Source organism: Podarcis filfolensis, assembly GCF_964270895.1.
Source record: "Podarcis filfolensis genome assembly, chromosome: 8".
In the NCBI taxonomy this organism is placed as follows: Eukaryota; Metazoa; Chordata; class Lepidosauria; order Squamata; family Lacertidae; genus Podarcis; species Podarcis filfolensis.
Window position 1 is genome coordinate 20,483,581 of NC_139611.1, and position 56,475 is coordinate 20,540,055.

General features: G+C 45.7%; 1 protein-coding gene and 1 long non-coding RNA gene across 6 annotated transcripts; one reads left to right on the forward strand and one right to left on the reverse strand.

The window, feature by feature from the left end:
- Nucleotides 1-662: 662 nt before the first annotated feature.
- NADK (NAD kinase) lies at nucleotides 663-53,995 on the reverse strand. Of its 5 annotated transcripts, none has more exons than XM_083628796.1 (12): nucleotides 53,793-53,995; nucleotides 45,148-45,347; nucleotides 31,234-31,317; nucleotides 20,139-20,268; nucleotides 18,364-18,472; nucleotides 17,214-17,299; nucleotides 14,460-14,562; nucleotides 11,339-11,493; nucleotides 9,424-9,523; nucleotides 8,605-8,762; nucleotides 7,885-7,967; nucleotides 663-6,561 (listed from the first exon to the last, which is right to left on the reverse strand). In XM_083628796.1, the coding sequence occupies exons 2-12, from the start codon at nucleotides 45,327-45,329 to the stop codon at nucleotides 6,411-6,413; spliced, it is 1,341 nt and encodes a 446-aa protein (XP_083484922.1). In that variant the 5' UTR covers nucleotides 45,330-45,347; nucleotides 53,793-53,995; the 3' UTR covers nucleotides 663-6,410. The 5 variants fall into 5 exon arrangements, with proteins under 5 accessions (XP_083484922.1, XP_083484921.1, XP_083484925.1 ...); XM_083628795.1 differs by lacking the exon at nucleotides 53,793-53,995 and adding an exon at nucleotides 53,661-53,683; XM_083628799.1 differs by lacking the exons at nucleotides 45,148-45,347; nucleotides 53,793-53,995 and adding an exon at nucleotides 40,118-40,264.
- On the forward strand, nucleotides 53,889-55,254 carry LOC310769577. Its single transcript, XR_014551695.1, has 2 exons — nucleotides 53,889-54,008; nucleotides 54,516-55,254. It is a non-coding gene; the product is annotated as an uncharacterized lncRNA (long non-coding RNA).
- The last annotated feature ends 1,221 nt before the right edge of the window (nucleotides 55,255-56,475 follow it).

A 56,475-nucleotide genomic window follows, 5' to 3' on the forward strand; every position in this document is an offset into this window, starting at 1 on the left:
TCCACTTCCCCTTAACTTTTCAAAATGGTGGCAGTCCCGCCAACTGTTAACCCTCATGAGAGCTTCCACTTACAAGAAAAATGGCCGCCAACTGGATTGGCTTTGAGTGGGCAAATTCATGAAGGGTAAGGCTTTCAGTGGCTATTAGCCATGATGGTTATGTTCTGGTCAGAGGCAGTTTCTGAATACCAGTTAGTGGAAAACGCAGGAAAGGAGAGCACTCTTCTACTACACAGGCATCTGACTGGCCACTGTGAGAACAGAATGCTGGAATAGGTGGCTCGTTGGCTTAATCTAGCAGATTCCTCTTACACTCTCTAGTTTCCATGGTGCTTCTCAACCCAGAGATAGCCCATGTGGTTGGTCATCCCTGATGACTGGCCATGGTGGCAAGGGATGATGGGAAGTTGGGAGCCCAGCACATTTGAAGGGCAGATTGGTTCACCGTTGCTGAAAACATGAAAGCAGATGGGACATTAAGAGGACTGATGCAGTAGGCCCAGTCTTGAGCTCTCTCTCCCCTTCCACAAACCTCTGAGATTAACCAAGATATAACTTATTTCCTTTACTTGTGGGCCCCCTGCAACAAGGCGCTGTGTTTTAATGCCTTGCAAAGAGCAAAGAATTTTTATTTTAAAAAATGCTATGTCACAAACACCAACTTTGGAAAAAAAATGGTTTATTGAAAAGGTCTGGAAAATAGTTTTGCTCTCTCAGCAATATTTAACAAGTCTTTTTCAAAGCAGTAACAATATGAAACGTTAGGCTTTTTTATTTTTTCCTTTATAAAGTTCGGAACTCTGGGCGGTGTGCCGTGTCATCAACACTTTTAAAGTTTTGAGTAAAACAAGGCTTGCCTCTTTGGAGGGGCAGCGGACCTCTGACACACAATGAATGAACCACATGAGGCCTACTCCAGGGCTAAGGAACCTGTGGACCTCCTGGTGTTACTAGACTCCCAGAGTTGTACCCAACGAGATTAATGACCTTGACAAACTTGGGTTCAAGGGGTCTGCTCTTGAGTAGGTATACAACCCCCCCCCCCCGCCAAATCCCCCCAGCCTCAGCCAGCAAGGCCAATAGTCGGGGACGATGGGAAGTTGGATTCTAGCAGCATCTGTGGGACTGTGTATTCCCTTCTCTGTCCCTTCTCTGCTACACCCAACAAGGCTGCCATGTTTTAGGAGGCCTGGAATGGGCACCTATGCAAAGCATTGTAAAGGAAAAGGAGCAGGCTTAGGCCAGGGATGTCAGCAGGTCTTCCAAGCAGAAGTCACACAAGACAAGTGGGGAGCCTATTGGATTGGTGGATGATCAGACCTGTTCACACACACACACACACCCGACATTTTAACTAACGCTGAATTAAAGCAAAAGCCAAGGACCTCTTTGGAGATCCAACCGACATGCCATATTCTCAGCACACCTACTTATTTCTGCAATGCAGAAGGGACCCAAGGTCCCTTCCAACTCGGCAATGATTCTACGGTGACTCCCTGTGAACAGTCCCCTCGCCTGACTGTACTTCCACCTTCCGGTCAGGACTCCCATCCTGCAACTTTCCCGGCAAGCCGATCTATCGGTTCACCATTCTGCTAGCTGCTTGTTTTTACTCATCCAACCTGCCCATGAAGGGGTGGTGGGCAGGGAGAGAATGAGATCTAAACACCTAGCAAATCAAAAACAAGTCAAAAAAACCCACCAGCTACTTAGCTGAAACAAGAACTCGGAATACAGGAAGGCGGTGTTTGTTGACCTCAGCTTTGGTGCTTCCTTGAGAGGACAGTGTTGAGGAGGGGTTGCAGTAAGGAGAACCTAGCATTTAACTTCTCCTGCTCCCTCTTTGCCTAGGCCTTCCGCTTACTCATTTTCTCAGCCTAGAAAATGGGGCTTTAATATTCCCCACGGCAGCTAGCATGTAGAATGAAGCTCTGCGCAACCGCCAACCACCGGCAGATTGTCTGTTCCCCAGGAGAAGCGATGGCTGTTGTGTTAATGTTAAATGGGGTTGCACTCTGGGAGCCCTTCGCCTGAACAGAAACCGGCTTGGGAACCAGTTTCCTTTCCAATCAGCGGCCAAAGAGAAAGACCTGCAAGAACTGCAGAAAATCAAACAGGCCTTGTTGCTCAGTGCCCAACCACATGATGGGATGGCGCCCAGCCGAACTCTCAACCTTGCAGAGGACAGAGAGCGGTTCCCAACAGCAGATGCAAGGACCAGATGAGGCCTCCATGAACTGCCTTAAGGCAATGGCGCATTGCAAGGGTGGCGAGAGCTTTGGCCCTCCAGATGTTGCTAACTACAGTTCTTGACATCCCTGGCCACTGACCATGCTTGCTGGGGCTGATGAGAGCTGTAGTCCAGCAATACCCAGAGGGCTAAAGGTCCCTCACCCCTTGGTACTGAAAGCGAGGGAGCAAAAATGCACCCCTAGCCACAACCACTATGCCACCTTAAATTGCAACAGTATGGCCAGAAGGTCCAGGTACAATTTTTTTAGGCTGCTTGCCTTTCTGTGAGGTTCTGTTGCCTGCTCCCCTGTCTGCCTGCCTGCAGCAGTTAGGTTAGGAGACAGTTAACCAATTAAATCAGGAAAACAGGGGAGGGGGATATTTGCTCAGGATCCCAGCACAGCAAGTTAAAGATCTCATTAGTAAACTGAATCAAGTTTGGAGGCAGTAATGAAAGACTTTTTAGGGAGACCTTATATAAAATCTTTACTTAAAACAAAAGAATCCAGGGTTGCTTTTTTAAATATCCTGAGAAACATTACTACTTTAAATAATAAGAAGCACTAAAGATGCCAAATTATTTTATTTTGGGGTGGGGGGAGTTTACCAAAAAAATAAACTCCCATATTTTCTAAATAAGGTCTGTTTTATTTTGTCATCTCATCTGCAAATGAGTCTTTCCTCAGCATATTAATCCTTCAACATACTTCATATCAAAAGGTTTTATTCAATATCAGCCCTACTTTGAGTTAGATCCATTGGTGTTAATGGACACAACTACCTTAGGTCTATTAATTCCAGTGGGTGTACTCTGAGCAGGAGGGCTTTGCTGGCTACAACCTGAAGTCCTTTATTCTGTTCCTTTTCTTAATTCTTGCATCTAAGGGTGTCTGGGGGGGGGGGAGGTCATTGCCTTTTTAAAGCAAAGCTCTATTTTCACAGATAAGAAAGCAAGACTGTGATTCAAAAACAGTGCACTCTCTGCCATCTAGAAAACCCGTGACTTAAAAAACCCAGTGGTAACATAATCATACTATAAAATATAAGCGAAACCAAGGCATCTAAAAAGCTGGTTGAAACGTCTCTACCAAATGTTGCCAACAACATTTTGCCTGATTCATACCCAATTTCAGAACCGGCCAACAAACCCAAATCCAATATTCTAGTACACAAAACATTTACAACAGTCGCCTTTTCACAAATATATAACATACACATAACACAATTTAGTGCAGTTGACGCTACCGTCAAAAGCTGAAGATCTGCTTTGGGAGGAAAGAACCATTCAGGGTTCTCTCCTACTCAGAAGCAGACCCATTGAAATTAGCAGATGTAACTAAAGGCTGTTCATTTCAACGGGTTTACTCTCAGCAAAACTTGGTTGGATGAAACTCGCAGGTGTATATTGTAAAACCCGTTTGTAGAGCCTGAGACCCTCAGTGGCTGATGGTCAGAGAGTTGTAGCCCAACAGGATCTACAGGCCCTCAGGCGCCTTATCCCTGTTGTGAAAGGTGAAACACACACTTTCCCTAATGCTAAGACAGCCATGAAACCCCAACAGAACACCGTTCATTTAGGGAGCATGCGATCTCTCTCCCCCCTTCCATCAAGCTTTTGTGCCACAGACAAGGACTTGCTGAGTGCATCCGATTGCTCTCAAGATCTCTGCAGAAGCGCTTGGATAAGGCAGGAGGCATGGGATGGCGAAACTGCTAAAGAACATGCATGTAAACCTCAGCGGCTTAGTCTACACACATGCAGAGGCACGAGGTGGTATAGTCTTGATGTGGCAGAGATCTGGCTGTTCCACTTCAAAGCGGAGGATGCACCATTTCTGAATGAGCAATCCTTTTTTTAAAAAAAAAAAACTTGACACCAGATCATGAGACCATCAGGCAGAAAAGTAACATGTGTGACAGGTCAACCCTACAACCCTGGCAGGTCAGATTCCCATTCACATGATTCTATCCCCCCCTTTTATCTGAAGGGCTGTTAGAATGGGCAACCCTTTAGCAGTAACCTTTAGTTATCGAGCTATTATTCCACCACCTTGTACCATTGCAAGGGGTAGACCCAAGCCTAAGTCCAAAAATAGAAAATAAATAGATTTTACCATCCCCTTTGAACTATCTTCATAAAAGCCAGGAATATATATTTAGAAGTGTACATCCATGAGAAAGCTTCAAATGAACAAACAACACCAGAATGTGCTGAAGCCACACAAGAAGAGGAAATGTGCTAGGAACATCTCCTGGTCTTCTGATTGGAAACTCCTGTAATACAACTCCCTTAATACCCTGCCTGGACATTTCTCACATGACGGCCGCCCACTCCAGCATCATTCTAGCCTAGAGGCACTCAGGGCCCCATCCCAAGCAGCTGCAAGCAAGGCTTAGTGGCCCAAAGCATGGGTAAGCAAATGTCATGACCTCCAAATGCTGAGGACACAAACTCCCTTCATCCCTGGCTACTGATCAGGCTGGCTGGGGCTGATGGGAGATGGGAGTCCTTCATGTCTGGAAGACACTCCGTTGGCTACCCTGGTCCAAAAAGGCAACAGCCAAGCCAGCCTGCATTCCCTGAGGGCAGCTGTGACTCCTGGCCTATCTCTGCCGACTGGGTCATTTAATAGGTGCTTGGCGACTGCTCCTTGTTGGGTTTTTAAAGACACAGAAAACACACACATTGCTGGGCCTGCAGACTTGCTTATATACCATAGCAGTGTTTGCGAAGCTCACCACTCAGGCGATGCCTCCGTGTGTGGCTGAGCAAACTGGAAACCCCATGGAAATGGAAGCCCCAGCAAACTACGGCCTACAGCTCCTAGTTCTTGGCAGAAATCCACAGACCAGGACCCAAAAGAGTAGCAAAGGGGGAAGTTGCCACCCACCAGCACATTCGCATAAGACTTTCCAAATCCCTCACTGCCACATAAAAAAGATACACCTGAAGTTTGGGTGGCTTTTCTGAGAGTCAACCATCCAGGCAAAAATGGCTGCTTGTCTGGAAACTGTAGAAACCCCAAAATGTACTGGTTTTGTTTTGCCTTTTTAAAGAATCCCAATACATTTCTCATGTGACAGTGAAGTGTTAACCTTCAGATTTTGCACAGCTCAGAGGAAACATCTGTGCAAGCCTAGCTGAAACCAAAAGGTATGTACACATAAGTACACAAGTGCTTTTGGCACGCAGGCCTTGTGATTTCACCAGCAATGGTTTAAGGAGGCATTTGACGTTCCCAGTTATTCACCCAACAGGTGACAACTGCCTGCATGTCCCAGTCCAACCAATTCCCAACTTCGTCTTTCATACAGAGGCCGCCTTTGTCTTAATGTTGCTGATCACATCTAGAGTTGATCTATGAACACTCATCTTGACAAATTTCTGCAATTCAAAACCTGTCTCCCTCCTTCCAACCCCCTCCCCCAACAAGACCTACTTATTTTTGATCACCATCAGGGGGGTGTAATAAAGTTCCTACAAACACATTTAAACAAAGATGGTGGGAAAATATCCTGGGGTGGGGGTAGGAATCCCTGCTTTAAGCAGCCATGAAACCACATTTCTTGTGAGCCAGAAAAGAAAAGAAAAAAGTGGGGGGCGGGGGGGGGGAAGAGTGGCAATCAAGAACGGATTGATCCTCTTCACTTTGCCAGAAATTAGTGCACAGAACTGAAGATTTGACAAACGTAAGATAAAACGTTTTAGCGCCCCTTTAACCAACATTTGCCCGACCCACACAGTGGCCAATAAAGAGAATCTGGGGATTTGCCGATAACCGGGAACGAAAGTCCAAGGAAACATCATTCGTTTTTAATAAGGCTTTTGCAAAAAAAAACCAAAAAAAACTTCTTTCTAGGAAACACGTTGTGCGGAAAACACATTGCACATTGACGAACAAACATTGGACATTTCTAATGTGCCCCGAAGAAAAGTATCTCCGCTTGTTTCTCTCTCACCTCAAGCTCTCCCGACAGACAGAAAAACAACGACATGATATCTGGTCATCAGCAGAACAGACTGATATGAGGTACATCGCTGTATTTAAAAAAGTTATTATATATATATTTATATAATATTATATTATATTGGTCTACTCCCCAGAGCTACAGGCTTAAAAACATGTTTTTGTACAGAAGGGATTCGGCCTCCCATGATCCTCTGCTAGAGCCAACACTCAAAACTCCTCTTCTTCGTCTATAGCAAAGTTGTTCTGCTTTTTCCGGACGTTCCAGTGCAAACATTCGGCCAGGCTATCGAACCAGTCACTTACGGGGTCTTGGAAACAGATTGAAGGGAGGGGGTAACAGGAGGTAGTAATGCTGATGCTGTAAGAGACAGAATTGTTATTAGGGTTGGCCTTCGGTTCAGGGCAGGTTCAATGGAGGATAAAAGCTTATTTATTCCACTTGTGAATCGCTTCCTCGATGGGGCTGAATGAAGGCCACCAACCCTAAAGCCGTACAGGGTTGTATCTAACACTAGCCCTGTTCAAAGTAGACCCACTGAAGTGAGTGGACACAAGTCAGAGTCATCCTAGTCAGAGAATGCCTTTATAATTCTGCCAGGCATCCGCGGCCTTTGCAGGTACAGTAGCACCTTGTCTTATGTTACCCTTGGGTAACGTAAACTTCGGGTTGCGAAAGCGGCAAACCCGGAAGTGTTTTGCCGTGCGCGCATGTGCAGAAGCAGTCCCTCCGGTTGTGGAAACCTGGTGATCTTACCGGAGCTCCAGAATGGATCTCGTCCGCAACCAGAGGTACCACTGTATTAAGAAGAAAGCCTGCTCTCAAGGCAATTTGACTGCACTAAAGCAGGTGGAAGTTGTGTCTACCCCAGACATTGCTCAACTGCAGATCCCATCATCCCTGACCACTGGCTATGCTGGCTGGGATTGTTGGGAGTCCAACATCGGGAGGGACCACAGTTTCCCCCCACCTCTGCAATAAAGCAGGATTGGCTGTTGGGTACTAGCTTTTCTAGATAAAGCAGATGTTGTCTTTCTTTAAGAATGTTTTCTTTTGAAATGTTTAAGGCTTGTTGTTGTTGTTAACTTTGGGGTCTTAAAATGTGCATTGTGTAGCTGAGCTCCTTTTGTAAAGTTTTCTCTGAGAAATATCAAGTATATATTCAAAGAAACATCATTAACAGGAATCTAAAATATTGTCTTAGTTTCCCGTAATGATGTTGCTTTGAATGTATACTTTATATTTGACTTTCTTCAGTAATGTTCCATAGTGGACTGCTCTACTGGATGCTTGAATGAGTTGTAAGCTGCTCTGAGATTCCCCCCCCCCCTTAAAAATATGAACTACTATAGAAATGAAATGAAGAATGAGAATGTTTGCTGAAGTCACATCCACACTGTTTAAGGCATTCTCACAGCACTTTAACAGTCAGGGCTTCCCCCCTACGCCAAAGAATCCTGAGAACTTAAGTTTATTAAGGGTGGAGATTTCACAGAGCTACAGTTCCCAGCACCATAGCAAACTCCAGTTCCAAGGATTCTCCACGACCGCTAAAGTGGTATAAGAGTGCTTTAAATGCTTGGTGTGGACGTGACTCAAGTCAGGCGTTCCTGCTCTTCCTCATATATTTAGTGACAGCAGAGAGCACCAAGTGGCACAGAGAACTCAGAAGGGCACCCTCACCTGTCCCCGTGGCAGATCTCCTGCCTCTTCCGCCCATCGAAGGAAACCCACGCTGTATTCCTGGCTTCGGGAGACAGCATGATCTGAGGAGAAGGGAAAGCACATTGACTTCTGAGATCTAAATTTTTTAGCTTGCTGTCTGCTGGATCAGGCCAATAGGCCTGTTCTCACAGGGGCCAGCCAGATTGCCCATGAGAAGCCGGCCAGTACAATCTGGATGGAACAGCAACTCTCCCCACTTGCAACTGCCAGCAATTGGCACCTCCAACAGCGGAGGCAGAAGGCCGAGCCCAGGGGAAGGCAACCTGTTTTTTCCATGCCGCCTTTCAAACAAACCAGCAAACTGCTTCAGCAGAATCTGACCTTTCAGTAGGGTTTAAACATGTTTTGGCACATTGCTTAAGAAAGCAATAACCTCTCTGGCTGCCAAGAGGGAAGGCGGGTGCGAGAGAGAGCTGGATTTTATACCGATGTTTTGTTTGGTTACATAACAGGCAGATTAAAGCTTGTTTGTTTGGTGAGCGGGAAAGCTTTCTAATTCATTAATCGTTAGGCATTTTTATCCCTCCCACTTTTCAGTATAAGAGACAAGACACAAAAGGAACAAAGGACTGGGAGGGAGAAGGGGAAAAAAAAGGGCAAGCTCAGGCGACAATTCTGAGGGGCAGAGATCTCGCAGCAACTAGCCAAATTTGGAGAGGAAACTGTTTAAGGACCCACCTTCAGCTCCACCCCAGCAGGAACGACAATGGGCCGGAAAGAGAGCGAGTGTGGGCAGATTGGGGTGATCATGATGGCAGGGACATTCGGGTGGATCATTGAAGCGCCTGCAGCAGCTGCGTACGCCGTGCTGCCCGTGGGTGTGGAGACGATGACACCTGAGTGGAAAGAGCAAGCGCAAGTCACAATTATAGCCTCGCCTGTTCTTTATAGGCTTAGGACTGGGAACATCCCTTTCAACAGGACTGTGCAACCAACTCTTTAAAAAATTGTTAGGACACTCACCCATTTGAAGCAGTTAAAAACAACAATCTATTAAGAGCTGGGGAGTGGGACAGAGGCAGTTCAACCACCCAGCTAATGGACGACGTGCCTGCAAGGCCATGGGGCCTTCTGAGAAGCCTCCCATGTAGGAATTTGATGCAGGTGCAATGGAAGGGAAGGGAAGGGAAGTGGAACTTGCCAACCAACCTTACCTACCTAGGGGCAGGCAGATCTTAAAAGTGCAGGCAGGATAATCGTAAGGGTGCAGCCAGTGCAGTAAACAGCTTGGGGGCAAACCATTTAAGGACCTAAACAGAGCTCAGCTATGAATGCTCTTAATGCGTACAGGAAGGTGCCTTAGCATAGGAAGTGCCCTTATCCCGAGACAGACTCTTATCTAGCTCAGGACTGCCAACACTGACTGGCAGCAGCTCCTGAGGGCTTTCAGTCCCACCTCGAGATGCCAGGCATGCAAAGAAAATGCTCTCCAGCCCCCAAAGGAGGCAGGGGGAGGGGGGGGCGCTCTGCTTTCTGGCAAACAGAAAACGTGCTTACCATCTCCTTGGACTGTGGTGATAAGGTGCCCATCTAGAAAGACGTCCACGTTGGAAAGATATGAGGAAGGGCCCCGATCCACCACAACTTCATTCAGGACCTGCCGACAGGAAATGCAGATGATGGAACGGAACAGTTACGAAAGAGGTTAAGTTGCAGGTAGGTAGCCGTGTTAGTCTGCCGTAGTCGGGGGGGGGGGGAATTCCTTCCAGTAGCACCTTAGAGACCCACTAAGTTTGTTATTGGTATGAGCTTTTGTGTGCATGCACACTTCTTCAGATACATCATTTTTGTTTGTTTCGAAAGAGGTTAAATATTTGATGACGCTGACTAGAACTCTGAACCAGAGTCATTCTGTTTTAAGACCTACTGTATTGTGTTTGTGTGGAAGTAGTAAAATCTGTTGTGTATCTACAGGGTTTATAAGACTCTGGCTTTATGATTTTATGACCGACTTTTAGCATGCAGAAAGAAAGCCTTAAATGTTTTTTAATGGGCCAGCCAGAGTCATTTGGAGTTGTAATCCAAAAAGTCTGGTGGACTATTCCCCCCCCCCCCCCATTTCACTTTCCAAAAGTGCTTGTTTTTTTTAAAAAAATAACCACAAATATAAAAATAAATAATAGCAACCAGCCCTATACTGCTCTTTAACTCTCTGAAAACTGGTGGTTCTAAGATCAGTGTGGGACTGTTTGCAAAAGGGCTTTCAAACAGCCCCACACTGCTCTATACGTTTCCAGTTTTCCAATGTTCAAAGAGCAATGCTAGAAGAGAGAAACGGTTCCCATGGAAACCACTGCTAAAATGGAACTCCTCCCCATCACTTTAACAATGGTTTCAATGGAAACCCTCCCCCCAAAAGGTGCTCTCACAGCCAATCAGCTGATGGAAGATGGAAACACACCTCGTTTCAACGAAAGAACCATCAGCAGCTCACTTTAAGCTCCTGATTATTCATTTGAAGCTCTGCCCTTACCTGCCACACACCCGACATCAGGTGTACGGTGGGCATGGCTTGCCCAAAGTGGCTTTGTGGGACAAACAGGGAGGTCTGGTGGGCCTGAGGGCCAGAAGCCCCTGACCCATTTGTAAAAAAAAAATTACATTTATATCCCACTTTTCTTTCAAAGAGCTCAAGTTGCCCTTCTCCCCATTTCATCCTTACAACAACCCTCTGAGGTAGGTTAGATGCTGAGAACCAGTGAACTGGTCCTGAGGTCACACCCAGTTAGCTTCATGGCTGAGTAGGGATTTGAACACTGATCTCCCAGGTCATAGTCCAACACTGACCACTATGTTATTCTGGCTTTCTATATCTACAAAGACACTTCAATATGTTTCTCGGGAAGCGGTTCGTAAATTTAATATATTAAATGTATTATTACATTGCCATTATTAATATCATCATCAATATTATATTGTCATGATCATGATTATATTACCAACACCATCATTGTGGTGAGGACTTGGCGGTCCCCTTAGGGGCTTCCTGGTTGGCAGTGACCCATCGCAGGGCCTTTTCGGTGGTGGCTCCTGGCTGTGGAATGAGCTCCGCAGTGAGCTGTGCCTGTCTCCATCATTATTAACTTTCAGGAGGAAAACTTCCCTCTCCAGTGAGGCATTGGGTGGCTGAAGCATACCATTACTGGATCCAGAACACCGGATGGAAGAATGCTTCTGACTGTAACTGTTTTTGGAATGTTTTTCACCATCGTTGCCTTTATAACGCTTAACGGTTTTAGAATGCTATTGCTTTTGCTTTGCTTTTTTAAACAGTGGATCTGTTTGACACCCTGGGCTCCTTCGGGAGGAAGGGATGGGATATAAATCCAGTACCTCACTAAGATTAACCTCATCGTTGTTGTTGCTGCTGCTACTAGAAGAAAAGCAAACCTCACCCACCGAATGCACAAACCTGATATTGAGTGGCTTGCTTGAACAGTTCCTTCTCTAGGCTCGGAGATATCAGCCCATTCTCTTCGATCCCGTTTTGAATCATTGCCTTCTTCTCCTTGTGCTCCTTGAACACTTTCACTTTGAGCCTGCTCCGGAGAACAAGTGCGGCATTGCCTATGGTGGGTGGAGGGTGAAAAACCACACCTTTCTAAGTAAAAGAACATAAAAAGACCTACCAACATGGGATCAGTTTAGGAGATACAGTAATCATTGTCCCTACCAACCCCAGACACTTATCTGTATAATAAAAATATATTTGCTACAATAAACATATAAAGGCCAAAGGGCTGTGAAGCCCAGAAATTCCAGGGGAAAGCTGCAGATGGCCCCAGGTTCAAGCCCTGACATCAAGCTCAGTATTGTCTACACCAGGAGTGGGGAACCTCAGGCTCAGGAGCCAAATGCGGCCCTCCATGCCTCTCTATCTGGCCCTTGGGACTCTCCCCAGGCCAGGAAAGGAGGCTAGAGGGGAGCGAGATGGTATGTCAAAACAAGCCTATCATGCAAAGGTACTTTGCATCCATTGCTCCACCCACTTTTGCCTCTGGCTCCGCCCACCATTGTCATCAGACCCCCCCCCCCCCCAGAAGGGAATGCAGCTCTCAGGCTGAAAAAAGGCTCCTCACCTCTTGTCTATACTAATACTAGAATTAGCACTCTGGAATTTCAGGTGAGGGACGGTCTTTCTTAGCCATACCTGGAGATGCCAGGGATCAAACCTGGGATCTTCTGCATGCAAAGCTGCTAACTCCATCCCACATCTCAAGTCTTAAAGAGTTTGCAGCAGGGATTGGCTGCATTTGGGAGCACTAGCCTGGAGCTGTCAAGTGTACCCAATCTCATCAGGGAGGTACTGATTGATTGCAACAAGCCTAATAAACATTGTTGCACCCATCTGCTCAAAAGACAACGGAGTGCACCTGTAAGGGTGAAGAAAATGCTGCACTGAAGTGACCTCCCTGGGGGCGCAAGCCTAGGCAGTGTGTATAGAGGTCCTGGGCTGAGCAGATGACAATAACCCCTTCTAGGCCTCGCTGATGTGCTCCAAAGGAAAGGAAAGCAATACGTTTGGCACCAGCTGGGCTGCAGGAGTTGCCAGAAGGAGGCCTAAAAGGCACCATCCAACCGTCTTAGGACTCAACTCCTGATTAGTGTAGTGTTTACTCCCGAAGATATCCCACAAAGCAGCAGAAGTTTCTAACAAACCACAATTTGTTTTCCTTACTTGCATGGACTATAATTGGAAATTGTTTTAGTTTAATAATGATATTGGAAAGCTGTTACTTTTAATTACAAGGAAACTCAGAAGGGAGGGATTTGAGGAAGTCTCGCCCAGTCTCAAATCTTCCATTCTTGGGCAAGGTGATTGAGCGAGCGGTTGCCGAACAACTCCAGGCACGCCTGGAAGAAGCGGACCATTTGGATCCCTTCTAGTCGGGATTCAGGCCTCATTCAGGCCTCATCATGGGACTGAAACTGCCTTGGTCGCACTGGTTGATGATCTCCGGCGGGCTAGGGACAAAGGTGAGAGCTGTTTCCTAGTTCTGCTGGATCTCTCAGCGGCGTTTGATACCATCGACCATAACATCCTTCTGGACCGTCTTGAGGGGCTGGGAGCTGGGGGCACTGTCATACAGTGGTTCCGCTCCTTCCTCCTGGGCCGTGTTCAGAAAGTGGTGGGGGGGGGATGAGTGTTCAGACCCCTGGGCTCTCACTTGTGGGGTGCCTCAGGGTTCTGTCCTCTCCCCCAAGCTTTTCAACATTTACATGCAGCCGCTGGGAGAGATCATCAGGAGGTTTGGGCTGGGTGTTCATCAGTATGCGGATGATACCCAGCTCTACCTCTCTTTTAAATCAGAACCAGTGAAGGCGGTGAAGGTCCTGTGTGAGTGTCTGGAGGCGGTTGGAGGATGGATGGCGGCTAACAGATTGAGGTTGAATCCTGACAAGACAGAAGTACTGTTTTTGGGGGACAGGAGGCGGGCAGGTGTGGAGGATTCCCTGGTCCTGAATGGGGTAACTGTGCCCCTGAAGGACCAGGTGCGCAGCCTGGGAGTCATTTTGGACTCACAGCTGTGCATGGAGGCATAGGTCAAATCTGTGTCCAGGGCAGCTGTTTACCAGCTCCATCTGGTACGTAGGCTGAGACCCTATCTGCCTGCGGACTGTCTCACCAGAGTGGTGCATGCTCTGGTTATCTCCCGCTTGGACTACTGCAATGCACTCTACATGGGGCTACCTTTGAAGGTGACTCGGAAACTACAACTAATCCAGAATGCGGCAGCTAGACTGGTGGCTGGGAGCGGCCGCCGAGACCATATAGCACCGGTCTTGAAAGACCTACATTGCCTCCCAGTACGTTTCCGAGCACAATTCAAAGTGTTGGTACTGACCTTTAAAGCCCTAAACGGCCTTGGTCCAGTATACCTGAAGGAGCGTCTCCACCCCCATCATTCTGCCCGGACGCTGAGGTCCAGTGCCGAGGGCCTTCTGGCGGTTCCCTCATTGTGAGAAGCAAAAGCTACAGGGAACCAGGCAGAGGGCCTTCTCGGTAGTGGTGCCCGCCCTGTGGAACGCCCTTCCAGCAGATGTCAAAGCGATAAACAACTACCTGACATTCAGAAGACATCTTAAGGCAGCCCTGTTCAGGGAAGTTTTTAACGTGTGATATTTTACTGTATTTTTGGTTTCTATGGAAGCCGCCCAGAGTGGCTGGGGAGGCCCAGACAGATGGGCAGGGTATAAATAATAAATTATTATTATTATTATTATTATTATTATTATTATTATTATTATTATTATTACCAAGATGTTTAAAAGGTTGGATTTGTGAAGAATTAAGTTTGTTGTTATTGTTTATCTGTTTATTGTCCCCCCCTTCCTCCCCTCTTTCTTCTTTTTTCTTTTTCTGTTTTTGTGTATCATTTTGCTTTGCGGTTTGTGTTATCACTGTGGAAAATCTAATAAAAATTTATTAAAACAACACCAAAAGCTATAATTTGTTTTGTTTTTTATAAAAATGCTGCCAGCATTACTTCTGCATAAGCAGCGCAAGTGACCAGCTCAGCACAAACCCTTACCTTCAATAACCTGAGTCACTTGGGACTGAAAGTTCTCGAAATTGAACGGGGTAAGGAATCCCAGGGAACCCAGGTGGAAAGCCATCACGGGAGGTACGCTGCCCTGGAGGGAAAAAGGGGGGGGGGAAGAGGAGAGCATTCAGAAGCGGCACAAACTGTCCTTGGTCTTGGAGTTCAGGAGCCAAAGCTTTTAACGGTTTCAACACATTCCGCTTTTAACAGTTCTGTGCCAAAAATGTGGATGCCCAAAATAGATTGGGATCCCCAACAATTTGGGGCCCAACAATTTTTTTAGTAGCCCACCGGTTCACATGTGGCAGCCTAAAACAGAGCACCCTTGAGGTCTTCCTCTGCAAAGTATGACCCCAGAGCCTCCTCCTCCTCCTTTCTACCCTCTTTTTAAATTTTAATATATATATTTTATTTTTACCAACCACCAAAACACAAACAGTGAAACCACCCCCAGGCGGCTGATACATTGGGTATACAATATTCAATAATATACATATTCAATAATATTCAGTAATAACATATTCAAATTAACCATATGTACACTTCTATATACCTTAACACTCCTCCTTCCACCAGGTTTATTTAACTTTTAACATTTTAATTGCCCTAAATTGTTCAAACCTACTCAAATAATTCAATATCTTCTCAAACCGATCCTCCTCTTTCCCACGGATCTTAAACCCTTTCATTCTATGTATCTTCACAGTTAGGTATTCCAAATTTATAATATTATTCAGTTTTTTCCTCCATCTGTTCACCCCTAGCTCTTCTGCATTTTCCCAATTACTCGCTATCACCTGTCTGGCTGTAATTACCATCAATTTTACCCATTTGCATTCCTCTTTTGTTTTTAACTCGATACTACTCAGGGTAATAAGAACCATTAATTTAGTTATTTCCACGTTCCTTCCCACAATTCCCGATATTTCTATACCAATCTGTTTCCAAAATTCATTAACTAACGGACAATCCCACCACATATGACTGTATGTTCCCATCACTCCACATTTCCTCCAGCAATTCTTACTTCCAGATTTTGTAATATGATATAACCTTACTGGTGTATAATACCATTTTTGTACCAGCTTCAACCCCTGTTCCAGGATTATCCTAGAGGTCGCAACAAAGGGTGGTTGTCGAAAGATTCTTTCCCAATCTTCATCTAAAATCTGTTCCTGAGTATCTAACCTCCAATAATTTTTCAAACTTTCCTTTGGTGATTTCCCCTTTCTACCCTCTTGGTCATGCGGAAGCAAAGGCATGACCTTCTTCTCCCTCGGAAAGTACATATTACTGAAGAAGGAAGTTTGGAAAGTGGCACTTTCTGGTTTCCTCTTCCAGCTCTTTGGGCTTCATCGAGGCTTAGATTAATTCTACCGGATCGGAGTTTTGCACAGATGCCTTGGAGAAGCAAACTCTGTCTTTTATCTCTCTCTTTCTGCCTCTCCCTTGGTGGGGTGGGAAGGGAAGTGATCGGCAAGGGCACAGCTCCCACTCAAAAATCCAAATGGACCTACAAATGTTGGGTGACTCTTGGACTAAACGGGAAACCAAAGTTGGTGGAGCTTCACTGTATAGCTGTGGCAGCCTTTTTCTCAGTCCTGCCACCCTCGCAGGCACGTTTGGGTGGGACGCACGAGCTGCTCCACGGCTGCCCCAGACTCTGGAACTCCCTAGAGAGGCTGCAGTGCTTCCACTCTTTGTCCTTCCACTGACAGGTGGAGGCTGTTTTATTCCAAGAGGCTTTGGGGAAGTGGCAGCTTTTAAGGAAAGGGGTTTTAATAGTGCCGTGCTTTTTTAAAAAAAATCTGCATTTTAATAGATTTATTTTCACCTCGTTTTAATTCTATTCCAAGTTTAATCACTTCAAAATTATTATCTTTTATAAGCTCTTAGCTATCTGTGTTTTATCTGTGCTGGTTTTAATATTTGTGAGCTGCCTTGAGTCCGAGTTCTGGGGAAAAGGAGGGAAACAAAGGCGGGGGGTGGGAATCTTGTGCAGTCTATACTCAACACCAGGCTGTCAACAAGCCTGAGTGTATTAAATTCTGCATAGGGCTCTCCCTAGGGCTGGGCGATATGTCAATATATCATCCAAAAACCAGTTTGAAGTCCATATCGTGATAGCAGTTTCATAATTTTTGGCCTGACAACGTATCGCAAATCGTGCTATGTGTGTGCGTGTGCTATGCAAAAAAACACAACACAATGCAAGAAAAACCGTGAAGTTGGCCAATGCATCTACATAGCTCCGTCTTATTTCAGACATCATTATGTATTGGTATATCACAGTGTTTACCTGGTGATATATCACAACTTTGAAAGCCAGCTATTGCCCAGCCCTACTGTTCACCTCTACATAGTTCCATCCTTATTTCAGACACTGTGATATATCAACATATTGTGATGTTCAGCTGGCGATATATCGCGATGTTGACAACTAGATATCGCCCAACTCTAGTCCTCCCACCCTCTTTTTAATAATAATAATAATAATAATAATAATAATAATAATAATAGGACATGCTTAAGAGCAGCAACTTATATTTAACTACAGCCACACCAAGCCTTTATAAATGGGCAGGGCAAAAAGGGAGGCACATAAGTGAATACTGAGTGGGGAAGAGCCAAAAGTTAGTGTTAAGGGCCTGTGGAAGAACATGCAACCATCACGAAGCATCCCATGTGGACTTCATAAGCGAGAGGTTGCAGGCAAGGGAAGGATAGTGAAGATAAACTCACCGGGAAGAGTGAAGAGGCATAAAGCAAGGTCCCGTCTCCTCCCAGGCAGATTATAAAGTCTATCTGATTGGAAATATCATCGTAGTCTAAGAAAGAAAAGGAGTTTGAAAACACAGAATTTTTAAAAATTCCAGTCCTATCTGTTTAAAAGGGCAGAAATACAGCGGTATAAACAGATTGTGGCTTTTTGCTTGAGCCTCCTTTAGCCCATTTACCTGCACATTCTGGCTCTTATCTGACTGCTCTTGCCTTCCTTCTTTAAGGAAACAGACACGGTGCCTGAATTTGCATGTTGCAGTAAGTCAAAGTTACAAGCTTCATAAACCAAACTGTGAACCCAGCTCAATTGCTATAGGTCATGGAAGGGTGATAGCTCAGAGGCATAGCTTTGCATGCAGAAGGTCCCAGGTTCAAACTATGGTAACTCCAGGCTGGGCTGGGAATGTATTCTGTCTGAAATCCTGGAGAGCTGCTGCCAGCCAGTGTTGACAGCACTGAGCTAGATGGACCAATGGCTGGACTTGGTATAATGAAGCTTTCTGTGCTCCTGTGCTCTTGCTTCGCTCTACCTGCACAATCAGGTAAAGAATCAAAGAAGGCAATGGCTTAGCATTGCAGCCAAATGCAGGATTCTGGGTTGTTCTGCCCTAACAAACCACAATCGCTAGTGGAGCTTAAACCATGGCTTGTTGCTGATGCACTGACTGTGCTTTGTTAGGAGGAAACGAACCATGACCCCGGCTTGGAGGCAGCGCTATGCTAGCCCTTTCTTGGCAACCCAAGAAAGCTTACTCAAGGAAAGGGGCAAAATGGGAGAGGCTGAGCTGTGCATGCTCTGGCATGTGGTCTGTGTGCAGTGTGGTTTATTAAGCAAAAAAAACAAACCACTTTTCACTAATATATACAGTTTATGCACACCTTTGCCTGATACAGGCATGCTTGTTCTACATCATTTGACTGGAGAACTGATCACAAAATTCGGAGAAGAGTGGATTTTGACACAGTTAGCTGTGTTTCAGTTCATAGATTTTTCCAGGAATTGTACACTAGGTAGTTTGTATATTAAAATGCAAACCAAACCAAATTACTGCTGCATCTCTAGCTCCCGTTACATGCAAAACGCAACCTCTCTCACTATATATATATTTACCTTCACTGAAAGTGCAAAATTTCTTCTTCACTGGTCCAAAACTATCATCGTTCATGATGGCTGGGTCTTCCAACACTTTCTTTTCTACGTAGACAATCATGTTGTTCACCTGAAGATGGGGAGGAAAAGATACCAATGTAATTAAAACTATCTTAACACTGAGTGAAAAATAGAAGCATGACCTCTTCAAACAAGTGGAATTAATATGTATTTATTTAAAAAAAACATACCCCACTTTTTGAGGAAATTCTCCTACTGTCAAGTACGGGAGTTCCCCTCTCCCTTCTGCTGGCTCACTGATAAGAATTAATGAGCATTTGGTAGATTTATAGTCCTTTTCTTTCAGCATTATGTTACAAGCACAAACAGGCAACCCTCCGCAAGGATATCAGTTCCCTACTCCAAAGAGAAGTCCCTCTTCCTCTGCGTCTCCTTTGTTCTCTGACATGTTTGGACCTCAGAGTTTGGGGAGAGGGAGGGGTTCCCCCCCCACTCTCAATTGATGTATCGCCCAGCTGCTCCCTCCCTTCTGGTTGCTTAGCTACTATCTCATAGCTGTGTCTGCCTGTCTCTCTGCTTCTAGAAGCGCTGGAAGGTTGGGCGAATATTCCCCCTCCTCTTCTGTTAGGAGCTGCTCTTCCTGCAATTGCATTCCCCAGTCTTCCAATCCAGACCAGCCCCTGACACCTACAAAGCACCTTATAATCTCAGATAAAAACTACTCTACCTACACTTTGGAACTCCTTGCCTATTGACACCAAGCAGACACCTTCATTGTATTCTTTTCAGAGCCTGCTTAAAACATTTTTGTTTAGGCAAGCCTATCCAGACATGGAGAAGTTACGTGTGTTCTCATTTCTTTGTAGCTGCTGTTAATCATCTTTCAAATATTTTTCATATATAAGTGTGTAGGCCAGTTTGAGCTCCTAGGCAGAAAGGCCAGGTGGAAATGTAGTAATAAAATAGAGTAACTGGCAGTGACTCTCCCAGGCTTCACACAGAGTTTACCCCAACCCTTCCTATACTGCACATGGGACCTTGTGCAACAAGCAAAACCATGTGCTGCTCTACCACTGAGCTATGGCTGTTCCCTTTTAACGCAGAGAGCTGCCTTATATTTTTTTATCTGTGAGTAATAAAATAGGTGCAGTAACTTTCAAAAGGTAAGGAGGAATCACATCAACAGAGTGACCATTTGAGTACGAGAGAGAGGAGATCAGGGTTGCCAGGCTCTCCCACAACATTGAAAGCAGATGAAAGACATGAATGGGCAAAAGCACAAAGGCAAAACCAGTTTAACCACTCTGAGATTCCTCCTGAAGGGACAATAGGAACTGCGGTTTCTTTTTTTTTTTCTTTGTGTGAGGCAGTGTTTTGACAACCCCAAACCCAAGCAAACAGTTCATGCCGGTGAAATCCTCTTGCATAGATAGAAATGGCACATGCCGGCCACCTCAAACTCTTCTTGGCATTTATTTGCAGCCAAGGTTGGTTTGTTATGGGTTTTAGAAATGGTTTAAGCTTCCCCTGATCACTGGCATAAGCCAGCCAAGGCTGATGGGGGCTGGGATTCAACAACATGAGCCACAGGTTCCTCACCCCTGAGATGTAGGTCGTGGAAGCCCTGACTCTGGATGAACTTTCCTGAGCACTGTCAACATGCTCTAAGACACATCTCTGCAGCCCGTAAGAACACCCCACTTTAAAAAGCCCACCCCACTAAAATTCTTCGGCCGTCCTGGTTGAGCTCACTAAGGCAGAGAAGTCCAGCCTACCTCTGTGAGATAGATGCAGAGGTCTTTGAAGGGCTGCAGGAGACTGGCGTCCCGGATTTTTTTTATAACAAGGACACTCTTCGGAGGTTTGTTCCATGTCAACCGCTGGCTTGCTGGGTCCTGAATGTGCCTGCAAAAACACAAAGCCAGGAAAGAAACAGGTTGAAGTTCCTGAGACAAATCACGTTAGCACTCCTCACGAGAAAACGACCGGCCAACTTGGCTCTGCATTTGGCACGACTGAGAGACAGCAAGCTTTTCCTAGAGTGTGCTGCTTCGGTTGCAGGTGGAAGACGGTAAGAACATAAGAAGAGCCTTTGTGAGTCTCAGGAACTGGTATTCATCCTGTCGATTCCTGGTTGCATGTGATAAAACACTGCCACAACTCCTCCTCATCATCTACAAAAAGAAAACAAGACCCTCGCCCATGCAGCCCTAGCATGATGCTGAAGAAGTGTTTGGCATAGCCTTCTCCCTGACAGGCTGCTTTCTCTATGTGCAGAGGACTTAAGGGAAGCATTTAAACACCTTCAGCCCGGGGAGCTGCGTTCTGGGAAGGGAAGAAGGCTTCATACCTCAATTCTGTGCTCAAGATTCAGAGGCAGAAGCAGAGAAAGAAACTTTTTGGACCAATGACCTTGTAGTGGCACAGGCAATTCAAAACTATTAGGGCATATTTAAGTATTATTTGAAATTCAGGTAGGTAGCCGTATTGGTCTGATGCAGTCAAGATATATATAAAAAAATTGCTCAGTAGCACCTTAGAGACCAACTAATTTTGTTCTTGGTATAAGCTTTCGTGTGCATGCAACTTAGGTGGTCTCTAAGGTGCTACTGGACAATTATTATTATTTTTAAAGTATTATTTGAAATGTTAGGGAACAGCCATAGCTAAATGGTAGAGCATCTTCCTTGTATGCAGAAAGTCCTGGGTTCAATCTCTGGAACTTCCCACTAGGGTTTTGAGAGGCTCCCTGCCTAAAGCCCTGCAGAGCCACTGCCAGTCAGGGTAGACCAGTGTGCTGGTCTCCAGCTGTTTTGGGACTACAATTCCCATAATCCCTGACCACTGCTCCTGCTAGCTAGGGATGATGGGAGTTGGAGTCCAAAAACAGCTGGAGACCCACATTTGGGAAACACTGGTGTAGACAATGGATGGACAAATGGTCTGACTCGGTAGAAGGCAGCTTCTATGTTCCTATGTCTTAAGGAAAGTACTGTAGGTCAGTAATAGTGCATCTGCTTTGCATACAGAAGGTATGTTCAGCTCCTGGCTTATCCAGGTAGGTCTCCCAGAGAAAGTGCAAGTATGTGAAAGCAGTACCGAGCTAGATGGATTAATGGTCCAATTGAGCAGCTTCTTTTGTAAGTACTGAAGAACGCAATGTGTATTTTCTCTCCTGGCCCCACCCTTTTGGCTGAAGTTCCCCGGGTACAACCCACCTTTCATTTCTTATTCTTGGACACTAAAAGAAAGCTGTCCGAAAATCATTAAGCTATGGTTACTCAGATGCAAACATTAAAACTTGTGGTCCAAAATATTATTTGCTTAGGTACTACCATGGGTTAACATACTTCTGATGCTCAAAAGCCTGTTCACACATTCCTCTGCACAACGCAGAGGATTCAAGCTGCTCCTCACCCACCCCACCTGGGTGCTGGTTGAGATGAGAACACCGCCTCCCAAGGCCTGCTTCACAGATGTGTTTTTAAGATGCTTTTGCTTTTAACTGAATTGCTTTGCTTCTTTGGGGAGAACTCGCAGAACAGAAATTTAATAAGATATAATGCTAATAATAATTACAGGGAATTGGCAGGCACTACACTTAGTTGGGACGCGGGTGGCGCTGTGGGTTAAACCACAGAGCCTAGGACTTGCTGATCAGAAGGTCGGTGGTTCGAATCCCTGTGACGGGGTGAGCTCCCGTTGTTCGGTCCTTGCTCCTGCCAACCTAGCAGTTCGAAAGCACATCAAAGTGCAAGTAGATAAATAGGTACCGCTCCGGCGGGAAGGTAAACAGCATTTCCGTGCACTGCTCTGGTTCGCCAGAAGCGGCTTAGTCATGCTGGCCACATGAACCGGAAGCTGTACGCCGGCTCCCTCAGCCAATAAAGCGAGATGAACGCAGCAAACCCCAGAGTCGGCCACGACTGGACCTAATGGTCAGGGGTCCCTTTACCTTTACCTTACACTTAGTCTTGGTACCCTTATGTCTTGCAGACACCACTGCAGGCCCCCTCTGCACAAATGCCAACGTGTCACTTGATAACCTGAGCTGCCTGGTGTGCAACAAGCTGTAGAAAAGGGGGGGCATTACTTGTCCCAGGCAAAATGCTGACCTGCTTGGTTGGATCAGAGCAAGCACTCCTTCAACAAGCAGAATTAAGGAGTTAAGCTCAGCCAAACTCTCTGAACTACCTTCAGATCAACCGATGTCCCAATGCTGCTCTGGACTTTGTGTTCCCTAATCTCCTCCTCGCACCCATCTTTCCCCATCTTTAATGAGCTGGGCTTTTATTAGGGCAGCAAAGCTTGCCACCCCAGGTAGGTGCATCATGCAATTCCAGAGGTGCTGCCAAGGTATCTCAATCATGCTTGGTGGGAAGGGAGTCAATTCTTAGGATTTCAAGGTGCGTCACCAGCAGCCAGAAGGATATGACAGGTCTTAAACAGCTGCTTGGGTTTCTCCTGCACCACTCTAGCACCGTATGCAATTTGCAAGAGTGCCATAATAATATAATAATATTCTTTTAATTCATATCCTGCCCATCTTGCTGGGTTTCCCCAGCCACTCAGGGTGGCTTATAGCATATATAAAAAACACAACAAAGCATCAAACATTAAAAAACCCAAAATATCCTATATGAGCAAAAAAACAACCCAATAAATCAATAGAAATCAATAACAACAACAACAATAAACAGCTTACAGTTATACCCAAATTAAAATAACTGCCAACCTCAATTAAACATTTAACCAACATCAACCCAACAAAAACAAAACAGAGGAACCAAAATTAGAACCGTTTAAAACATTTTAGCCAGTTGCCTTGCCCCAACCCAAGAGTGCATGCATGAGAAAGTAACGTGGGGGATTTCTAGATCTGAATAATGAATGACCTGACTTCTAGCTTTAATGGTGTTGTGTCCTGATGGCACATGCTTAGGTGATCCTCTGATACTTACTTGGTGTGTATATCTTCCCCCCACTATAATATGCACCTCCAATGTTATTTCCTTATTCAAGCAAATAAGGTCTTCCTCCAGTCCTGCTGTTCTGAAGATCATGCAATTTTTGATTGCATTTTATCCACAACACCTTCCAAAGAAACTGGAGGAAGGCGGAACTTGCCTCCACACACAGTATCCCAAGAATGCAGAAAGCTGTGACCCTCCGGACGTTGCTCGATTATGATTTCCATCATCCCACGATGGACAGAGCTCATGGAGGTTGGAGTCCAGTAACATCCAGGGGGTGACAGGTTCCTTATCTCTGCTTTAAAAGAAGGCAGAGCTGTGACGGCAATAGCTGGGGGCAGGGAAGGCAAGTGATGGCCTAGTTCAAGGATGGAGCCCTTTGGCCTTTCAGACATTGCTAGACTACAGCTCCCATCATCCTTGAGTGCTGGACACTCCAGCTGGGGCTGATGGGAGTTGGAGTCCCTGCACTATCCCATTTTTAGTTCTCAAAGACCCTAATGTTCTCCTCACCAGCTTTCAGAGGGTGAGAATTCCAAGACCATACAGTGGTGGGGAAACGTGTTGACCACAAAAGTTTGCAATGGAGGCACTGGGGAAAGCCATCCAATCCATTACGTCGAGAGCAGGGGCAGCCAATATGGTTCTCTCCAGAAGTTCCATTGTCCCTATCCATTGGCCCTGCTAACTGGGGCTGGTGGGAGTTGGAGTCCAACACATCTAGAGAGCACCAGATTAGTGTAGGGTTTAAGCCAAGGAGTCTTGATTTTATGTCTTTCTGGAGAGCCACCTCCTTAATCCAGAATACATCAGGAGAGGGGGGCTCTCTACAGTTGACAGGGGTGCCCTCCAACCAGTTGGCTTTTCTCTTGAGTATTAGCGAGCTAGAGACACGGGTTCAAAATCCCCAGCCATTCTCAAAGCCTACTAGATGATCGTGGGCCAGTCACTATCTCTCCCCTTAACCAACCTCACTAGATGCTGTGAAAATAAAATCAGGGGAGCTCCTCAGAGGAAGGGTGGGAAGATTTTATAATCAATAATAAGTAGTATTTTATCACAAACTTGGGTGGAAGGACATATATTTAAAGCTCTGGTCAGCATACGCAGACATCTTTACCCAAGAACCTCAAGAACTGACTTGAATGTCATAATTTATACATACAAGTCCACTCACGTATCCCTGTACTGGTTGTATATTGGTCCCTGAACATGGTCTTTATTACTTAATTTCCAGCTTCATTTCCTTTAAAAAATAAAAACAAAACCCAAAACTGCCAACTGACCCTGCTGTTGCAAGAGGAAAGCCTCCGGGAAGTAGTGGTTCAGTGAATCATGTAGATTTCTAGAGACATTACTGAACATTGGTGAAATGTATAGGAACTTGCTTCGATTCCGGTATTGTTCCTTTCAAAAACCACTGTTACACTACTTTGATTTTGCAGAAGTATCTAAATTTGTGGTTAATAGTTAATTATAAGAAACTCTTATTTGTTCTGATAAGAGCAACGCTGTTAAAAAAATAATAGGAACATAATGTAAGAATATCCTGCTGGCTCATGCCAATGGCCCACGCATCCTATTCTGACAGTGGCTAACCAGATGCCCATTGTTGGAAACCCGCAAGTAGCACCCGAGCACAAGACTTCTCTCCCCTCTTGTGGTTTCCAGCAACTGATATTCAGAAACAACTCCTGTCTCCGACCTCGGAGACCGAGCACAGCGGGAGTCAACCTAGGCAACCCTGCACCGTCACAGAAGCCAGACGTCCTTGGCCTTCTGTGCAGAAAAACTGGGTGGATTCCTATCCGCCACCAGCTCTCGCCCTGCAAAAACCCTTACCTTAGGTGGCCTTAGGCAGACTGTTTTAACCTCATCGTGACACAAGGTTTGCTGTGAGACTGCCGCTCTTAAGCTCCGAGCTCAGGGGATGGGAAACCTGTAGGCTTCTAGATAACATTGGACTCCCAGCCTCCACATCAGACCCAGCCAGTATGCCTTACGGTCAGGAATGATGGGTGCTGCAGTCCAATATTGTGTTTCGATATTGATGTTGTGTTTTAATTGTTGTGATCTGCCCTGAGACCTCAGCATGAAGAGCCGATAATAAATGGTTATCACCATCTTCTTAGAATCATAGAAATGTAGAGCTAGAAGGGTCCCTGAGGATCATCAAGTCCAACTCCCTGCAGTGCAGGAATATTCAGCTGTTCCATACAGGGATTGACCCTGCAACCTTGGTGTAATCAGCACGAAGCTCTAACCAACTGAGCTACCCAGTGCTGCTCTTCATCATCATCATCATCATCATCTGGAAGGACACCTGTTAGCCCACCCTTCCCCAGAGAAAGAGCTAAGGATACAAAAGGGGCAAATTCCCACCACTACCACAACCCCAGCCAACTCTGTCTTGAATCCAGAATGTGGAGAGAGTTGATGTTATTCTTTTATTCTCTACACAGTTTCTTCCCCACGTTGCTGGATACCCCACTCTTGCGCAAAATGCAGAATGCCAGGCAGACCGCAGAATAGCCCTGATGAAGGGTTGGGTGGGTGGAGGGAATGCACATGAAGACATCTAAAAATAAAACTATTGTGTACAAAAAAGAGGAAGAAACTGAAGGAAGGAGTCCTTTGGCGACTGATTTTTTATTGGCCGGGGTGAGAACAAGAATGCCCTAAGGAAAGAGATATTCCCACGGCAGAGTTCAGTTTGCCGTGCCAGGAACTTGCATTGCTGCCGTAAAGCGGGTTTCAGATGAGAAAACCACCCCTTCCTCATACCTGGGGGACCAGGAAAAGCATAAAGGATTTCAACACAATCTGCTCAACCTATCTGGATCAGTTTGTAGAGCTACGTATCAGCTCTGCGGCGACTATGGGTTGCATCCAATGAAACCTTACTTAAGTTAACTGAAATGAATGGACCCAAGTCCATTCATTGGGTCTACTCTGAATAGCACTGGACATAGCTCCATGCCCCACTTAAAGAAATCCAAGCCACCATTGAAACTAACCGAAGCTTTGGCTCATAACATGAAAGGTGGATAAAACCTCTTTCCCCCCGGTTTACTCACCACATCCAAGCGGAGCTTCCAAAGGAGCGATCGTTAATACGCTGAAATATCTTCATTGCTTTTCTTTGCACGAGTCAGAGAGAAGCACACAGCAAGACTCAACAGTAGAAAAAGAAGCCTTGAAATAATCTTTTGGAGCCGAACTACTACCTTGCAAAAAACATCACGCCCGCAAAGTTCAGATAGCCTCTCTTTTCAGATTGCTTTGGTCAAAAAGAAATGAAACCAAACCAGCCTTGCCATTTCATAAAGAAGCAGTTCCCCATAAAAAGGAGACTAAAAGTTGCTTAAACAAAAGGATCCCAAAAACTACCAGGTTAGAAAAAGGAGGAGCAAAAACTTAGCGTATTTGTTAAATGTTCAATTTTTTTCCGCCAGGTCAGTCTGCATAACAACAGATTACAAAAAAAAAAAAAGTGGGGGGGGGGAACCCCACGAAAGAGGTTTAATCAACACCAGACGGCTTAGTGTGCCTTCATGCAACACTTGGGAAGCCACTGCAAGTTTAATCTTGGATTTTGTTAAATTCCTCTTATTAAAAGGCAACAGGAGAGAGAGAGAGCACAGCTTTCAAATTGTGTGTGTGTGTGTGTGTGCGCGCGCGCGCAGGGGATGGGGAATAAAAAAATTTTTTTGGAGCTACATGTATTAAAAAAAAAGTCAAGTTTTGAAGAAAGATGAAGATCTCCCGGTAGAATTTTAAAAGCTCAGCTGCCTTCTCCCTTCTTGCCTGGCAAAGCGGCTCCCTAGCTTGAAGGCTATTCTAGACTGCTGGGGTTACGATCTGCTGTCTGTCTGGGCAATTAAAGAGCTCTAAGTGCCTCCTGGAAAGCCTCTGGGCTGGACTAATCTCAACACATGCTGTCATTATATCCCTGCTTGCCCCAGAGGGAGGAGCAGCAGCAGCGGCTGCTCAGCTGCCAGAATCTGGTGATAAAAATGCATGATGTAAGTCCAAAGTTGAGTAAGTGGCAATCATCCCTTAACCCTTTGGCTCCCAAGCCGTAGGAGGCAGACTGAATCCTCACGGGGTGCAACAGAAGAGGAGTGTGCTTGCAAGATACTCTCTGCAGGGATGTGATAAACAGGGAGCAGGTGATTTGTTAGGTCTCATCTGCACGAGACAGGTTCTTTGTCCACTCACCTGCCAGTCAGCAAACCTCTTCCCCTCACTCCCTTGTGTGCTAAAATTGGCCGGTGGGCAAGAGAGGAATGGAGGGAGCAAGAGAGAGAAGCCACAGGAAGCTGCCTTATACAAAGTCAGGCTATTGGAACGTCTGTCTCAGTATTGCCTACACTGGCTGGCAGCAGCTCTTCGGGGTTCCAGGTATTCCCCCCAGCCCTACCTGGGGATGCTGGGGATTGAAACTGGAACCTTCTAGCAGTGTTAGAATCTCAGATATCTAATTTAATCGCCAAATGGCAAATTAAACCTAGGTTACGGTCGCCACAGTGGAATGTCTGGGTGCTGTTTTTTGCAATTAATTATTATTATTATTAATAATAATTTCATTTCTACAGCTTTTCGTTTTAAAGAAAAAATCTCAAAGTAGTTTACAACACATTAAAAAAGTAAATAACACAATCCAAAATAAAACAAATTCAAGCTTTGAGGGAAAATATTTCACATCCTTCTCTAAGTGGCATTTTGCTTTCCCAAGTCGTCAACCTGGTCTCCAGAGATCTTCACGTGGTCGCAATTGGACCCTGACTAATTTCTAGCACTGCCTCTTACATGCTACAGTAAATGGATGCTCTACCACTGGGATATCCTTTTCCCTAAGGATAAACTAAGTTTCTAGTCCTCACGCTTCTGAATAAAGGGTTGATTTAAATAAGAAGCTGCCTTATGCAGTCAGATCATTGCTTCATCTAGTTTAGTATAGTCACTGAATGTGGCTCTCCGGGGTTTCAGACTTGGGGGATTTTCCCAGCCCCACCTGGAGATACTAGGTTTTGAACTTGGGACCTTCTGTGTGCAAAGCAGATGCTCTAACCACTGAGCTACGGGACTTCCCTGAATGGTCAGCTTGCCTTTGGCTATTACGGCAGTGGCTGAGCCGGGGGTGTGCTAAGCAGAAGATAATGCGATTTAGAAAAAAAGGACCAACATCTGTAAAAATCTGACGGTCAGCCACACCTTGAAGCAACTGGAAGAGGAAGTGGACTCACCCACACCCTGCCTCTTTTGGTTTGGGAAAGTACAGACCAAGGAGGAAGAGGGGTGGGACACAAAAGAGAGAGAAAATTAAGAGCACAGGCCGCTCCATTCAATAAGCGTTGTGCTAGAGCTAGACAAATATTAACAGTGTCTCCTGGCAGGTGATGTTTGAGGTGGCATTGACTAAGCTAGTTCATCCAATTGCATGGTGTTTGCTCCCATCCATCCCTCTGGACCAGAATTAAACGAAGTGAGGGGTGGGGAAGACTGGTCTGCAAAAAGCAAACAGGGGAATAAAGTTTCAAACACCCGTATCAGGACTGAACCCAAGTTGATCTAAAACAACCTTCGCCAACCTGGTGCCCTCAAGATATTTTGGACTACAACTCCCATCAGTCCCAGCTAGCATGATTAGTCTTAAAAGCAAACATGAGCTGACTGACATGTAGGAAGCTGCCTTATATTCAGCTAGCTCAGTTGCTGTCTACACTGATCAGCAGCAACCCTTTGCTTAAGACAGAGGAATAGAGGAAGCTGGCTTATACAAACTATTGGTCCACCTGGTTCAGTCTATACTGACTGGCATTAGGGACGCAGGTGGCGCTGTGGGGTCTAAACCACTGAGCCTCTTGGGATTGCTGATCGGAAGGTCGGTAGTATAAATCCTTATGTCAGAGTGAGCTTCTGTTGCTTTGTCCCAGCTCCTGCCAACCTAGCAGTTCGAAAGCACACCAGTGCAAGTAGATAAATAGGTACCGTTGCGGGAGAAAGGCAAACAGTGTTTCCGTGCACTCTGGCTTCCGTCACAGTGTTCCATTGCGCCAGAAGCGGTTTAGTCATGCTGGCCACATGACCTGTAAAGCTGTCTGTGGACAAATGCCGGCTTCCTTGGCCTGAAGCGAGATGAGTGCCGCAATCCCACAGTTGCCTTTGACTGGACTTAACCGTCCAGGGTCCTTTAAAAGGTAAAGGGACCCCTGACCATTAGGTCCAGTCGTGGACAACGATGGAGTTGCGGCACTCATCTTGCTTTATTGGCCGAGGGAGCCAGCGTACAGCTTCCGGCGAACCAGAGCAGCGCACGGAAACGCCGTTTACCTTCCCGCCGGAGCGGTACCTATTTATCTACTTGCACTTTGACGTGCTTTCAAACTGCAAGGTTGGCAGGAGCAGGGACAGGGCAACGGGAGATCACCCCGTCGCGGGGATTCGAACCGCTGACCTTATGATCGGTAAGTCCTAGGCTCTGTGGTTTAACCCACAGTGCCACCCACGTCCCATACGGGTCCTTTACCTTTACCTTTTTTACACTGACTGGCAGCAGTTCTCTGGGGTTTCTGGAAGGGGACATTCCCAGCCCTACCTGGAGATGCTGGGAATTGAACCTTCTGTATGCAAAGCAGACGCTCTGCTACTGAGTCATGGCCCTTCCCCTGTCGCATGTTATGCGATTCCTTTACATCCTGGTCACAAAGGTGTCACCCATTCTATAAAACCCGCACACACACTTTAGAAAGGGACATGGTAAAACAAACAAGTACGAAAAATCGTTACTTGTTTCCCACTGCATGCAAAAGATGAAATTCGGGTTTGAAATGTAATAAGTAAGAACATGGGCTCCATGTTTTACACCACTGATGACACCCACAAACCAAAGGAAAACTTTAAAAGAGGCCTGGATAACTGTATGAAGAACTTTGCCATACAGTTTTGATCAGCTCTTCTGTGCAATCCATGTTTCATTCACTGAACAATGACTGAAAGTGACATGCGTGGCTTAGACCGATGCAATGTTAATTGTGCATAATACTTGCAGACATGGCCCAAACAAGTAGCACTGTTAATTATTTCCGATTGAAATTTTTCAATAAAAATTAATTAAAAACAACAACAACACCTGATTATACAAGCATTAGAATATAAATACCGGTAATTATAAAACACCATAAAACAAATCCAATTAAAACACTAGAATGTATCCATAACTAAGATGCAATAAAACAACAGAACAATTAACACACCCCAAATTTTAAACTGACACAGTTTGGTAGGCTACGGCCTGGATTTAAGAACCCAAAAGCAGATTGCAAGGTAAGACCACAGTTGGACTGACATCTCTAGAAAGCTTTCTGAACCAGCTTTGCAGCAGAGCATCACCTGTTTACCACTGATGGCCGAAACCTATTCCCAAGGAAACACCTGCTACCTTTTGAGAGATTGCCTCCTCCTCTATTGGATCAGAACCTGGGAACCCTCTAAAGCCTTTGCACCTCAGCAATCCATTTATGAAGATGCTACATCAAAACAGGATAATCCTACTCATGCTTTACAAAGCAATAAAGCTCATGTAAATAGAACACCTCATGGTAAGTTCAGGCAATAATGGATTAATAATAATAATAATAATAATAATAATAATAATAATAATAATAATAATGGCCGAAGCAAACAAGCAATTCAATGGTAACTGCCAACACGCAAGCACATCGGTATAATTCCACTTCAGCACAGCACCCTGTATGGGCAGCCAAATCTATGAATGAATGCAGCTGAAGAAGACACAAGTATGTATGGGAATGAATGAATATGTTTAATTATTTAACAGCAGAGAATCAGATGAATGGAATCAGGACCTTTTCCCCGAAGATGGAGCACTTACATGATAGTTTTGGGATTCTGCAGCATGCAGGCTTTTGGTCCAAATGTGGTCACTGGGCATGGTCCGTGCAAGGAGCGCGTCCTCCTGAAAGATGAAGGAGACAGTTTAGTTAAGTTGCTGGATTATCTAAGGTTTTTGGAGAGACTTTTCAAAACACGTTTTTTTTAAGGTAGCCCCAACTTCATGCACAAAAGCATCATGATAATAAAACAGGATTGATATTCAGCTATGGCCCTCGTTTCCTAAAAAGCATTTCTAAGATTCCTCAAATGGAGCTGAATTGAGTTCCCTGGTGAAGGATATGAGCTAGAAGCCCTGAAGCAGTAATGGGGGGGGCGGTGTTATTGTATCATGTCCCTTTACGAACTATGACAGCCTCCAGAGTGATTTGTGCAAGGGAAGGAAGCTTACAAATTGCATAATATGCAAACTGCATCTTGAATGACTAACAGACGCACTTCGCCTTAGCTATCCTACGTTTCCCTAGCACAAGTAAATCATTAACACACTCACACAGTCCGCCTGAATGGCATTATATCATTAGAGCTCGAGAGGGACATTTCGTACATTCGCAACGGTGAATCTTCCATGCTTAAGGGTTGTATCCAGTGCTGGCCCCACTCAGAATAGATCCATTGAAGTTAATGGGCATGACTCACTAAGGTTCTTTGTTTCAATGGGCCTACTCTGAGTAGAACTTAGTTGGCTTAGTTTTTTAAAACACAACATGATTGTGTTTTAAAATTATGAATCCACGACAATCCAAGTTTTGTGACAATCCCACTCCCCCCTTAAAAAATGCATTGCGTTTTGCACCCTGAATAAATTGAACCAATTTTGCATAATCTATTCTACCTAACTATATAAGGGATCATAGGGCTTGAAGCCTCCGCAAACTCTGGAAACTTTGTTCAGCAACTCCCCTTTCGGCTTCTGAGATTTCTGCTGGCATGGCCTGCACTCTTTCAAGCAAATCTTATGTGTTACCTAAGCGCTTGCCTGGTCACCACAGGCAACAAGAAACTGCTGGCTGGTGAATGAGCTGGCTGGTGGAGCAGGGGCAGAACAAGAAATGCATTGGGCTGCTGCAGCATGGAAAGAGCTTTCTGCCCCTCCTCTGCCAGCCTCCCTCCCCATCAGGCTGGTAAAAATAATTGTGGGCTAGTAACTTTGGTGGGACTCTTTTACAAGGCCCCCAATTGGGCTAGAAACTTCCTTCTTCACTTTTTAAACCAGAAGCTCAAAAAGTGAGCTTCTAAAGTGCCATGAAACTGTCCCACGCATACAGGCTAGGAAGCAAAGCCAAATGCATAAGCTACTACACGCCTATGATAAAAAAGAGGTAGTGTGGCAATACGGGTTTCTTTTATATATACAATTTTCTGCTACAGTCATAAACAGTAGCAACTTTTAAAACACACTGGAGGTACTAGGTTTCTGGTCACATTACCCATTTTCCTCTTTGAAATTGGAGGCAAACCTATACCAAGGCAGCAAGGTGCGGCACTTATGCTGCAGTCCCCAGTAGAGTGGCATGATCTGAAGGTGGAAGAGCAGTTTGGTACAGGAGTCCTGCCACAGACAGCAAAATCCCCCAGATTTCTTCTTCCTCTAACCCCCACCCCTGCACTGAGCAGTAAAACTGAACACGGCATGAGATGGCGCCACAGCACTGTGGAACTTCCCGGCTGTTGCAAGCCAAGCAAAGCACAACACAGTCAGGAAATTCCAAAGCGCAGCAGAAGCCAGAGTGCTTTCCCTCTAGCAGTTCTGGAGGGTGGTTTCCCACCCCTGGTTCTCCCAAGCAGCCCTGGTTGGGATGCTAATCAGTGAAAGACAACTGTCGCGGGGCAGGGGGAACTCATTGTGGTCTCCCAGGTTTACGACGCAAACAGTGCTTTCGAGAGAGGTGGTGTGGACGCTGACAACCCCTTCCTCCGTGAGGAGGCTTGGTGCCAGCAGTTGTCCAGCTCAGGAACTGGCCTTGGGAGGGCCCCCCATGCCAGCCAGACTCAGCCGTGCTGCCATTCTCCACTTTCCCTGCAGTGCGGGCCCCTGGATGCTTCTCAGCAGCAACGCTTTCAAACGGGGGCCAAGCCCCGCTCCCATCAACGGCAGGCGTTATCCATTTTTAAGCAACACAAAATGTAATGCTTACGCCCACAGATCTGTATATTTTACTGGTTCCATGGATCTGGGGGTGGGTAGATTTCACAGGACTAATGCTACACCTGCCCTGGTTGGCGGATCATCAGCACCATGTGAACGGCCCCCTAAAGTCTGGAACCAGCTCTGTCCAGAAGTATCTGCGCCAGCCTGCATTTTTGGTGGGTCCTTTTTGATGTGTTCAGCAATGTGACCCAGTGTGCTGAGTTTCTGGAGATTAAAATACCACCAAGAACGCCCTGTTGGAATGGTCCGACGCATCACTGCAAGAAATGCTCTTAGTTTTAACATTATTCAACCTAAGTTCTCTTAGGTACAACATTATTATACGCCACAAGCTCAGCCTTCAGAAATGCATGACTAACGCACTGTCGCAAATCGGCCATCACAAGTTACTAGTCCTCCTGCCCACAACACACCTACGTGGCACAATGCAACAAGCTAAATAAGAGGGCTGGTCTTCTTTGGCTTCTCAACCAGGCAGCCTGGAGGCAAATTCACTTTGGCAGGTGACCAGGGAAGTCTCAGAAATAAAAACACACCTTCCTGATCACGTGGGGCAAACGAACATTGCCTCCAGAAAAGTGAGAAATGAATGCATGAATATAGACACCACAGGACACAGACAGACACACACACACAATCTTCAAATATCTAAAGGGCTATGATATGGAGGATGGCACAAGCTTGCTTTCTCCTGCTCCTGAGACTAGGACCTGAACCAATGGGTTCATGTTACAAGACAGGAGATTCTGACTAAACATCGGAAGACCTTTCCAATGGCAAGAGCTGTTCAACAATGGGAAAGACTCCCAAGAGAGGTGGTGGACTCTCCTTCCTTTGAGGTTTTGAAGCAGAAGTTGGAAGGCCATCTGTCATGTATAATCTAGTTGAGATTCCTGCATTGCAGGGGTTGGATGTAGATGACCCTCACAGGCCCTTACAACTCTAGGATTCTATGAAAGTTTAAGACCACTCTCTACAAGGTCTCCTCCAGAAGTTGAGACTCCAACTCCCATCATTCCCTACCACACTAATCATGCTAGCTGGGGCTGATGGGAGATGAAGTCCAACAACATTTAGAAGGCCCAAAGTCACACCCAGTGAGTTCCTTGGCCAAGTGGGGAATTGAACCACCATGGGCTTAGCCACCTCAGCTAGGCCAACAGTTTCCACTGTCATCCTCCAGGGCAAGGAAACTGGGCTGAGGAGAGCTGGAACTTGCTGAGCTCATGAAAGAGGCAAGTCTTCCCTTGCTAATGATTGGTAATGTAGGATACCACCTCTTAGAAAGACAGAAAGCCGAAGCCACATAACATTGGTCTTGAAAGACCTACATTGGCTCCTAGTACATTTCCAAGTACAATTCAAAGTGTTGGTGCTGACCTTTAAAGTCCTAAACAGCCTCAGCCCGGTATACCTGAAGGAGCGTCTCCACCCCCATCGTTCTGCCCAGACACTGAGGTCCAGCACCGAGGGCCTTCTGGCAATTCTCTCACTGTGAGAAGCGAAGTTACAGGGAACCAGGCAGAGGGCCTTCTCATTAGTGGCGCCCACCCTATGGAACACCCTCCCATCAGATGTCAAAGAAATAAACAACTATCTGATGCTTAGAAGACATCTGAAGGCAGCCCTGTTTAGGGAAGTTTTTAATGACTAATGTTTTAGTGTATTTTTAATCTTTTGTTGGAAGCTGCCCAGAGTGACTGGGGAAACCCAGCCAGATGGGCGGGGTACAAATAAACACACAAATATAGTAAAAGTAAAATAAAATCACAGACTAGGTAACTTTTGTGAGCTCATCTACAAGACTGCCTTAAAGCCCATGGTTCCTCTTCTAAAACACAATTCCCCCCCTGAACAAAAATACAGATTCTCAGAGTATCGCATGCTTCATAATTGTTTCTAAATCAAAGCACAGATTCTCAAGAGTTCTGCATCCTTTAAAACTATCTCTTTTTTCCACTGAACAAAAGCATAGATCCTCAGAATGCTGTGTCCAGTAACAATATCTGCCCTTTGAAAATGTGAGCATGCCAACAAGCAGTGGCAACACACCCACACTGCGGAACTCCCTCCCTACTGACATCAGGTAGACACCTGCTGAAAACTTAGGCACCTGAAAACTTAGGCACTGCTTAGGCACCTGCTGAAAACATTTTTGTTTAGGCAAGGCTATCCAAACCTGTAGAATATTGACATGCTTTTAATCTCTTTTTAGCTCATTGATTTTAACCATTTTTAAAATGTTTTAAATAGTTGTTTTTATCTGTCCCCCCCCATCACTGTGTTGCTTTATTCTTTCTGTAAACTGCTTTGAGGTTTTATTACGATCAAGTGGTATATAAATCTTGTTCAATAAATAAAACCTGGTCATAAGGTAAAATCGTGTTACCTCCATTACAGGATGTAAAAACATTTTTTCTTAATCACTGATGAAAGCAGTAGCATCATTATTTCTAATCACCACCCAAGGAAGATCATCAGAGATTACTCCTTAGGTAACAGTGGCATGGTTATGGCTTCTGAGTATTTATAGCAATAACCATGTCATCATTACTTAAGCAGTAATCCCCATCATCACGGGTACCTAGAACAGTGACTAAACAGTCCCATGAACTTTAGCAACTTCAAATCGACTCTGCCTGCATCCTCATCTTGACATTCATGTATTGCCACAGCCCAAATGACCTCCAGATTCAGAGCCAGTGTAGTGGTTAGAGTGTGAGACTAAGACGTAGGAGAACCAGGTTTGCAATACCCACTTGGCCATGAAGCCCACTGGGTGGCTTTGGCCCGGCCACTGCCTCTTAGCCTAACCGACCTCACAGAATTATTAGTGGATGCAGCACTCTGAGAATCTATGCTTTCCTATGGCGGATGGGGAGAAAGAGTTTTAGAACAGGAACAATGGGCTTTAAGGCAGCTGTGTGAATAAGCTCACAAACGCTACCTAGTCTGTGATTTTATCTTATTTTTATTTTTACTAGCTTTGTAAGAGCTGAGCAAGTTCTAGCTCTCCTCAGCCCAGTTTGTTCACCCTGAAGGATGGCAGTGGGAGCTATTGGCCTAACAGAGGTGGCTAAGCCAGCGGTGTAGTGGCTAGTGTCTCACTAGGACCTGGGTTCAAAACCCCACTTCGCCATGAATCTCCCTGGGTGATGCTTTGGGCCAATTGACAACTCTCTGACTAACCTACCAGCTGATTTTAATAGGGTTGCTTGTTTTTTTCTCATTATATATATATACATATATATACATACATACATATATATATATATATATATATATATATATATATATATATATAGCTTTTAGTTGTCGCTGTAAGCCACCGTGGAGAAAGGAGAACTTAACAATACATAAATAACTTTGGCCCATTAATTTCAATGGTTTATTCTGGGTAGGATTTAGCTGAATCCAAAGTGTTTACTGCTTTAAAGTCTGTTTTTATTGCTATGTGTAAATGAGTATTTTATACTGTTTTATGCTGAAAACCATCAAGTGACAAGGTACATCGTCACACACATCCATAAAAGGGAACAGTGCTAAAGTAACAGGCCCTCACGTCTCTCCTCAACAGCTAAACTGAAGTGCATCTATATGTACCCTAACTCTGTACAGAAGCAACTGCTCCAAGATGCGGTTTAAGACTTGCAGGGTTTTGTCCTGGGCCTGTTGTTGTTCAATGTCTTTAAAGACAATTTGGATGAAGTAATAGAGTGGGTGCTCATCAAATTTGCAAATGACACCAAACTGGAAGAGATAGCTAATGCCACAGAAGACACAATAGGGATTCAAAATTACTTTAACAGATTGGAGAACTAACAAAATGAATTTCAATAGGGACAAATGCAAAATTCTGCACTTAGGTTGAAAGAATCAGCTGCACAAATATAAGATGGGGAACACCTGGATTCAGTGGCGGAACTAGCTGCTCAGGCACCCAGAGGGGCAGATGCTGTGCACCTGGGGGGCAGGGCGAGCCACCCAGGGGGGTGATCGGCACGGCAATCGGTGCCCATTGGGGGCAATCAGCACGGTGATCAGCACCCAGGGGGGTGACCAGTGCAGTGATCGGCGCCCTTTGGGGGAGATTGGCACCCAGGGGGGCAATTGGTGCAGCGATTGGTGCCCGGGGGGCGGTGCGGCAATCCGCCCAGGGGGGATTTTGTCCCCCCCCCCATGGATGACACCCAAGGCGGCCCGCCCCCACCGTCCCCCCTTCCTACGCCCCTGCCTGAATTGTCAATAGTACATGTGAAAAGTATCTAGGGGTCGTAGTAGACCACAAGTTTAGCATGAGTCAACAGTGTGATGCAGCAGCAAAAAAAAGCTAATGCACTTCCAGGCTGCTACAGCAGCAGCAGCAGTATAGTGTCTGGATCAAAGGAAGTAATTGTACCGCTCTATTCTGCCTTGGTCAGACCACACCTGGAGTAGTGTGTTGAGTGACAAGCTGGAACGTGTGAACAGGAGGGTGACCAAGATGACCAAGGGTCTGGAAAACAAAGCCTAATAATAATAAAATAATAATAATAATAATAATATTTTTTTATTTATATCCCGCCCTCCCCAGCCGAAGCCGGGCTCAGGGCGGCTAACAACAATAAAATAATACAACATTCTAAAATCATTTCATTATAAAATTAATTCAAATCAAATTGATGGCAACCATTGGGCTAGAGTTCTGTGAAGATTGCCAGAGGAGGGAGTCAGGCTGTGCCCTGGCCAAAGGCCTGGTGGAACAGCTCTGTCTTGCAGGCCCTGCGGAAAGGTGTCAAGTCCCGCAGGGCCCTAGTCTCTTGCGACAGAGCGTTCCACCAGATCGGAGCCACAGCCGAAAAAGCCCTGGCTCTGGTTGAGGCCAGCCTAACCTCTCTGTGGCCTGGGACCTGACAAAATGTTTTTGTTTGAAGATCGTAAGTTCCTCTGTGGGACATACCAGGAGAGGCGGTCCCGTAGGTACGAGGGTCCTAGGCCGTATAGGGCTTTAAAGGTTAAAACCAGCACCTTAAACCTGATCCTGTACTCCACCGGGAGCCAGTGCAGCAGGTATAACACCGGGTGAATGTGATCTCGGAGTGAGGACCCTGTAAGGAGTCTCGCCACGGCATTCTGCACCCGCTGGAGTTTCTGGGTCAGTCTCAAGGGCAGCCCCAGGTAGAGCGAGTTACAATATTCCAGTCTGGAGGTGACCATCGTGTGGATCACAGTGGCTAAGTCAGGGCGAGAGAGGCAATGAGCCAACTGCTTAGGAGCTGGGGATGTTTAGCCTGGAAAAGAGGAGACTGGCTGGAGATACGATAGCCATCTTCAAATATCTTAAGAGCTGTCACATGGAGGATGGAGCAAGCTTGTTTTCTCCTACTCTGGAGTGTAGGACTCGAAGCAATGTCTTCAAGTTACAAGAAAGGAGATTCCATCTAAACATCAGGAAGAACTTTCTGACAGTAAGAGCTGTTTTGACACTGGAGCTGACTTCCTCAGGAGGTGGTGGACTACCTCTCTTTGGAGGTTTTAAAGCAGAAGTTGGATGGCCATATGTCTTGGATGCTTTGGTTAAGATTCCTGCATTGCAGAGAGAAGACCTTCAGTGTCCCTTCCCAACTCTACAATTCTATGAAACGTGGGTTCACTCATGCCAGGACGAAGGCTAAGTCTGGCAACCTGCAATTCAGGTACTAAAGGAAAAGACACAGGTCGTGTCACCTCAAGGCAAAAAGAAAAACAGATTCTTTTGCAAGGTGCCAGCTAGCAAGATTCACCTAGATTTAATGTACTGGGTGTTGCAAAGGTGGCTAAGCTGGTTTGATTAGGACAAATCAGATCATTATTTTTTTTAAACTGTCCTGCTACTCCCTTCCGCCCCAACAAGACAGCAGGAGCACCTTTCTATTACACTTTTACAAGAGAGACCAGAAGCCAAGGGGCAAATAACTAAATAATTAACCCAAGAGTGAAGGCAGGCCACAATCTCTTTCCTGATCCCTCTCCAAGTATAAAGTTATATTCAAGTTAGGCAACTAAAGCTGCAATTGTAAAACACTCTTACTAGGGAGCAGTGTCATTATACACAGTGAGTGAGACTTACTTTCAAGGTAAACAAGACACTCCCTTATCTAGCCACCTCCTACGCCCTCAGCTGCAACCACAAATTTCAGTACTGCCTTTCACCCACTTGCAGTTTCTCCTATCTACTTTTCTGTTTCTTTTTCCCCACGTAAAGAAAGACATTTGGAGCAAGCCAGCCAGATGCCAATTTCTACCTTAAAGAGCATCAACCTGGTTACATTGGTTGGGGAAAAAATACCTTCTACAACCAGCACTGCAGAACCCTGGAGAGCATATGCACACATGTGCACACAAACCCTTCTTCCCCTAGATTAGTGGTTTTCAGCAAGTGGGATTCAGCTGATGACCAGATTGCACCTAAAATGGGTTGCACCAACAGTATTGTCCTCCCCTTTTCCTTCTCTAAAGTATGATAAGTGGGGAGACAGAGGAAGAAGAAAGGAGAACCAAAGACAAGAGGAAAACAAAGAGGGTAGCACAAAGGTGGATGTGCTAAAAAGTTAAGAGTTGATATGTTGCAAGGCTATGGCCCACAAACAATTAAGATTTCCACCCTAAGAGATCCAAGCTTCAACTTGCCTTCATTTAAGCTCTAAGCTCCACATTGCAGCCATCGTCTATCACTCTAGAGAGAGAATTCTACCTGCTAAGCAACTCCATGGTCTCAAGCTGTACAGAGGTGACAGGCAGGCAGGCAGGCACTCTGGCGATCAAGCAAGCAGCACCTTCCTTTCTTGTGATGACAACCCGGGCAATGATCCCTGCACAGATTACCAGCAGTCCCAGTTGTCCACGTGACAAGCTTTCACAGCCATTAAGTCTGGCAAATCAGATAGAAAATGGGCAGCACTTGCATACTGTGGAGCAACAAGCAATCTCTGATGAGTTACCTTTGCACCATCATTAGTCACCGTACAGCTGAAACCACAAAAAGCTACTTCAAGAGACCACACAACTGTTGGTTCTGTTTAATGGGGAAACAAAACTGCCTGCTATTAAAAAAAACTTTCCAGCTGTCATTTTAAGAAATATAGAATTCCTGATGCCTCATTTGAATGCAGTGAGATAGACTTTATCTTTAAGCTCATTATTATTGTTGTTATGAGTGTGTGGGTGTGAGTGTGCCAGACCCCTCCCTGGATCCAGCAAATGTTAAAATCTAATTGTTATAAGATGGGACGCGGGTGGCGCTGTGGGTAAAAGCCTCAGCTCCTAGGGCTTGCCGATCGAAAGGTTGGCAGTTCGAATCCCCGCGGCGGGGTGCGCTCCCGTTGCTCGGTCCCAGCGCCTGCCAACCTAGCAGTTCAAAAGCACCCCCGGGTGCAAGTAGATAAATAGGGACTGCTTACTGGCGGGAGGTAAACGGTGTTTCCGTGTGCTGCGCTGGCTCGCCAGATGCAGCTTTGTCACGCTGGCCACGTAACCCGGAAGTGTCTCCGGACAGCGCTGGCCCCCGGCCTCTTAAGTGAGATGGGCGCACAACCCTAGAGTCTGTCCAGACTGGCCCGTACGGGCAGGGGTACCTTTACCTTTACTAATTGTTATAAGAAAAAAACTGCTCCTTTTCCCTTATGGGGTACCCAAGAGCCCAGAGGCCAACCAGAGAATATTGAGAAGCAAAGCAGCTAGCAAGCCTGATCTTTATTAACTGCTGCAACAGGGTGCTCACTCACCACATGCAGGAGGGAGGAGGAACCCAGAACAATGGTATGCAAGCCCGTTATAAAGACTTTTGAAATTGCCCACCCATACATCATACATACATCACAGAAGGGGCCATCTACAGCAGAATCCTGACTGGCAGGAAACCTGTTGATGAGTTTACTTGGAGAGCCTGGCCATTCTTTTGTGATGGTAAATACTTAATTCCTGTGTCCAGGTCACAGGCTCACCCTATTCATACCTAAATGTGCCCTTAAGGCAGGATTTGTGAGCACAGAGACAATGGGGAGGCTTTTCCCATTTCCATCCAAACAGCAGAGGAATATTTGAGGTCACGGGGAAGAGTCAAAATGACTTCAGGATTATTTTCCTGTACTGTTTCAGACATATGGTTTATATATTTATGTATGTGTTTGCCTGGTACATTTATTTTATATCTTAGACCTATAATTCTCATAACACGAATCAATCCTTCTAATTCCTGGATCCAGCACAGATTCAACTGCTGGAATAGCTAGGCCAGCCTGGTAAAGGTAAAGGTACCTCTGACCATTAGGTCCAGTCACGGACACTCTGGGGTTGCGGCGCTCATCTCGCTCTATTGGCCAAGGGAGCCGGTGTTTGTCTGCAGACAGCTTCCGGGTCATGTGGCCAGCATGACTAAGCCGCTTCTGGTGAACCAGAGCAGCACATGGAAATGCCGTTTACCTTCCCGCCAGAGCGGTACCTATTTATCTACTTACACTTTGACGTGCTTTCGAACTGCTAGGTGGGCAGGAGCTGGGACCGAACAATGCTAGCCCACTCCGTCACAGGGATTCGAACTGCCGACCTTCTGATCAGCAGGTCCTAGGTTCAGTGGTTTAGACCACAGCACCACCCGCGTCCTGGTAATGGCCCACTAAAGGTAACTGCTTAAGGGAACAAAGGGAGTGGCTCTGTACCAGAGGGCGAATGGGTGGGCCTCCCTCCCTGGTGGGCCTCCCTCCCTGGTTAATTTCTGCTGGAATCCAGGGCTGTGGCTTTGGGACAGCCCTGAATTCCAGCAGAAATCAGACCTGTCTCTCTCTGCTTCTCCAGCCTGCCACTTTTGCACCCAGCTTCAGCTGTGGTTTTTTGTCTTCCTAATTAACAAGGGAGGGAGGCCCACCCATTCGCCCTCTGGTCTTCATCTTGGGGAGTTATTGCTGTGAACCTCTCCATTGCAGATTCAGGTTGTACATGTGTTTAAATAAACCATATATCATTAAGGCACCACTGCCTCTGCTGTGCCGCTTTCCAAAGCAAACACAAACCCTGGGTAAGCCTCTGGAATCCCTGAAATCTCACACTGCTCAGAGACCAGGGTAGCATGCAACACTATCATCATTATCATCATCATCAACAACAACAACATCACCATTAATTTTATAGGAAGCTGCCTTATACTGAGTCAAGCCATTGGTCCATCTAGCTCAGTGCTGCACTGACTGGAAGTGTCTTTCCAGATTTCAGACAGGCGAAATTCTCAACCCTTCCCAGAGATGAGATAGGTCAGTGGTGTCCAAACTTTTTTCAAAGAGGGCCAGATTTAATGAAGTGAACTTGCGTGAGGGCAGACCAAAGTTGTTGAGCTTTTGTTACAATGCTGAGCTTTTTTTAGGATTTTACCCCAGGACATATACTGCCACGGGGGGGCGGATTAAATCAGCCGACCCCCCCGAAATGGACTTTGGACATGCCTGCCATAGACTGAACCTGGGACTTTCTGCATACAAAGCAGATGCTCTACCACTGAGCTACAGTGGTTTTTTACAACCTTCTTTTCCTGGTTGTATGTCTTGGCGAAAAGCTGTTTTCCATCCCGGCTGTCTGAGAACAAGTTGGTAGGCTTCTGTCATGTGTGTGTGTGTGTGTGTGTGTGTGTGTAGGTCATCACAAATTTATAAAGCTGTATAAAAAAAATCAAGGGGGAGATGCCACAGGATACTTACCCCTTCCCTTTGGTGTCTCCCCTCCTGGGGTACCATTAGGGGGCAAGAACTGCACTCCCATGAAAGTGGGAGAGAGATGGTGGAAGGACTATACACTTTAGAAGGACTTTATACAGTTTAGATAGCCTGCTACTGATTTGCCCGCTCACTTATTTTTCAGAAGGCTGTTGTTAGATATACTGCTTTAGATATGCTGCTTTATAGTTGCACCCAACAAAAAGTGGTAATAACTGATGTTATTGCACTCCAGATTGACAGGACGATACTGTGTAAAAGTTGACAATGCTGCTTAGTAAGTATGCATTACGTGACTAGTGTAACTTTTAATTGTTTTGCTATATAAGGCTATTATGTTGTGCACTGTCACACACCGTTCGTTATGGTCTAAGTTCTAGGCCACCTTGTGGTCTTTTGACAAAGGGTACTGCGGGGTGCTGCAGGGGGAACCAACTTTTCTCCAATGCTATTTAACACCTATAAGACCAACCACTCAGAGCAGTCATTAGGAGATTTATTTATTTTTTTGGCAAGGTGCCAGAAATATGCTGATGACATCCAGTTCTATTTCTGGGCAACATCTGAATCAGGAGAGGCTGTGCATGACCTGAACCGGGGCTTGTCTGCAGTGAAGAGCTGGGTGGCGGAGGCTCTGTGGGTAACTGGTTTCCCAGATTTGGAAGTTGGGAAGTTTGCGTATCCTGAATAGGTATGTAGTTGGGGGGGGCGTCCTCCTAGATTCAGCGTTGTCACTTGGGACACACATTGTCTCAAACAGCAAGGAGCACATATTGCCACCTATGGTTAGTATACCTATCCTGGATGGGGATTGCCTGACCACTATGATACATACATTGGCACCTTCCAATTAGATTCTCATAATGAGCTCTATATGGGGCTACCATTGAGGCCTGGAAACTTCAGCTGGTGCAAACTGCAGCAGCTAGGATACTGACCTGGAGCCTCTTGTCATGCATATGTGTTGAAAGAACCAGTGTTGAAAGAACTGCACAGACTGCCTGTTAGCCTATTGAGCCATCCAATATTTTGTTATGAACATATAAAGCTTTGAACAACTTGGGACCAGATTACCTAAAGGACAGGCTTCCCTGATACCGGCTGAGTAGATCACAAAGGTAATCAGAGGCCTTGCTAAGCCATGACCTACAGAGACATCTGACAGAATCATGTAGGCAGGGCCTTCTTTGTGGTGGTCCCTTACTTCTGGAATGCCTTCCTCTCCATTATTCAGGAGGCACGAACTATTGGATGCCTTCATTGTTTAGTAAGAACATAAGAACCTCCTGCATCAGGCTATTGGCCCTTCTAATCCTGCACCCTGCTCTCACCAGATGCCTCTAGGAAACGTACCAGCAGGATTCAAGCACAAGAGCACTCTCCCCTCTCAGTAACTGGTATTTGGAAGCAATCTAATCATACAGCCAGAACATAACCATCATAGCTGGTAATCGTTGATAGTCCTAACCTCCATGAATTTGCCCAATTGTTAAAAAAAGCTATCCACGTTAGTGGGCATCCATAGCTGAACTATGTGCTGTGTGAAGAAGCCCTTTCTTTTATCTGTCCTGTATCTCCCAACATTCAGCTTCACTGGATGTCTGTGAGTACTAGTGTTATAAGAGAAGAAAACCCGATTTAATTGCTTGATATTTCCCTGTAACTTTTCTGCCCTAGGACTCTGCAATTTGGTTTCTCTTTCTAAATTGTTTTAAATATGCTTTCTTTTTTTACAATACAAACTGCTCTGAGAGGTCTTTTAATATAAACGGTGTAGAAATATTAAAAATAAAATACCACCTCTCTCAGTCTTTGGACAGGATATTGTTGCACAGACATCCCTGTTAAAGGACAAAGATCTTCAGATGTTCAGGAGATGATTGCCAGGGTTCCTTTCCTACCGTCAGAAAGTTATGGGAGTTCTGACAATGGGCAACCTCTGGCACATATGCACAAATGTAGCTTAGCAGCCAGCAGGTGGCATAGACTTACGTGAGTCAATTCAGTGCCCCTGGCTTCATACCTGAATTCTTTGGTGCTGCCTAGGGCCGGAGATGCAGACAAGCTGCGCGTCTTGGCCCGCCCACGCATGGAGTTGGCGCAGCTCCGCTCTTCGTCGGCCCGACATGAGGAGCATTGGTAGCAGGTGGAGTCTGAGCTGCCATCGTCCCCCCCAGGGCTGAAGGCTTCCGGCTCCATCTCCATTCTCAGAAAATAACTTTCCTGGGAAGAAAGAAAGCAGGGTTCAGGTGAATGTTAGGTTTCAAAATCAATGACAGGTCAAGACCCACAGAATAGCTACTTTGCTGGCCCAAGGACCAGCTAATCCAGCATTCTGTTTCGTACCCATAAAGGCGAGTGTCTTTCTCAAACACATGGATCCAACCCTTGATACCCAGAGATATGCTGCCTCCAGGATGCGTCCAACGTTAGTCCCACACTGAAATTTGCGACAAGGACTAACTTAGGTCCAGTGATTTCAGATGGGTCCGCTCTGAGCACAGCCACCTGTACTAATCATGCCACGAACACATCATATTAGAAGAATACAGTGGTACCTTGGGTTAAGAACTTAATTCGTTCCAGAGGTCCGTTCTTAACCTGAAACGGTTCTTAACCAGAGGTGCGCTTTCGCTAATGGGGCCTCCTGTTGCCGCTGCACCGCTGGCGCATGATTTCCGTTCTTATCCTGGGGCAAAGTTCTTAACCTGGAGCAACCACTTCCTGGTTAGCTGAGTTTGTAACCCAAAGCATCTGTAACCTGAAGTGTCTGTAACCCGAGGTACCACTGTATAGTTTTGTATCCTCCATGAGGCCTTAAGGCACTGCTGGGTAAACCTTCAATCTAGGGGTTGAATGTGGCCCTCAAGGCATCTCCATCTGGCCCTCAGGACTCTCCCCAGGCTACACCACTCACTGGCTCAGCTCAAGTGCTTTTGCTTGGCTGTGTCATTGAACTCTGATAATGCCTATTCTTGCTCGCCTGGGTGGATAGAGCTCTGCCTGCTGTCAAATCATCTCCCTCCCTTCACGGCATCCCTTCTCACCCCAATGCAACTTGAGCGCAACTGCATTCATATCAATTACATTTTTTATTACAGCTTTGTATACATTTCAGCCCTTGCTTCACCAAACACAGCCCTGAGTTTCCTAAAACAGTTTATGAGAAAAGGGTACAAGGCGTTCCTGATGCCTTCTGGGCTGGTTGTCCAATTTACTTTTTTTTTTTTTTTTTGGTGTGAAAGCAAGCCTCCCTGTGGTTTTCTGGGTCTCTCTCTCATTATAGGGATGCCTGGCTGGATGTTACACAAGGAGGGCAACGATTCATACCTTCACTAGGTCACCTGCATATATATATATATATATACAGAAGAGGCCTACTGGATCAGGCCAAAGGCCCATCCAGTGCAGCATCCTGTTCTCAAAGAAGTGGCCAGCGCAATGCTTCTGGGAAACCCGTAAGCAGGACTTGAGCACAACAGCCACGGTCTCCAGCTGAGATTCCCAGCAACTGGTATGGATAGTGCCTCTGACCATGGAGGCAGAACATGTCCCTCTTCTCCTTAAGGAGATGCCAATGTGGTGCAATGGTTAGTGTGCTGGACTATGACTTGGCAGGCCAGGGTTCAAATCCCCATTCAGCCATGAGGCTCACTGTGTGACCTTGAGCCAGTCGCCGCCTCTCAGCCTACCCTACCTCACAGGGTTGTTGCGGGGATAAAATGGGGAGAGGGAGCACCATGTATGTTAAGCTCTTTGGAGGAAAAAGTGGGTTATAAATAAAGTAATAACTGAGCGTTGCTGGGAGTGTTGGCGCTTGGATGGCTTAAGGTATTTTTTTCTTCTTCTTTAATCTCTATGGGGCACCAGTGCACTTCAGTTAAAATGCAGAGAATTCATTTCCTCTTAGCCTGTATCTTCTCGTTTCCAAGCTTAAACTCTCCTTCGAGTCTTCATTTTAAAAGGTATTACTTGGGTCAAGCTTTTGAAATGGGGAAGTGGGTGCTGCCAACATTTCAATAAGCAGGATACAAAAATCTACAATGTATAATAAAAAAGGCGTGGAGGCAGTGGAAATTCTGACTATTAAAACAGCACATGGATTTCGGTCTTGGCTATAAGCATTCTGAAACTGTCAGACCACACACAGGTGCTAGTCTCATTGAGATTGGTGCATTTCAAGCTTTTAAAGCATTTTTGCCATTTTATTTAACCAGCTGGCCTTCTTTTGATTGGTCCCTCTCCAATACAGACTGAGAAGTACTGTACAGCCTTATGAATACTTTGAAAAAGGAAAAGGCAGCAGCAGCCAAGGTATGTTTAAATGCAAGCAAAACCGTGCTACGCCTGAGTGGAATATATTGCATTATGTTAGCAGGGGAGGCAAAAGTATTATTATTTCAATGTTTGCTCCTCCTCTTCTTCTGCTTCTTCATCATCACACAGCTTAACCATGAAGTGATTCTAGCTCATGTCAGCAGTTCTGTAATGGCTTGCTTCAGCCTCATAATTTGTGAAATAACTATCGTGGGCTTCTTAAAAACAACAAATAGGTGTTCTATGCTACTTGCGCAAAATATATTGAGCCAGTGGCCTTTTGAAGCTACAAATTATGGTAAGAACACACACACACACACACACACCGTATATAAATCACAATAAAATGAAGCTGCTCCAGTGGGTTAAAGCTTTTCTTTAGTGTCAACTTTGCAACAAAAGCACATATTCTGCGTTGCCAGGAGTGAGAATGGTTGTGGCTCTCCAGATGTTCTTGTGGCCCTCCAGATACTAGGGTTTTTTTGGGGGGTGGGGAAGTGTTGACTATAGTTCCATAGCATAAAAAAACCCCAAAAACCAATACAATAAAAATGTATTGGCACAGTGACATTTTTATCCAATGGTAGTAGATCTATTGACATTATTAGACATGGCTAACTTGGGTCCATTAATGTCAATGGATCTACTGCTGCAAGTAGATGTTAGTTGGCTACAGCTCAAAGAAATCAAAGGAGAAAGGAAGGTGGTACATGTACAAAAATTAAACCAGGGAAAGCTAATCATATTTTAACCACACCTTATAGCAGAGGTCACCAGCCCAGCATCCACAAAGGCTTTCACTGGTGCCTCAAACTCTGAGCTTTCATTTTTTTAAAAGTCTCTAGCTCTGCTAGAAAGTAAGTTATGGGGCAAAAAGTGCAGGTACTTTCTAAGAGATTTATGCGAAATGAGAGTAAGTGTAGTGTGGCCACCTTGTATATTTATCCTGGTACTGAGAAACACTTCCTGTTGTTCCTAAATTGCTTTTTAATCCTTGATATTTAATTTTTATGTTGGAAGCCACCCAGAGTGCCTTGGGCAATCCAGTCAGGTGGGTAGAGTATAAATAAATAAAATAATAATAATAATAATAATAATAATAATAATAATAATAATAATATCAGCAACAGCCTGTGTGTGTGTGTCTGCAAGTAAAATCAACAGTGTGTGACCCCCACAATCAAGACTAGCAGGACATAGCTGACTTCCCATGGTAAACAAAAGGCTATTGGGAATGGCTATCTCTCTAATGCTTATGTTTTGCCACCTGCTACAGCAGCCATGTTGTGACTGGGGCTCCCAGCACATGCTCAAACTTCAAAATGTGCCCACTGGTCCCAAAAGGTTGGTGAGCCCTGCCTTATGGGTTAATCTGTTACTTCACAGGGTCATCAAAATAAAGCAAACCCCAAACCAAGAAAAAGGGCTCCAAGTCCACTTGTAGGGCAAGAAAGAGAGGCCCCGCTGGTCCTCTCTTAACCAGACCCTCCAAGTGTCCCTATTTTCCACGGATGTCCCTGATTTAGAGAAGCTGTCCCAGTTTTTTATTTGAGCCCAGAATATCTCACTTTTCCTTAATATGTCCCTATTTTCGTTGGAGAAATGTTGGAAGATATGGAGTTATCCAATCCCTGAGCTGTCTGAAGGCAATCCTGTACAGTATAGGGAAGGTTTTTAAAAATGTTTTATGTTTTTATGTATGTTGGAAGCTGCCCAGACTTGCTGGGGCAACCCAGTAAGATATGTGAGATATAAATAGTAAAATTATCATTATGGAATGGGACATCCCTATATTAACTGGAGAAACGTTGGAGGGTATGGTGTTAACTCAGAGAGCACCTGCCGGGGGTTCTGCTGAGGACAGCCATCCCTGTTGCAAAGTCAATAAAGGCTTCTTTTTCATTTGTCCCTTAAAGAGGCGTATCATGTTAATTTTTCTGAGACTGCCAAAAAACAAACTCTGGTGTACCAGGCGCCGATCAGATGTGACTGAACCATGACTCCCATAATTCCTGACTGCTGGGCATGCTGGCAGGAGTTGATGGGTGCTGGGAGTCAAGCAACATCTGGAGGGCCACAGATGTTCCTCATCCCTGTCTGGTAAAGAGCCTAATGAAGTAGTCCTCTGATGGCTATATATTGGAAATGGCTTTATGCTTAAGTGGAGAGGTGATCATCTCCAAATTCTGCTTTTCATACTTCTGCAATGTATTTTGGAAAGTTGTTGCTCACTATGCATTTGGACATTTCTGCAGATATCATAACGAAATTTTGCATGATGGTTCCCAAGTTCAAGGAGCAGGCAACATCTGAGGGGAAAGCCTTGAAAAGTTTCAGGTCAGGTAGGACATTATACAAATGTGGCCAGAATTATATGTATAACTATATGGAGCCTAGCCAACTTTCAAAGTAGCCTTCAACCCAATATTGCATTACGCAGGAGGACTGCAGAAGCACTGGGGCGATGCTGCACCCAGGTAGATTAGCTCCCTGATGCTACAAGGGGGTCATGCCACTTTGTAAACGAAGGACAAGAATGCAGGCATTGACAGTTCTTTGCCAAGTGCAATTTGCACAGCAGTTTGTAGGACCAACAACCTAAAGAGGGCTTATTTTACTGTTCTTACAGGATTTTGTAGAAGAGGGCTTCCTACCCTACTAAAAGAAACTTTATGCAGAAGCTTCACTCTACAGAATGCTTTATAGAATAGCAAATGAAAACCCAGGGGGGAGAAAACAAACAGGTGCTGCCTGGAAGAACAACAAAGTGAACCATTAAGGAAACCCATATGTTGATGAACTACAAGTACCATGCATGGTGGGGCTGATGGGAGCAATGTCTAGAGGGCCAAATGTTCCCAACATCTGGGTTAGAGTATAAAACTATACTCAGAAAGTCTTGCGTTCAAATCCCCACTGAGTCTCAAAGCTCACTGAAGTGACCTAAGGTCAGTCATTGTGTCTTCCTTAGCCTAACTTAACTCACAGAGTTCCTGTGAGAGTAAAAGGGAGAGGGAGAGAAGAATTATTTGGGCCACCCTGAGTTCCTTGAAGGTAGGGTGTGATAGAAATACAATAAATATAGAAGCGTTAAGAAATAGGTCATTTTTCTCCCTCAGTAATTTCACTTGATGAGAGAAGATGTTCAGGTTGTGCCTGCAGAGTGGAGGTCACATAATATACTATAGCACCACATAGAGGGCTCAAAATATTTCTGACAGCCATTTGCTCATGCCATCATTAATTGGCCAGAAGAACTAGATTACCCTGTACAACGTCGGCCTGTACATTACACAATTAAGAACTCATCATAACTCATATAACACAAGAGGACAGTGGGGCATTCAGAAAGCAGAACAAGAAAGCGCTTTATCTCGCTCTTAGTCTCCCTTTTTGCAAATAAAATGCTTTATTCAGTAGTTAACACACTACTTCTCAGGAACCCAAACATTTTCCCTTTTCAGCACACAGAATATGAGAATGCTAGCTAAAGTACACTTTTTTATTTTATTCTTTCCATGTCTCTCTCTCTATCACAGTTATTTAGCTTAAACCACACTTTCAAGACTTCACTACATTTGACCTTACACTGAGAGCGAGCTGAAATAAACACAACATTGAGGTCACCCTGTAACATTTCAGCAAAGGCAGAACTTGATCTCAGGTCCTCAGGGGAGGCTGCTCCATGAGGGCAAATGGGGCACTGTCTTACCAACCTCAATCTGCCCTCAGCCAGTCCTCACCTGCCTGTCTTCTTACAGTCAGTCAGGGGGTGGTTCTGCCTGCCATTAACTCTGGCGCTACCTACTGTTGGTCTCCCTGCCTACTGCCCTACCAGACCCAATGGGCACCAGACACCACTGCTGGTCTTGAAGAACTAAAGTAAAGTTTTGGATTTGCTGGACCATGCTATTTGTATATTCCAAATGCACAACAGAAACAATTTTTCTGAATGCATTGCAGACTCAAAATTTCCTGTTCCTGCTGCCAGTTTACTGAACTCTTACATAAGAGATAAGAAACGGGAAACATTGCTGTCAATAGTCCAGAAAACACAAGACCAAGGTTTCAGGCTGCCCTTCCTCAAATTAAGTAACTTCCCAAAATGTATTCCAGTGTTGTCGTCTTAGAGCATCAGGGCTTCTAGAGTCATGTAACCACTGATGTTTTGCAAACTTTAGAAGCCAGAATGGTGCAAAGGAAAAAAGGGTTGGTTCTCCTATTTCAAGATGAAGTGTGACTCCCAAGGTTCACTTAGTGATCTCAAAAGTAAGTCAGTGGCTCTGTTTGAACATCTTATCACATCTTGGTTTGAAATGGATATAATTTATAGAGTTAGAATAGTTTTCCTAACAATGGTTTGATGTAATGTCTGAACTGGCAAACCAGTTATAGTCAAAGTACTATGTCTGGAGTTAGTTGTACAATAGAAGGAGTGCTGAGAGGATGAAAATCAAATGAGCCAGTATGCAGGCAAAACCATGGTTTGGGCTGCCCAACAGGCAAGTCACCCTTAAAATAAATTCAGTTTGCTCCACAGGCAGAGCTATGGCTGTAAATATGTTTATCAAAGGAGTAACCACACAAACCTAGCACAAACCATAGTTTTCAATTTTGGTTTACTATCTGATCACAAACAATGTTTGCCTGTTCAGACATCATGCCGAACCATCACTAAGTTTCTTTAACCATGGTTTGGCTTAATGTCTGAAAAGAACCCCAACCCAGTTTGCTTGTAACGCAAAATCAAACCATGGCTTACCATGTATGAGCAAGCGTACTAGTGCACAGGGAGAAAATCACGACCATACTGCCAGAAGCTAAACCATGGTTTGATTTAACCATGTTTTGTCCGCACCTAGGCTCATGGTTTGTTTTCTCCAAACAAACCATGAGCAATAAGCCAAGAATGAATTTTGGATACATCTGTGGGTTTGTTTAGACATTTAATACAACCAGCCAACCAAACATTATTATGCCAGTACCAAAGCAGGACAGGTCTGAACACTTGTGAAATGCTGATAATTTGTCACCATTTTTACTTTGCCTTTCTGTAAAACTTGCACCCTTGTCAAAATGAAAAAAAAATCTGACAAATTTCCATCTTTGAACTGACATTTACCAACAAAAACTGATGCTTTTTGTCACAAGACCCTACTGCTTTTGCAGACAGCAAGAAAGCAGTTATTCAACTTATCAAGCCCTCTATGGGCACAGCCAACAGATGTCAGGAACGGAAAAAAATCAAGAGCCAAAAAGTTGAGAAAAGAAACTGAGCTGACTAGAAAACATAGTTAAATACAGTTGTGTGGCTCTTTTCCACTGCTCTTGATTTATGTAACAATGAAAAATCCACTCAATAGTGCCAAAAGTTAAATTTAGATAAAACTCAAGTTTCTTCAACATCCAAGTTCATCCCTCAGCTCCACTCCATCTTCAAATCCCCACCCCAAACTCTCTAGAAGTTCCCACCTGCACCCACATACCCTGCGGTGTAAGATCTCTCCCCATTTTCTTTTTCTCCTTATTCTGTCATACTCCCTGTCAGTGTTCATCATTTGTTGCTTATCTCGTTTCCCCCTTCTAACCCCTCATGGTCCTCCAGCCCCATACCCCCATTTTCTCTCTCACCAGCCCCATGCCTTTTCTTCATCCCTGCCCCCTCTTGCCCCATACATCCACTTCTCACACACCCTGCCACCTTTCCTCTCATCCCCTCCTAATTCACCCCCCCACTCTCCTGCCCCATACTTCCATTTTCCTTTCTCTCGCTCACTAGCCCCTGACTCCTCCAGCCCTGTACCCCTGCTACACTCACCAACCCCTCCTGCCCCATATCCCACTACATTCACCAGCCCCTCCTGCCCCATACTCCCCACATCCGACCCCCTCCTACCGCATACCCCCAACACCCTACACTCATCCTGCCCCATACTCCCACACTCACCACCCGCTCCTACCCCATACCCCCACTCCACCCCTCATGCCCCATATCCTCCCAGACTAACCAGCCTCTCCTGCCCCACGGCCCCCCACATCCCACCCCCCCTGCCCCATACCCCCCACATCCCACCCACTCCTGCCCCATATCCCGCACACTCACCAGCCCCTCCTGCCCCATACCGCTTTCCTTTCTCCCTCTCCAGCCCCTCCTGCCCCACAGCCCCATTTCTGCCGGCGCCGGCCCCTCCCCTTCTCCTCCTGCCTTTCTTGCCTCACCTCCATGCCCCCTTCCCCTCCTCTTGCACCTTCCTCACAGAGCTCCCCCCCGGCCCCCCTCTCGAGTGGGGCGCCCCCTCCTCCTCCGAACCCTGCCCTCCGGCCCCGCCCCCTCCGCCTCGCGTCACTCACTTTCTCACTCGCGCGCCAAGCGGCCCCGCCTCCGCCTCCTCCTCAGGTGCGCGAGGCCAACCCCCGCTCCCCGGCCTCAGAGGCCTGCCGCCGGCCGGCAACTCCTCCAGCCCAGCGAGCGCGGCCAAGAGCGGCAACGACGGCGGCAGCGGCAACCCCCGCCAGGCACCTCCTCCATCCTCCTCGGCCCGTCCCTCCTTCCTTCCCCTCAGAGAGGTAAAACCTGGTAAAGAGGGCGGAGCGGGACTGGGAGCGAGGAGAGCGCTATTACGCATGCGCTCCTTCGGCGAAGATGCCAAGGCCAAGCGAGCCCGGAGGGGCTTGAGGGAAGGGATTCGGTCCGTGAGGAGAGCATGCGCGGCTTGTGTTTGTGGCGGGCGCTTCTGTGGACTTGGGCCCGCAGACTTAGGAAAAGTGTAGAACGGCGCGCAGTGTTAGTTTCCGGGTTCTGTAGACTCCTATATAAATTACGGAAGAATCCCAGAATTTTAACGTAGGCGTTGTGATGATTATCATTATTGTTATCGTTACAATTTATTACTCGCTCTTCACCCTAAGGTCCCAGGACGGACTGCAACAATGTAAAACACAACGCTGATATTAAAACGCAATGATTACACAATACTAAAAAAAAGTTTAAAACAAGGTTAAGATTACGGAAATAAGGTGGGCCCCAAGCCATGAGGCAGGGTCACTCTACCCTTTTCTTTCTCTATCCCTCAGAAGAGAAAGCAGCTCAAGTAAGAGCTTCTGCGCACGCGCAAAAAGAGGCCGGCTCGAAAATAGAGCGAGGCCGAGCGGCTTCAGCGCGCGTGCGCAGTGCGTGCTAGTGGCCCCGCTGCGCGCAGCTGTGACAAGGAGGCGCTCTGCATAAGTTCAGATACAACCTGGTTTTCCTTGGGTTCTGCAGAAGTCTCACGGCCCACATCTCTCTTTCAAAACCTGAGGTGGGCTGTCGAACAAACAAAAGACGAGCAAAGGGTCTTGTGTCACCTTTTAAGCGATTAGACAGTTTAATTTGGAATAAAGATTTTGTGCACTTGGCGCAATTCAGGATTCGGGCGTCTGACGAAGTGTAACATGGAAGAATGGAGACAAGAGCGCTCCCGAGCTTATGCAGAGTAGATCTCTTCCATCCCACTAAAGCAGCCCAGGATCATACCTTTGAAGTTTATGAGGAGGAGGATACCAGCGAGTAGGCATGACTTGCACACAGAATCAGGGCCCAGGGAGCTTCCTCAACACTTCCTCATCCATAACAGCTGCATTGTCATACAGTAGCTAAGTGTCATCTTGCTACTGTGATTGCTTACTTTTTGTTTTTACTGTATTTATTGGATACTGGATGGACTGCTTTATTGTTATGTGTTGCAAACCACCCTGGAGCTTGTTTCCCCCCTCCCTTTTAAATGAAGGACACTATAAAAATGTTTCAAATAAATGCACATTTAGATAAGCACAATATGGTAGTGCATATGGAACTTGGAAATGTTTATTAGAATGAGATCAAGACTGGGAAACAGCGTGGAGGAAGGGATTCTTTTTTAAAAAAACAAGGCAAGGTAGAAAAAGTGTCTGTGCTGTGAAAGGATTCAAACTAACTAGAGCCTCTGTGTGTGTTTGTTAAAGAGTACTGGACTAGAACTGGGAAGACTCCGGTTCAAACTCGCATCAGAAGCTCACTGAGTGGCAGTGGACCAGTCATTATATTTTCAGCCTCAGCTACCTACCTTTAAGCCCATGATGGATAGCTCAGTCGGCAAACCATGAGAACTCTTAATCCCACGTTGGGCAAGAAAATTCATGCATTGCACAGGAGTGGACTAGATGGACTTGTGGTCCCTTCCAACTCTACAATTCTATGATTCTATGTCTGTTTTAACATGGGGAAGGGGAGGTGCATAGTGTTTTTTAAAAAACAAAGTTTAAAGCAGATGTAGAGGGCTCTTCATTTCTCTTAGAGGAATGTGGTGCTGAGGAAGGGGGTGACTGAGCCTTTGCACTGTTCTCCCAGTCAAATACCTCCCACCCCACATACTCTGTGGCTAATAACAGGTGTCTGGGAAGGTAAAAATCCAGAAAATGGCACAGAAGGAGGGGTGTTCGATTTAAACTAGCCCACTCTTCCAAAAACCTAACCTTTAGGAAGATTTATTTAGGGTTAGGGTGAGATTTGACATTTAAGGAATCATTCCAGCTCAGAGTACTCTTTGAGCAAGGTGCCTGAGGGAGGAGAGGTGAGCGTGTATTTGTGTTCCGTCAAGAGTTTCCTCATGCTCCTATTGCACCAGCTTGGAGGAATCTGAATGAGGAAGTTGGGTGTGGGGGATAACACTAGCCCAGAAATGCAGATAGCCTGTTTGCAAGAGAGAGCTTTTTAAAGGGGAAATCCCAACTGAAAGCAAAGCATTTTTATATTAACAGTACTTCTGATGGGGGCTTGAGACCTAGGGAGGCCATCTTGCCTAAAGCCACTTGCAGCCTCAACTGATGGGGTTGTAGTCAAAGCACCTAGAGGGCACCCGGTTGCTGAAGCCTGCATTAGTGTAACATCCGGTGCTGTTTCCCTGTCGCAAGAGTTGGCTGGAATTTCAAAAAGTCGACTGAAAACAGGTCAACAAAGCTAGAGGTGGGCCCTGTCATGAGGTAGCTGCTTTAGATTTTGGGAAGCGTGATGAGCTAC

Excerpts from the sequence above, each read along its gene's own strand:
- NADK (XM_083628795.1), bottom strand. Across the intron at positions 31,318-45,147 it reads GGCAGCACCAAAGAATTCAG|GAGGACGCGCTCCTTGCACG; the intron begins GTATGAAGCCAG and ends TTCATCTTTCAG. Across the intron at positions 18,473-20,138 it reads TCTGCATCTATCTCACAGAG|GTGAACAACATGATTGTCTA; the intron begins GTAGGCTGGACT and ends CCCCATCTTCAG.